This window comes from Rhagoletis zephyria, unplaced genomic scaffold, assembly GCF_001687245.7.
Source record: "Rhagoletis zephyria isolate East Lansing unplaced genomic scaffold, Rhagoletis_zephyria_1.1 Rzeph_scaffold_03665, whole genome shotgun sequence".
Classification (NCBI taxonomy): domain Eukaryota; kingdom Metazoa; phylum Arthropoda; class Insecta; order Diptera; family Tephritidae; genus Rhagoletis; species Rhagoletis zephyria.
The window spans coordinates 1-59,979 of NW_016160748.1; the positions used below are offsets into that span (position 1 = coordinate 1).

Genomic DNA, 59,979 nt, shown 5'->3' on the forward strand with positions numbered 1-59,979 from the left:
TATTATTACTATGTTTTATTTTTTCGCTCAACGGAAATAATTATTATTTCTTCGCTCAAAGATAAAAACTATTATTGAGTTTAGTTTTTCCTCTTAAAAATAATGATTATTTATAAAATTTAAGAGTGCATAACATAACATTCCAATATAAATTAATATTTTTAATCTTAATGGGTTAAACCCGAAAGATGAAAATCATTGTAAATTACAGAAGGACATATGAACATAAATAATTTTAAAAAGTTCCGAATAATCCCCAGAAGTCAAAAAAATTTAACAGGAAAGCTCCAAAAAAATCGAAAAGGAATGCCGAAGGATTCCGAAATGTAGCAAAAACACTCGAAAAAAACAATCTCAAACACTCCAAAAAAATTGAAAAAATTAAACAAAGCCAAGCAAAATTCCATAAAGGCTAGACAAATTTCTGACAAGTATATTGCGAGGAGTCCACTTCAATGTTTTTTTTTCACTACTGACTACGCTTACTATCAAATTCTTTAGCAAAAATATTACTTTTCAAGTCTGATCGAGAGAAGACATTTCTTAAGCTTATTCTAAGTAATAATTCCAATTAAATACATATCATCAAACTATACACTTATGCGAGTACATAGTTATTTACTACTGTATTAAAAAATAAAAACTAATTTGAATTTCATTTATTTCTCCTTTCACAGGCGCCGTAGGTGGTGATGGCGGCGATGATGGCGATGATAAGGAAAAGGCAGAGGAGGAGGAGAGGGAGCGTCTGGAGGCCATACGTGAGGCCGAAGAGCGACGAAAGGAGAAGCACCGTAAGATGGAAGAGGAGCGTGAAAAGATGAGGCAAGATATTCGTGATAAGGTAAGTGAGAATGGAAAATTATCCACTACAGAATTAATAGATTAACTAAAATAGAATAAAAAGGTTACAATCAGCATAGTCTTAAATACTTAAGAAATTTCTCGATAATGAAAAATTGACGAAAATAAAAGGTTAAATTGTTTCTTCCTGTGGGACCCATCGATCTGGGTGTAGTCCTTGATTACATTCAGGCATTGCTAAACTGCGAAAAGTAGCGCTGGTAGCACCTTGTTTTCAATGGGAAAGAATATTTTAACATAGTAGATGGGGTAGATGCTAGAATTTATTGCCTGGAGCTGAACATCAGGCGGCCCATAGGGTTTCTCGAGCAGTGCATTAATTTTAAGGCGGAATTCTTTGTTCTGACGAAAGTCGCGGAGCAAGCTTCTTAAACAAAAATATTTAGAAACAGGTCCAAAGTAAACAGATGAGATACTTAGGAGCGCAATTATATTAACTATTACCTCTTAAGTATGTGCGTATGCACTAAAGAAAGCGATTCTATGAAAATCAGAGTTGGATGCAACGAGAGAGTTAGTAAGCCAGAGTAAAACAAGTAAGAACAGCGCTGTCTTCGGCTATGCCGAAGGCTTCATACCTTTCATGAGCATCTGAAAACTTTAATTTAACAGATTACTGCATTTGAAAAAATGTATATATTCACATATATTTAAAAAATCATATCTAAACAATCAGGGGTATGGAAGATATACCTTATATAGCACCAATCTAAGTGATTCCACTGCTGTGTGATCGGTATGTAAACCGGTAACACATTTTAATGGGTTTAGCTTCCTACATAAATGAGATATATTGCAAAAACTGGTATCTGAACAATCAGTGGTATAAGAGATAAAGTTTATACAGCATAGATTTTGACAATTTTCTCAGTAGACTTTGTATTACCATTTAAAAAATAGCTTACGAAATTTATCGGTTTTAGCTGTCCAAATAAAGAAGTTTACCAGTAAAACCCCATATCTGAACAGTCAGTTGTATGGAGGCAATAAATAGGTTATAGTGACCCGATCTTTGTTAATCTTACTGTAAACTTTCTGTTTATAATGAGTGAAAATAGTTTGAAATTTCATGCTTTTAGCTGCATAGATGGAGGAGTTAAAACAAAAAATCGCTTATCTGAACAATCAGTTGTATTGGAACTATATGTAAAAGTAACCCGATCTATGTTATTTTCACTGTAAGTATTCTGTTGATAATGGGTGGAAGTATTGCATAATTTCATGAGCCTAGCTGCATAAATGGAGGAGNAATTTCATGAGCCTAGCTGTATAAATGGAGGAGTTATAACGAAAATTCTCATAACTGAACAATCAGTTGTATGGGAGATATATGTTATAATGACCCGATCTTTGTTATTTTCACTGTAGGTATTCTGTTAAAACTGAGTGAAAAAGGTGCGAATTTTCATGTTCCTAGCTGCATAAATGGATAAGTTATGGCAAAAAACCTTATATCTGAACAATCACTTGTATGGAGGCTATAGGTTATAGCGACCCGATCTTCGCCATTTTCATTCATTTTCATTTCATTTCATGAAATTATTGGTNTGCAAAATTTCATGTACCTAGCTACTCAAATGGAGGAGTTATAACGAAAAATCGTATATCTGAACAATCAATTGTATGGGAGCTATAGGTTATAGTGACCCGATCTTTTTAATTTTCACTCTAAGTTTTCTGTTGATAATGGGTGGAAGTATTGCAAAATTTCATGTTCCTAGCTGTATAAATGGAGAAGTTATAACGAAAAATCTCATATCTGAACAATCAGTTGTATGGGAGCTATATCTTATAGTGGTCTGATTCTTCCGATTCCGACAAATGATTAATACATTATAAAAACACACGCACCTACCGAATTTCATCCGGATATCTCGAAAACTGAGAGACTAGATTGCATACAAACAGACGGACAGACGGACAGACGGACATGGCTAAATCGACTCAGCTCGACGTTCTGATCATTTAAGTATACATTTTAGTGGGTCTATCTCTTCTTATTCTGGTACTTACAAACATCGGACCAAAGTTATAATACCATTTCATGCTCATGAAAGGTATAAAAATGCAAAATATGTATGTATGTATGTTCAGATATAGGGAAAACTTTATAATTACCACCACCACATTTACTTTACTGACTCTGTACTATTTTTGTGGCTGCTAAAAAACGCTTGAACTGCGCGCGTCAAACTTCAACAAAACCACCAACAATACGTTCAATTTGCGGCACGGAAAGTTTAAGCAGCAATAGTTGTTGTGAAAACAGCGGGAGAAAAAAACGCAAAACTCCATGAAGCTATTAAGTGGTTTAGTGTTAAATAGAGTCAAAGTGTACTACTACATATGTATGTATGTATATAAGTAGTAACAGTCATATGTAAAAATGTATGCATGTATACATAAAAATCCCAGTCAAAAATAGGATCATCCAAAGATTAATCTCAGGTCGCCCATTTGCGAGCAATGGACAAATCTCGCAGCTTCGGGCATTTTATATCTGCTCCTTTTTAATATTGCATGCCCTTAGGGGCGAGCAAAGGAAGTTTTCTTTTGAGCTTACTTTGACCTCCGGAACAAAGACAAATAGAGTAAGTACTCTTCTTTACCTCCTTAGCTCGTTTATTACCTAAAAACGTATCGATAAGCGAGCAATCAATTTATTAAAATTTTTGGAAAAACTAAAAATTCCTTGATTGATAATTTATTTTGGTATTAATTCATACATTTTTTTACTGGGATATTGCGATATTAGTAAGTGAGCCACTGGTGTGTACGGACAGACTGCGCCTGCAGCTATGCAACACCACTCATCGCTACCACCGCTGCTTGCTTTTACTGCTAGTCGCCGCCATCATTACCATTTACTGCCATGTACGTGTATGCTGTTTTGTTTTTGTTCTTGCACTATTATTAGGCGGCGCCATCACAGCTGTTCGACGTGTTGTTTAACAACTTCCGACGACGCGCCAACGCAACCGCGCTACCACCGTTATACCCATCATCAGCGACAGTGGTTTACCACATTTTTACATACTTCAACCAGCACACACACTCCGCATATGTATACAGTGACTCAAACAAGTGACCACGTGCAGATTTTTTTTTTAATATTCATAGATTTTGGTCAGATAATTTTATTTTGTAATTTTTCTATAAAAATCCAAGCTTTAACCAAACCATATAAAGCAAAGTTTTAGTCATTATAAAAACTGTAGGAAAATTTAACAAATTTTCATCAAGATTTCAACTTTTCAATCTGGGTTCGCCGAACATTTATGGGTATGCAGTTTGATAGTCCATAGAATTTTAGTCTAATAAAGTGCAAGTTTCGACCGGTTAAAAATTCGTATTGATTTTTTAGAACTTTGTTTGGAGACTGCTTTTGGGGTTTTTTTTATATAATAAGTGCAATTTCCGCAAACTAGCGTTGAATTTTTGAAATTTTGTTGCCAACGGTCTCCGCATTTTATTTCAAAAGAAATTCATGCTTATATGGCAAAAAAAAATTACAAATTCGTCATAAAAAAAATTCCCAAAAATCAAAGGGATTTTTTAGCCGTTTCAAACCAACACTTTATTAGACTAAAATTGTATGGGCTATAAAACTGCATACCCAAAAATGTTCTAAGGATTCAGATTAAAAAGTTGAAATTTTGACGAGAATTTGTTGCATTTTCCTAAATTTTGCATAAAGTTTGAAACTGTGATGTAAATGTTTTTGGTTGAAGCTTGGACGGCACTTTTATAGATATATAAAAAAAATAAAAATTTAGCTGGAAAAGCATTACGAAATTTAAAAAAATCAACACGTGGTCATTTGTTTGACTCACTGTAAGTACGTATACATGCATTGTGAATTTTTGCACAGTCTAGGAGTTTGTGCTTATTATTTAGAACACTAACGATTTGTGCTTTAGATTTTTTTTGAAGCTTAAAGTTTGGATTGTTGTTTAGCGGACGGTGCAGCGCATAACATAACTGCAAATTGTTTGAAAACTTTGAGTATAGTAGCTTGTTCACCTGCATGACATATGTACAAAAATATTAAAGAAGGCTTGCTTGTCTGCATTAAATGTACTTTTGGTGCGTAAAAAAAAGATTGCCAAATATTCAGTTCGAATAAAATAACGGGTTGGATAAGAATCGAGATCCCCAAACTTTTAAGTCTTGTAGACCAGTAGCTAGGTTTTCCAGTTGTGTGTGGATTGACCTGAACTCGATTTCTTAGACAAATTTTGTGTATGCAGGTTTAGAGCCCACTCAAGTTTAGATAACGTTCAAGTTTGAAGTAGCCAGTACATACCGTTGAATTTTAAAAATTTCTTTTTAAATGAGCAACACCTGCAACAAAAAATGCCAAATATCAACCGTAAGTCCCAGATGATTTAAACTTGCACTGAAATTGAACGGGCTACCCAAAAATCTTTCTAAGAAATCTAATTAAAAAATTCGAAATTTTTACATAAAGGTGAGTTAAACAAAAAAGTGTTATAAAATATATTAAAATTCCAGTGGCTGATTTTAGCAGTCCAATTTTATTTTATTCAGTAGCTAATACTTTTCTAAGTAAACTCCAATAGGTTTAAAGGCAGCACTCGAAATGTTTAACAAAATATAAACAAAAAGGCACTCTCTTTGGAAAATTTCTGTTGCAGTATTGATATTCAGAAAATTTTTTATGTATTCTAACTACTTTCAGAAGTAGATTCCATTTGATTTTATTGGATTTCCTTTACTCAAAGTACTTTTACATTTCCCTTTGAATCTACAATAATGTTGTGCTTGAGCGTCCGTTACTGTGAACGGTTTTCGCTTCTTAGAGTATCCCTCTAGGCAACTCAATGAAGAAACAGCCCTGTATAGAAACTTTTTACTCGAATTTTAACGGCACTTTTGGATTTCCGCCGCACCGTGCGCCTGAAAGAAAAACTAAAAACGCAGTTTGACTATATTTGGCCCACACTTTTGTGAGTATATTAATTGATCCGTGTGTTTTAAAATCTTTCTGTTTTTATCGCACGGTGCTGTTAATATTAATACAAAAAAGTCTGTCGGAAANTGTTAAGCTGTTCTAGAAGTCTAAGGAAGAGTACTTACCAAAGTGGAAGGTAAATCGCTCACATATCAGTGGTATTGTAGGGTACCCCACGGATCAGGAAAATGACAAACTGGAAAATAATTATTAAAAATCATTAAAAATGAAGTACTAGTACGGCCATTTTTTATAAATTAGACATGAACTAGGAGTAAATTTAGTTGCAGGTCGAACTTTTACTTGTCCAGATTAGATCACGACACACCCCATGTACTATACATATGTCCTGCAGATGAAGATGTCTCGCATGGCACTAATCAGCTCTTCACATGACTCCCGAATCCCTTTAGCTATAACCCCGACATGACTACATCGAAACGGCACGTTCTCTAGACCTACCGTTACTTTAGTTGTATGACATCGATCACTACAACAGAAACAACAATAGTAAATTTAAATATAGAAGCTGTAAGAATTATATATCAGACACCGAAAATAGCCGTTATATATCAAGATCTTTATGTCAGGATTTTCTGGATAATTTTTCAGTTTTGGTCTATTCCTTTGAACGTTAACCGTTCGGATTAAAACCTGAAAAACTGTCAAACCGCAGCTTTAATCTCTCAAATGAGAGTAAAAGGATAACTGGACTAGGTTGGGAGTTTCACACTTCCGTTCGAATACAAACTGTTTAGGAGTTTCAAAAATTTCAGCTCCACTTTCCCCACTAGACTGTTAGCAAAATCATATTTCTGTCTTGTCAACTAAAGAAATGTATCAATTGATTACCATTCTTGCAGCTTCTGTAGACTAAAAACGTTGGTATTCAACATCGTAGGTGTGCCGATGCAATATCGCCCTATGATGAAACNAAAATTTCAGCTCCACTTTCCCCACTAGACTGTTAGCAAAATCATATTTCTGTCTTGTCAACTAAAGAAATGTATCAATTGATTACCATTCTTGCAGCTTCTGTAGACTAAAAACGTTGGTATTCGACATCGTAGGTGTGCCGATGCAATATCGCCCTATGATGAAACTGCCCAGTGGGAAAATGTAATGTATAGTAATCGAAAATATAATCAGTAAATCAACCCTTTTCACATTCGAAAATGCATTTTTTTCCTAGGGCGATGTCCTAAGAAAAGTGTGGCTTCAATTTTGCATGAACTAATATCGAGAAATTTNTTCACATTCGAAAATGCATTTTTTTCCTAGGGCGATGTCCTAAGAAAAGTTTGGCTTCAATTTTGCATGAACTAATATCGAGAAATTTATGTGTTTTAATATGAAATTTCTGGAACTTTTTGAATACATTAGAATGCTGATTACATAGTTAGCAGTAATATTATCGAGAACGCATAAGAAATACATTACATTATTTATCACGTATGTAATGCACTACTACTTTTCCGACTGGGTGATGAGACGTCGGTGTTTGTTTGATTCATAAGTCATTTCTAATTTACCTATTTTTCTAAAATTACCTGTAAACGGTGGTTGGTTGTATCGTATTTTCTGCCTCATTATTATTGGTATTTTCTCAGAGATATGCTAGCCGTTCTCATCAGCTGCCGTTTTTCCTTCGACATTTCCAAATCGCGATCCCAGAGAGAAACGATTTTTAGAACGCCCAATTCTCGGTTTCATTGATTTGTATCTTATCGCTTTCAAAGTCGCTTGGGTACCGACGAAGCTAAATGCTTTTCCAACTACAACCACACTATTAAGTATAGAAGACTAATTGTCGTCCTGATGCTTGTAGCATAAATTTCAGTTTGGAAAATGTTGCGCAAATGAAAAAAAAACTGACAGAGTAAAGACCAACATCGGCTCCTTAGTCCAAACCTAAGTGATCACAATAGATGGATATTGGACAATCTGCCATTGATGGATCCATTCTTCTCAATTTGGAAACCATTGTAGTCTCAAACTGGAACAGCGCTAGCTTCTAATTCCATTAAGGTGACCCCTTTTGCTTTCATCTCGAACTCAAGGTTAGAAATTTAAGTTTAATATATCTATGTAAATTAAAGTGAAAAACTGGTTTTTAAAGTACAAACATTAAACTCAAAGGGGCAACACGCTACCAAAGTAAGCACAAAAAAAAACGATACCAGCAAATACAAACAAAATCATTGGCATTGATTGAGTAAAAGTGCAAAGTGTTGTAAGAAAGTGTCAAGCTGTCCCCCACAATGCCGACCTTTGTCACACCTACCAGTGGTGTGGTATTCAGGCAAAAATGTACATACATACATACTTATTCACTATGCAGCTAGATTCAAATCTGTCCAAAGGATTTTGTCGTACTCAAGGCATGTGATTGTAGTTGGCGCAGACGCCGCTCCGCCGCCGATGTTATAAATGCTGAGTTGTGCGGCATGCAAAGTGAGTTATGTATGTTGATGTTGACTGGCGATAAGGTTATCAAGTGGCACCATCGCTATTTATTGCGCATTAAAAGCAAATACAATCAACGAACAACCTTGGTTGACATTAAAAGGCGGGTTTAATTGTGTACGCTTGTGTACCTATAGGTATGTTGGGGGNAAGCAAATACAATCAACGAACAACCTTGGTTGACATTAAAAGGCGGGTTTAATTGTGTACGCTTGTGTACCTATAGGTATTTATGTAAATATAAAAATCCATGTTGGGAAAAGTGGAGCATTAAAAACAATTTTGAGTTCGTTTTACTGTTCAATAACAATGGGCCGTATAAATTTCAGAAATTTCAAAAAAAAATCTTAGTTTTTATTCATACGTCCCAATATGTACACCTTTTTTAAATTTTTCCTAAGAACTGAAAATTTCACTTTTTCTCGTTTAAAGAACGCCTAGTGGTGATAAATGTAGATTGTTTTGCACTGAAGACGAATATGCCATTGAAAATTTTCAAAAGAAAATTCAGTTTTTCGCCATTTGCATTAGTTTTGTCGGGTATGGGTTTTTGTTTTTTAATTTTTCCCAAAAGCACTTATGCTACCTGGTACTTTTCAGTTTCAGAATCCATTTTTCAAAAATTAAAAAAAGCAAGATCAACAATTTTAAACTTAAAACTGTTCTCTCAAGTAGGTTTTAAAATTTATTTGCCCTTTAACACACAAATTTTGTTTTGAAGAAATGAGTTTGAAGGGCTAATAAATTAAATAAAAAAAATAAAAGCTCGTTTTGTCGCAGAAATGTTTCCAGAGTATCAAAAATACAATTTTGAAAAAATGTCGCTGAAGTCTTTTTTCATACAATTATTTTTTTAATATTTTAAGCCTTGACGCATATATGTAATACTCCTATATTGGCAGTAAGAGCTAGTACCGTCCGAAAACACTACAGTACAGATATATCAATAAACACGTACGAAGGAAAAGGAACACACACGTTTATAAATAAACATGTACACAACACAAACGGCAAAAACGGCACTCAAGTACACAATACATTGACAAAAACGATACTAGACTGTCTCGCTTTGATTTCGGAATGCTTACACAATGAGAAGTTAGCTTACTGCCAATATAGAAGTATTACATATCGATGGCTGAGTGGAAGATCGACCTATCTCGGCAGCCAGTTCGAAAACGCTCTATCTCAAAAAACTTTTCAAGAACGCCCTATTTCAGAATTTAATTGCAAAACACCCTATCTCAAAATTCGGTTCAAAAACGCCCTATCTCACTTCAAAAAGTATTGAAAATATGCTGATATAGGGCGTTTTTGAATCGGCAGCTGAGATAGGGCGTTTTTGAAACGAATTCTGAAATAGGCCGTTCTTGAAAAGTTTTTTGAGATAGAATGTTTTCGAACTGGCTGCCGAGATAGGTCGATCTTCCACTCAGCAGTACATATATGCCTTGACTTCAATTTTTAATTCACAGTTTTATTAAAAATGTTTGAATGCAGTTAATTTTAAGATCTAATCATATTAAAGGAAAAAAAGTGCCATTTAGTTATAAAACTCATTTCCACAGTGGCAATTTTTGAAAAATGTTGCTAAATTATAATTCTAATTTCAATTTAAAGCCCCAAAAGTCTGAATTTCTTGTTAATTGGACCATATTTTTTATATGAATTGTGGTTAATTTTGGAGTACTCCTTGGTCCTTAGGGAGTACTCTTTACATACATGCTTGTAATAGTCGCGATTTAAGCAGGGACTGAGCGCGACGCTCTAATACCACGACAAAATGAGACAGTGTTGGTGTGCCCAGTATTGTTCTACATACTCAACTTTACCTTCTTCCTTGTTTGATTTACCCCTGCAAAAAATTGTGCGACTAATCTCTAAAGAGAGTATTCTGAGATTACTCTCAATCGGGTACAATTGGGCATTAATAAGTCCCAACTAGTCTCATACGGGTACTAATGGAGGTCAATTAGTCTCGACTCATCCCTTGTGGGTATAGTTGGAGATCAATTAGTCTCCAACACATCTCTAACGGGTACTATTAACGATTTAATGATATGTACGCTCTTAGTCAATGAAATTTCATGTGCGGCTTTGGCACACAGAGAGAGTATTCGCCTAATAAAACTGAGCACCCCGGTTCGAATCTCAGCTGGCGAAAATTTTTATTTTTATTTTTTAAAAGTGACTAGTCGCTTTTTATACCCTTTCGGGTATAAATGTGAACAATTAGTCTCTTCATAGGACATGCCCGAACAAAAGCGATCAGTTCATTCCATATAAAGAGATCAAAAGTGGTATTAGTCGCATGCTCCTTTGCGATTGCTCCCGGAGTCATCCCGGATTAGTCCCATTTTTTGCAGGGTCATAATTACATTTTATTCCCAAAATGCTGCTACGTTTCCATAATTCAGTATCAATATTGCAGCATACACTTAGGAGGCATTTCCGGCCATACCATGTACATGTGTAGCATTGGTGGTGGTCCACCTTTGAAAGGATTTTTTCGCTTTATGAATTTTAAAAATTGTGTGCACATCAGCATTACAATATTTTTCTAATGATATATAATTGTTTATACCTTAGAAGTATAGTTTAGCCGTAAAAAGGATGTAAAGGAAAAATGACTGCCTATTAATATATAAGATATATATATAAATATTTCTAAATTCACTTAACTAGCAAAATTTTAGTGGTAAAATTCATGTGGCTTTACTCTGTTTTAATTAAAAACCTTTAATAAATACTACATAAATAATGCTACAAATTATTTAAAATACGTACTACAAAAACTCAAAGAAATTCCCTTAAGATTAAAATTTTTGCTTATAAAGCTTTTTCATGCAAGTAAGTATGAACATTGGATTAAGCATATTCCAAAACATCTTAACTAAATTCTCTATAAGTACGCTTGACATGGATTCTAAGCTAAGCACAGTTGAAAGTAAAAATATGCATAATACCGTAAAAGTACTTATAGTACCTTAAAGCTAAGACCTCAGACATACCACAACCATGGCAACTTAAAAGATAATAGCAACGGAAATGGCATTCAGCCACAGAGGAATAACAGGCATACTGACTTTGAAATCAATCATAACAAAGTGACACGCAAACATACATACATATATGTAGATACCTGTAAAGAAAAGTACTCACAAATATTGCTGCAGATGAAAGTGCTTGACATTTTGAAGATAAAATAAAGAAAATAAAGCACATATCTCCTTATGCATGTGCATACATGTATTTTTTCCTGGGCACAGAAAAAGCGCGATATCAAGCCGGAATGGAAGAACTGCCAAGCAGTGGAATCAAAAGTCAAAGTCAAATTTAATTCACAAAATGCACAATCACATTACCGCAACGATGACAAAGAGAAAACAACGAAGAGTCTTACCTGAATATAGAAAGTTATATAAGTTTATACATACATATGTAGATATTATATAAATACTAGTAATTGATATGTATTTACTTCAACGAATTTCTGATTGTATACCTAAGCGCAGCTCTTAAACGTTTGGAAAATACCACTTGGATGTCACTCGTCGTTTACCCGATTTGTAATGTAATTCAATTTGTGTCGCAGGAAAAGTTGCAGCAGGAAGGGGGGACACATTTTGGTTGTAATAAGATAGGGTAACAAAAAAATATGGTAACAGTTTTAAGAAAAATAAAAATGAAGATAAATACTATGTATGTAATCTTTGAAGTCAGAAATTGAAAATTTGAGAAGCTATTTTCTTTTCGGAGTAATGAGGATGTCAAATAAACTTAATCTATGTACATACTTATATTTGCTGAACTTTTATTTCCTTGTAGATATTGTGCNGAAATTGAAAATATGAGAAGCTATTTTCTTTTCGGAGTAATGAGGATGTCAAATAAACTTAATCTATGTACATACTTATATTTGCTGAACTTTTATTTCCCTTTAGACATTGTGTAACATTTAAGTCACAATGTACTAAAAAAAATAAAATCCCAACAAAAAAAATAAAATTTTATACACGATTTGAAAATTATTTGAAGAGTCGGGAGAGAATAAAAATAAACAATCCGTAAGAATGGATAAGGTAATGAAATTATATTAAAATATCNTTATATTTGCTGAACTTTTATTTCCTTGTAGATATTGTGCAACATTTAAGTCACAATGTACTAAAAAAAATAAAATCCCAACAAAAAAAAATTAAATTTTATAAACGATTTGAAAATTATTTCAAGAGTCGGGAGAGAATAAAAATAAACAATCCGTAAGAATGGATAAGGTAATGAAATTATATTAAAATATTTGTAAATATCTCAGCAAGGAAAATCAAGCAGTAGTTTTTTAAACTATTGAGTAATGGAAATCTCCGTCAACAAATCGAGGGCTTATATTCAATACTCTTTATCAGCAATTTTCACAAAAAGTAGTTTTTGGTGTTAAAACCCATCTTGAACTTACTGTCATCTTCTTCTCTTCAACAAAGCGCGTCAGGCACATACCTGTCATCACTGATATTTATTTTTGACTTTGCAATTCGATAGTGAGTTCTACAGGTGACACACTTTTATTTCATTTGACCTCCATAATTCAGTATTTCATTAAATTAAAGTTTAGCAACTTGAAACGGCCTTCGAAATAAAACTATTTTCAACGTATTTCGTTTGACATCCATATTGTGATATTTAGCTCAATTAACTGATTAAATTTAATTAAACTTTTAAACAGGTGGCAACNATATTGTGATATTTAGCTCAATTAACTGATTAAATTTAATTAAACTTTTATACAGTTGGCAACTTTTTTTTAATATATATTCGATATAAGCCTTCTTAAACTTCTTTGACTTGGCAACATTGTGATGTTGCATTTAATTTAATTATCTAATTTAAATTGACTTTCAAACAGGTAGCAGCTTTATCCTACATGTTTCGCAACAAAGCTTTCTTCTACCTTAAATTGGTTTTAATTTTTTGAGCAGGTGGAAACCCTGGTTAAAAATATTTCGAAATAGAAACAGCTTTCTCAAAGCCTTTCTCGCTGATTTCCATATTAAAATATTTGCCGCTAATTCTGCTTTCATTTTTAAGAATACACCGCGGCGTTACTTCAAATCATGTTTAGCACGAAGTTAAAAAAAAAGTTTTTTTTCATGATAGTGGTACAAAATAGAAGGTTGGCGTTGCCTGCTGCAAAAGTTATTTCTGTACATATTAGGTGTGCCCTCGTTACGAACTCGTCATCGGCGTATGCCAGATTAATGTAGTGGTGAAAATTTGGCTAGTAACAAAGCATATGAGATGGCTCTTTAAAATATTTCTGTAGAGCAAATGAATTTGTGATTCTCAAAAGCTAATTTTTTTTTTTCTGAGTTATAGTAATTTCGCATCGCCTTAAGGCCCTTTCTGAAGGCCTATTGAACTAATATTCAACTTCTTCTATGCTCATTTTAGTACAACATCAAGAAAAAAGAGGAAGTTGTCGAAGCCATGCCCCAAGAAGAACCCAATCCGCTGATGCGAAAGAAAAAGACGCCCGAAGAGCTGGCTGCCGAAGCGGAACAGGAAGAGCTGGACGATTTTACAAGTAAGTTGCAGAATTTTCAAGTAAATATTTATTTTAATTTTTGAACAAAACTAAACCATAAAAAAAAAACATACTCAACCCTTTAAAAAAAAACGCATTCAAGAGGAATGTTACACTACAGCACCGTGCAAAAGAATGCTCACGGAAACGCACTCAAACCAAAAAATAAAAAATAAAACAATAAATAACAAAATATTGAAAACAATACTTCGATTCTTCTTAACACCTCTCTACTATGTACTACTAATACTACTACTACTACTATACTACTGCTAATACCAATACTAATTCAATACATTGATGCTACTACTAATACTAATACTATCTACTAATGCTATTTGTATTCTCTTCAATGTTAGCTAGTTTTGATGTGTGTGCTGCAAGATAGTATTTATTTTAGATAATTTTTGGTTTTTGGTTTTTCCAAAAAGAATTCTTTATTTTATAAAACTTTGCAAATTAAAAATTGCGTACTACTCTAAACTATCGCTTGAACTATTTGATTACTTGACCTAGTAAAAATAAGTAAAGAAAAGGAAAAAGGATAGCACTAAATAAAATTATTAAAAAAGATCACACGCGTTAAAACAACACTAACAACAAGCTAGGGCAATGCTTAAAATCGACGCCAAGTTGTTACCCTAAAAAATGTGGATTAGTAAAAAAAAGCGACCGGCGGACTGGCGTTGTTAATGGAAGTGTCGCTACACACCCCTACACCATCTCCGCACTGACTACAATCAAAACTTTAATGAAATGGCCAAAAGCGTTCATAAATATCGTAAACCACACAACCTCACACTTAAGTATACTTGTACATACATACATACATACCTATATGTATGTCAATCACACATAAATCGCTCAAATTAATCCCCGAATAGTCGTTGTAAAGTAGTTTAGCTGGAACATCTGTGCTTATGTGCTCATCTTGAGACAAATGAACTAGCTCGAATGGTAATTTAGTGTCAACGAGTGTCGGAACTTAGTATTGCCAAGATAGATGTCCAGCCAACTGTATCGCAAGGGCAGAGAAGACAACTTCAAACACAAAACAGCCAAATGGACAGCATCAAAATAAATAAATAACAACAAATGAGCACAGTCTACCTCAACAAGCAAATACTACAGCATGCAAAAATTTACCGTTAGGACAACTAACCTCTGCTACTTACGTGCCCACATACTATACACGAATTCTTCTGCTGCTAAACCAACTACATACATACATACCTAGTTCTGTATCACCCTGACAAACAAAAGTGTTAATTTAACGTCGCGCTCGTTTCTATTTTTCCGCTACTCAACTACTTATTTGCTTATGTACCTTTCATTAACAGATTTTCCCCGTTTATTTTTTTTTTCTGTGCATCACTTCAACCTTCCATTATTTTTTATTTACATTGAACAATTGCGATTTGTATGTTACTCCTTTTTTCATTTTTCTTTTTTGGCTCTTTGCTGTGCAAATAAACTAAAAGAGCAAAATCACTCAACTAAAATACTAATTCCAGTCTGCAGTAAACTAAATGGCACTAAATGGCACTAAAATGGCAATTGCAAAGGATACTCGAGTAAATCAAACAAACTAACACACCTGCAAAACTAAAGCATACAAATACTGCTTAACCGGTTTGTTGCCAATAAACAGACAGTTGGCAGCGATTACAGTAAAGCCGCTAATTGCGTACATCCACTGCTGTTGCCGACGTCAACGTATTTTCAGTTTGATTAAAATTTCAATTTTTAATGCACGTATCGCAGATATCGTTTTCATTGATTGAAATTGCATCTAATTTTATATCGTATGGCATAGAAACGGAACAAATTGATTTAGTTTTAAATTGGATTGCCAGTTTTTTATTTTGTTTTTGTGCTTTGTAAACCATTTGCTACATATGTATGTATGTATTTTTTATTTATTATGCTTTTTTTTTTTTTAGTTGATGAGAATTCGCCAATAAACTTGATTGCTAAACTCAGCCTGATAATTTTGAAATCTAAAATGGCCACAAGTGCTTAGAAAAGGAAAACTGGAAGCTCTTTTCTGCATTTCGAAAGACTAATTTAAAGATATGCTAAGGAGGAGGTCTTAGCGTTGTTCTGTTTATCTTTTAGCAATAACTTTTCTGAAAGTTAATGTTAGGAAAAATTAAAAAAGAAAAAAATTTAAATAAAAAGGGGAAAATAAATAAACTCATATAGAAATTAAATTATATTAAAAAACAAAAATATTTTTCTTTCTAAAGACATGAAAAAAATATATAAATATAAAACCAAATAAATGCCTGAAAATTAAGTGTAATTAACAAAAATTATTTTCTTTTTAAAACAAAATCTTAAAATTTGTTAAAAATAGAAAATTTATTTAAATGAAAAAAGAAACAGTAATAAAATTAAAAACAAACTTATATATTTAAAAATTAAATTAAATTACAACAAAAAATATTTTTCATTTTAAAAAATGCATACTAAAGACTGACAGAAAATTAAATTAAAAAAATAAAATATTAAATACAACAAATAAAAAAAGTGCCTAAGAATCATATAAAAAAGAAATATTTTTTATTCTTTTTAAAACAATAAAATCTTAAAACTTAATTATAAAAAGAAAAAGAAAATTATACGGAAAGAGAAACAAATAAAATAAGTTTCTAAATATTAACTGTAACTTAAAAAATTTCATTTAATTTAAAACGATAAAATCTAAAACTTTACAGAAAATTAATTTTAAAAAGAAAAAGAAAAAACTTGTAAGCAATGAAATTAAAAGTACATATGTATATATTTGTATTTTTCTATTTAAAGCAGTAAAGTCAAAAAATTAAAAACAAATTAAACCAAAAAAGAAAAAAATGAAATGAGAGAACGAAAACGGGTATAGTAAGCGAGTAAGTAAGAGAAAGCTAGCATCTTGATGTGCCTCGTTGCAAGGCTGCCATCTTACGAAAGTATTTTTCGAGAAAGTATCGACTAATAATAACTGGGTTTACCTCGCCCCATATGCATGCTTGCAAAAATATACCTCGTCGCTACAAATCACTTTGCGATCAATATTGGTGTGCAGTTGTAGGTTAACTTTGAGCTTCTGCGCTAGTTTGATCTTGTGCGGTACGAAAATTTCGATCTTAAGCTCTCAGACAGACCATGTTCAAAGAAGTAACGTCCTCGATAGTTTTGCACATTTCCACTGGCAGCGATGGTTTTCTTCTTCGAGCTAATTAGAGGTAAAGAGAGAACAGTTTCGAGATAAGACAGATTTACTCGTTCCGATAAAATTTGCGCAACTACACATACGAGGTTTTGCATTATCTTCGCACGCGGTTTTGCACTTCAAACGACGATATATATTGGTTGCCCAGTTATTCGAAGAGTAGCCGCTTGAATTCCTTCTTCGGAGACAAATACCAACCAGCGCAGACTAAGAGCTCTGGGTGCTTCGTGAGGCTGTCGATCCAATTTGAACAAGATGCCCCGACGACATTAACCAGCTCACCTAAAATCCCTCTACTTACGGTCGAACTCCGTCCGATCTTGATGAAGACAGCTTGTCGATCTACTGATTTAAACAGGGTTTAGTTTTGTCAGTTTCGCTGAAAATTCTAGTCTTTACACTCTGTTCTTATGACTTTTTTATGACCAAAATACAACATGGAATGGGGATATTCACTAAGGTGTAAGTTTTTACGTTCAACCCTTGCAACGTGCAGGGCTTTTCAGCGTCTTAGTAAATCTCTCTAACTTGCAAACGCCCAGCGTTTCCCATTAAGCAAAATCTGAAAAAGTGTTCAACTCGAAAAGATTAGGTGCACTTATTTGTTGTACAAAACATCATTACAGGTAAACAAGTGTTCACTATCCCATTCAATTATCCTGAATGGAACTCCAATTCATTCGAAATCCTTTTACTTTGTAGCTGATTTATTATGTAAAATGCTGCAGTAGCGCAATAATGAAAAATTAATGAATCCTAGGTTCCAGTAAGTGTTTAAAACAGAGAGAAGCGGAAATGACTACTTCCTTTTTGCTTTCGGGAATACAAATGCACAATTACTAGAGTAGAAAATGCAAAACAACAGCTTCCAGCTGAGCTTCTACTCAGTCGTCTTAAGAACAGTTAAGAGACAAAAGCCAGAAAACAAATTAGAATGCCCAACAATGAAGGGGCTGGGCTGAGCTGAATACAGAGAATGTGGCGTTGTACTTAATTTGTGTTGTATTTCTTTTACACCATTTCTAGAATTCAATTATACATGCATTTATCTCTTTGCATCTTCTTGAATTGCATGCAGACACACACACACACACACACGGACAAACGCGCGCAGTTGGCTCTTGGGCGTCAACGTAATCAAAAGCTGTTTGCTTGCATTTAAATTGAAAATTTACACTTGTTAACTGTGCAGAAAGGAAATGCAGCTAAAAAAAAAAAACAAAACAACTAAGTAATCTTACACGAAACAATCTTTGTCAGTTTAAAGGCAAACAAGCGAAACAAAATAGAGTTTCAGTGCAAACAACATATGCAAAATGATGCCGACAAGAGGTTTATCAACTTATCTGCTTAATTTGCACTGCACATTCTGTTCAACTTGCCTTGACTTGCCTTAAAGCTCTAAACCTCTAAACTGCAGCTTCTCTGACAGCCACTTGGTGTGGATTTTAAATGTAATCTCGTATGCTGCACAAATTAAAAGTTTTTTGTGGTTGAGTGAAATTCAACAATCCGCAATTAAAAACTGCATTCGGAATCTTAAGCGCTCAGCTGCTCGGCACACCGCAACAATTTGCATTTTAAGCTGTGTCCCTAGATTTGTTGACCGAGCCTAACGAGACTGCTAAATGTGAAGCTTCACTTTTCTTTTGCATATAAAATTCAATTAAAATTCAAAAGCTTCAAATAAACTCTTTTTCACTTCTTTTCAATGGCACTCTTGCAGATTTTGGCCAAAATTGATTCGAATTTATTTGGCAAGACTAATTTTAAGCAAATACTCCAATTAAGTAATTTAATTGGCAAATATTTGAGGCATAGAAAAGAGGTGGTGGCGTAAAAATCATAGAGGATATAATTGAAAGTTTTGATAATAGTTACAAAAACAAAGTATACAATTCGAAAGGAAGATGTGAGCAAAAGAAAATTGAATATCTCAATACATATGTATGTACATATATGATTTTTTTTAACTTAGCTACTAGCTGTTGAAGTCTTTAATACTCAGGACTATAGTTTAACAGCCATCAAAGCTCTGCCATAGGCGGTATAATGTCTGTAGTATTGCCGGATACATTAGCAACCCATAAATCACTGCATTGAAGCAATTGCCGAGTAATGCGCTTGCTGAACACTTTGAATGTGCTGCTAGCAAACAATGTGATGCTAACAATCCTACAAAAACTCTCGAGTCTGTTTTGTCCTGTTGATGGTAGGAAATCAGTATGCTCAGCTCTTCAAGTCTACAACATTGAGTTATTTTCCAAACCTATGCCGCTGGCGGTACATGGCGAGTATACCCATAGCCAGGGAGGCGTCTTTGAGAATGTTACTTTCTATGTGAATGGTTATCTGTTCGTTTTGTGAGTTGGTTTCATGTAATATCATTGCTGCTTTCTTTATTACAAATACTTCGGATTGAGAGATGCTGAAATGATCTGGTACCCTGAAGAACCTCTAGATTTTCTGTTCAGTGGGGAATACTGCAGCTTCTATTCTATCGTCCGTTTCTTGTATGGTAAATATTCATGACTCCATCTAGCCTTTTTCCCACTTCAAACAATCTTTTTCAAACAAATTCTTTCCATATCAATGAACTAAAATCCGAACGGGGGGAAATAAATTCTTTTTAAAGCTTCTGGAAACCTTTCTTATTTGATATTTTATGGTGACCTGCTTTCAGTGGTTGATTTTTTTTCCTTTTTTATATAATATATTCAGAGTTTAGATACTTTTTCGTGCAGCTTTTCTTATTAGAGGAACTTTTCTCNCATACGCCACGCACTTCAGTTTCAGTTTAAATCTTCCGTAATAAATGTTATATCAAAAATGGCTTTTCCATTTTGAATTTTTAAAATCTGATAATTTTTCGTTCATAATCGGCTACCTTAAAAACCCCTAATTGTATATTCTTAAGCAAATCCAATCGGTTTTGATTTTTTATCAATTTAACAATTTAAGTACCACTTGGTGATTAAAAGCAAATATTCGTTTTCAGCCCAAATGTTTTAAATCTGTTTAAACTGGGTTTGGGTATTTACAATGTCTGCTATTTAATTAAGAACCCATAATTATAGATAGTTAAATGCCATTTAACTTTTTAATTTGAAATTGGCCATAAATGTTGATGTTGATTGATAATTCATATGTCATAGCATTCGTGTAACCTGGGCAGACAGGCGTGTAATAACGTGCATGCCTTCTAGCGTTGAGTTTTGAAATACAAAAAGTCTTTAGTCTGCTTGATTCCTTACCTACCAGCCTTAATTACTCGCATGCCATGGCGTATGAATTACACAGCAACATTTAAGGCGCAGTAGTTTTCTGTTTATTAATTTACTTTTACGCTTCCGAAGGATAAACATCTTCGCTTGATAAAAGTTCTGTTTAGTGGGGTAAAAAATTTCGACCGAAATCGAGTCATAAATAAATAAAAGGTCCCATACATGATAGCAGCATTCTGGCGCCATCAAGTGCTGTATATGTTCTTGTGGTGTGATTGTAACAGCTGCTGGTGCCATATCAAAAATTTTGATTTGATGTTTTTCTGGTGGGCTGGATGGTGAAATTAGCTAATGTTTGTTAAGTAAAAAGTATTTTGGCTAAAACTTCTTGTACTGTATGAGTCAAAGCCGTGTTTGTGGAAGATAAAAGACACAATATTGTATAAACCAATGTTTAACAAAATGGTAGAAAAATTAAGAAATTTCAACTCTACTCATTTGCTTTGTTTTCGGACCGCATTTACGAAGAAACAAAAACTGTAACAGCATGCTGGTATTTCCCCTTTAAGTTAGAAAGAAACTTATATTTCGGTTTTTTTTTAGATCGGATTAAAAATTTTATAACGCCAAAATCCTCTCTAAGCATGATTCCAACCGACGAGGATCTGGATACGGGTTGTTTTATAGGGACCAAGTCAGTCTTGTGTCGCCCAATAACTGTATACAGTTATCTGGTTCGGGGGAGAGCCGTAGTGACACCTATATACACACAGTTTAGGTGGATTATTTTCAACAGAATCTTTGAATAACATCTGTCATATATCATTCATTGATATTGTTTTTATTAAGGTGAGTGTTTCATAGACTTATATGAGTTTGAGGCAATTACTTTAGGAATCCATAGGTTTGCATTCGAAAATCTGCTGGGCAACATATGAAACAATATTAGTCCATCAGAATTAGATTTCTTGTTACATTTTTTTTGCGATTTTACATAAATAAAAAATTTGAACTGGCGGCATTTTCTTGGGCTCCTAAACTAACTAACTAAATAACTAAGTAACTTCTGCTATCTTCTCGCTTTTGCTTTTAAGCTTAAACTGCGAATTGTGGTTATAAAAGAACATGCATTATCGCTGATTGGAATCGTTATACTTGCCACTTGGTAACATATTTTATTTTATACTTGCCCACCACATGCACCGCAATTTCCTTCTTCCCTTGCTGCCTGGGCGAACCAAAAATCTTCAAAAAAGAAGGTATCTTTCAATAACAAAAAATCCATGCTTAAAGGCATATATTACCAAGCGTTCTTCAAGTTTCGGACTGCTGCTCATCTAATAGCCATTTACTACATACCTACATTTGTTCTAAACATACATTAACCTTACGTAAAATATGTGGGTAACTAATAAATATTCTGCCCTCCTCTCCTAACCCCAATATCTGAAATATCTTAATGTCTCGCCACACCCGGTCGTATGCGTATTTTATTGCCAGCGTGTATACCTAATGTACGCCTAATTAAATTATTTATTGGGTCATTAGTGGCGGCGTACTTTGCTTATTTTAAAATTCGTGGCTCACGCAGATTGTAAAAATATTTTCTATGGAAAAAATAGGTTAAGTGATTCTAAATAATTTTGTGATTTCATGCAAACTGCCACCGCATTTACGGACCTTAACCGCCCACTTCCTTTACCAAAGAGCTACACGAAAGGACCGGCCATGAATTACAAGACTGGCATGTAACATGTGGCGCTTACTCATTACCATTTTTTACATTTTTTCGTAAGGTAATAAATTTGTAAGCCAGCAAATTACCATTAACAAATCAATAAAGCAAAGGATGGCAGCAAAATTAATAAAGAAAATTATTCATTAAGCGGATGAGTGTAAAGGGAAAATTATAAAAAGCAGCTGCTGCTTCGAAAAATAAAGCAAATAGTAGATATTTATTTAAAGTTGCAAGAAGCAAAAAAAACGTAAACTGCAACTGTACAATTAGTGTGTATCTCACATTCGCTGTTATAAAAAGCTATAAAAGGGGCAACGATGGTTTTTTTCTCTGCCATGTAGATACTCCAATCGTATGCTCTTAATGTGTGTCCTTTTTTACCACACTCTCTGCAGCTGTAATTAAACTTTGGCTACGCAGCCACTCAACTCCGCTTTGAACAATGAAAGCCAATTTGTTGCTCAAACAATTCCATTGCACATTTCAGCTACTTTGCGCTGTTAACAGGTGTTTTTATATCTGGTTAGTAGAGCAGCATTTACATTTAAGTTCGAATTTTTTACTGTCCATAGCAAGCTAGAAAGTTGTTACTTCAACTGGAAATAGCGCAAATGTTGCATGCCACCCGCATCCACTGCAACTTGCAAAAAAAATAAAATAAAATGCGATAGATGTGACAACTACTTTTGTGTCTATTTTATTTTATGCTGCTACTAACAACTTTGTCGTTGTGATAAAATTGCTGACATAAATGCTGTGTTAAATGATCGTTAAATGTGTGTATTTTCGCTTTTTTACTGGTCACTTACTTACTTTACGGGCAATGAAGTTTTCAAGTTTCTGCGCTTAATTTGTAAAGTATTTAGTGAGATTTCACTGATTTGCCAAAGGGTCTTTTACACTGGACGCATACGCAGCAGATTGAAAGTGTGTGCAAAACAAGATTGAAAAATATTTTAAAATATAAAAATTTTAAAATATTAAAAATTACTCTATGGCAATCCCAAGCAGGGAAAAATTCATGGAAGGCTTTTGCAACTCCACTTGGTAAAAGTGGCCTGTTTCCACTTGAAAGCTATTGAAAAATTCAAGGGCTATGCCCTTGAAATTGAAAGGTGGATACAAACAACGGCATGTCTGATCGTTAAGCAAAATTTTCGAGTGTCGGTCCAAAAAATAACTCGAACCTTTTTTTTTCTAAGAAGTCTCTTCGTCATCATTTTGCAAACATGTGCATGCGCTGGAAGTGAGAGAAGGAGAGAATAAGTCTACACACACAGAGTATTCGGCTTTTGAATAACAGATGGAGCACTATTTGTAAAAGTCATAGGTGAAGGGGGATATGTAGATGCAGAACGTGATAAACATAAAAGTAAAAACGAAGATAAATATAAAGAAAAATATGAGGATGAGCAAACCGATAAAAGTAAAAATGAAGATAGAGGAAGAAAAATTAAACTAAAGGTAATTATAGAGAAAAGGATATAGACAGAGACTCAATATGGGGGACTATTTCGGGATTTTAGAGATTTTCGGAATTCTCAGGTCTTATCGATATAATAATCGATACTTTATCGGTTTTGTTATCGATATTTTTATCGGTTTTGTTATCGATATTTTTTTCGATTTTGTAATCGATATGTTTACCGGTTTTGTTATCGATATTTTTATCGATTTTGGTACCGACTTCATTATCATTCTTTCGATATTATTATCGATTTTGTTATCGATATTTTTATCGATTTTGTTATCAATGTTGTTTTCGATTCTTTATCGATTTTGCTATCAATATTTTTATCGTTTTTCTTATCGATATTTTTTCCTTAGTGTGTGCTTTCGTTTTTGACTTGGATGAGCTCTTAACCGTACCACGTATTCTACGTTTAAATTTAGCGGCTGTGTCTCCGATACAACCTGCATACCAAGACTGTTCCATTTTATAAAATTTTAAAATCTGGTTTACACGTAGAAAATGCTACATTTTCTTAAAAGTTAATGAATATTAAACAAACAAAACGAAAATTTTACATACTGAGGATCAGAAGGGTCTGCAATTGTAATAATTGGAATGTATCCAGTCGGCTGATTTAATCAAAATTTAGCATAGGTTCAGAGAAATAACTCGTATACTGAAATTGACAAAAAAAGGAATATAGAGAACTAATTGAATTGAGATGACCGTGTGAGTAAAAGCAACAAAAGATCAGCACAATTCGAGGTCGATCGGTGTAACATATTAAGGTACCATCGGAAAATTTCATAGCATTACGTCAAACTATATTGCACATGGGCGAGGCTGCGGGCAAAACTGGTTGTAAGAGTTGAGTTGGCAAATTCTCAAAGTAAATTTTTTAGGTTTTCTTTTATTTTCATCGTGCAACATGTTTAATTTTACGGCACCGATTAATTTACTATTTACAATAAAAGCTGGTCAATTGTATTACAATTAGCTTTGTGAAAAAAAAAAAATGTTTATTTAGTCACTATGTGTTCATCTTATTTATACATTATCTTTCATTCTAAGCATTTTTAAACCCCATTGCAGATATCTTATTTTCCATTTTTTTTTTTATTGAGTAACTACATATTTACATTTTTCAAGTATGATCTGAATTTATTTTCCATTTAAAAACATAACTTTCTCCAATGATAAAGAAACTAATATAATTAAAGACTGTACGCCATATTTTTTTATTAAAAGTAAACATCATGAATAAAAGTAAAAAATTTATATCAAACACACTTTATAAAATACTAACAAAAACATTTATATATATATGTATGTATACAATCACATTTGATAAAACTAACTAACTTTCCACAACATCTATGTATTTCACTAAAAAAAATACCAAGCTTTTTCCCTCTTGCAACATGTGTGTGTACTATCCACTATCGCTACTACTATTACTCCATTGTACTACTGCTATTTTACTACTATGTATTTAGTATTGTTGCTACTCCTTTTGCTAACAATATTCACTCCACTCTCCTCACTCACCATCAAGCGCTCAAAACATTTTCGCAAGCCACAGGCCACCACAGGTGGGCCAATCGGCTGCCATGCCGCCCACATCGTCGATCACAATAAGGCATGCGAATTTAGCGCGGAAATGCGTTGATTGCTTGGGCCCAGCAAAGAATAATCAAACTGCAACTTTTCTCGATGTGCTCTAATGACACACTCTTCTTTTTCATATGTAAAATGTTTTTGAAAATTTACGTAATTTCTTAAATGAAGTACACCACACTAACAATAAAAATTTAAAAATTGTGTAAAAAAAGTAAATTAATTAAATGAATGAAAGTAGTTTTTTCTTATAATAAAACACAGTCAAAACAATTATTTTTACCACAACTCAAAACTAAACGAATTTTTGTCTGTATGTATTGTAGTCTATCCTACAATAACACGCTTATTTATTGCTGTTTCCATTACTCAATTTCTTCTTACAGAACTGAAAAATCAAATAGAAACGCAAGTAAATGAGCTAAAAACTCAAATAGAGGGAAAATGTGTCATGCAGTGATATGTCATCATATGATTATGAAAACAATATTATACCTACATATATAAACAACAAATAACACAAATAAATGAAGTAATACACGCAAAAAGCATATAACAAAGAAAGGAAAGAAACAAAAACCTATATATAATAGAAAGTCAATACTCAATGAATATATAGAAGTAAAAGCAACAAAACAATACTTACTTATATACTCAAATCAACAACTGCTGGGGAAGACAGGAGAATGAAAAACAAAAAAACAGAAACAAACATGAAGAGACCCCGAAGACATACAACCAAAATGCTGATACCAAAATGAAGTTATATATTAGCGTATAAATATACACATACATACATATAACATAGAACAAATGAAGAAATGAAAAAATTCCATACTTATATACAACCAGCAAAACGAGACAAGGAGGCGAAGTATATATACGAAGTAATTGAAATTAAAACAAAATATATATTATAAATTAATTAAAAAGTCATTAAATAAATTTGGACATTATAAAACTATTATTTCAATAAACAAATATATATACAAAAATATAATAATAAAAAAGTAAACAATTCCAAATAATACAAATAAGCTTACAACAAAAACACATAGAAAACAATAAATAAAAAGGAAAACAATCCGACGTATCAGAAGAATGTATGTATATACCTGCATATAAACAACAAAATTAAAAGCAAACGTAACACATAAATGAGCTAATAGAAAAAATTAAGTAAGTAAACACTTACACGAACAACAAATAAAAAACAAATATTCAGCAAAACTACAAATAACAGACAAGCAACAAAAAGATCCAAACAGCTACAAACATAAGCAAGGCTATTCCGCAAGATTTACGCCAAAAAAATAAAAAAATTGCTAGAACTAACTTAACTGAAAATATATAAACATAAAGAAGAAAAAACACAAAAGTAGCAAACCCTCAACAATAGACATACGCCATGCTCATTATTTATTGCAAACTGCGTTGCAAAAGCTGGCACAAAGCTTTCAACAGCAACAACAACAACATTTTCAACGAATGCGATTTTCCAAGCCACGCATGCACGTAGCAGTGCACTCACACAACAAAGAAGAAAGACAGTGAGAAAGTCATGCAACTGTAAGCACTCTCCTAACATAGGTACGTTCGCACTGCCTAGAAATAACAGTAAATACACAGGCAAATGAGCTTTATGCATGAGAGCGACGCGCGCAACAAGGAGCGCACGTTCTTGAGTAAATCACATGAAACGCAAGCAACGCTTCTAGATCAGCGATGGGCAGGGAGAGCTTTTACTCTGCACGCGACTATACAAAATGTATAGAAAGCTTAAAAGAACTTTGCCCGCGGGCAAGGCGGTGTCCATCACCGTTCTAGATACATACAGAACAACAACACATACCCAAAACTAAATACTTGTGCTTTGAGCACTGTGACACAAGAATGTTAGAGAGTAAAGAACATTAACAACAGAACATATAAATAAAAAAAATTGCGTAAAAGTTAGAAAGGAACGAACCAAAGTAGATAAATAATAAGAAAATGAGAAAAAGAGAAACAGAGAAAAAGAATGCACGAGAGAGACAGAAAAAGAGAAAGAAACCTAAAACGAAAATGCCTTCAAAATTAAAGTAAAAATTAAAAAAAAAATATATATATATATAAAGAAGATATTATTATTTAATATTATGAGTACGCGAATTTTGGCATACATAACAACAACAACAAAAAAATATATAAGTTAGAACCAAAAAAAAAAAAACCTACCTAAAACCACAACAACAACAAATTAATTGCAAATTAGAAAGTTGTATAAGACAAAAAGTAAAACAATTAAGCAAACAAAAAAACATTTAAGTATTAACAACTTAACAACCATTTTTCAAAACGAACTCTACTCAATTTCATTCTGCGCTAATTGATACTCAAGTTCACTTGAAATTTTTGAAAGCAAAAAATACAAACCGTTATAGACTCAATACTCTTGACGAAGTTTACAAATATACTCTTTAACATAGACCGTATGATGAAAACTAAAAACTAACCTTACATAAATTTCACTAACCAAAAGAATTAGTTCGTTCTCCTAATTCAAGTAATTAATAAAACCTTTATGTATGTACTCGTAAATGCAACCTCAACCACAGCATTGCTGCACTAATTGCAAAACCATACTTAAAAAATCATACCAAAAAAAAAGCAGGAAATTGCATTTCAAATTGAACGAATCAGACAAACTGCAGCAAATCGAATCATTTACTGTTAATTGGAATTTGTTATTGATATTGGCAAATTGATATTTACATAAAAGCAAGCTATGAAACACTTTTTTCAAGAAACAGCGGCTAATCTGTACAATTTCTTTCTTTTACTCAACTCCCTCCCAAAAAAAAAAAAAATAAAATAAAACTTCCAAAACACACAATGAGCCCTATCCTCTGAGATAACACAGAAACGAAGAAACTGCAAATGTAAGTAAAACTCAAATTGTTTCCATATACATTTTTACTCATTTTAAGCAAGTTACATACTTACGTAATAGATAATAGTTTTGTTTTTGATTTAGTAAATTATTTATTTTGCTTATTTCCAAAACTGAAACAATTTCACATGTATGTATATATGTATATAATTAAGTAATATATATATATATCAATTATTCAATATTTCATATTAAGTATAATCATACAGCCAATATATTTAAGATTTAGAATAATATGTAAATATGGTATCTCGCAGATCATGAAATACCAAGCCATATTCATTTATAAATATTAATAAAACTCAATTTCTAAAAAAAAAAATCTTAATACATAGACAGGGCTGCATGTATTCATTCAAAATGGCTTATGAATTCTTCATAATGATTTTGGCTTCACATTTTTTGGAATTTGAGTGAGTACATGTTCTGATAGACATATGTGTTGGGATTACTATATTCAAACAAAGTGAAAATAAATTCAATTGAAGTAAATGATAATTTTTTGTATGAATATTCAAAAATATTTTTTCTATGCACATATGTTCAAACATACATATGTATGCATGTATGCATTGCTGCATTTTCTATTACAAATTACAAATTACAATACGAACAAAGTTGTTTGTAGAAAAAAACGTTTACCGAAATTAATTTGAATGATTTGAATGTTTTCAATTCATTCATTCACATTCTTCCATGTGAACATAGAAAATTTAAAACAAAATATATATGCATAGCTTACATAATTCCAAACGATGAGTGTTTTGTATGTGAAGTAAAATATTCAAGACTTCTGTACCCTGTTTGGCTAGAAGTTTGAAAGAATTCATGCAGCTCTCTAATGCATAGTAAAGGCTCGTAGACTTGCAAAAATGAGTATAGATCACAAGCCGACACTTTTGAGAAGCCTTTTCATTTAACCTAGACCTTTCCACACCGTTTCTCTCTTCCGTCGTTGGAAATGACTTCCTGGAGGAGTTTATGCTCAGCTCACCTCGAAGGATGGCGTTACACTTCAGATCCCTGACATTGTCAAATATTTTTTCACAGGAAGCTATCGTGGAGGACAAATATTTAACAGCGAGTAGAATGGGCGTAATCAAGCCAATTGTTTTAGGTTGTATGAAGCTGTAGAAGTCCGATATTTTCAATTCCGTTATCTCCACCAAGCTAGTGGAAAAACTTATTCTCAAGTATTTAAGTGAACTTGTGTAAAAAGCTGGGCATTGGTGTAAGATGCGCGAAACCGATTTCCATTATTCTTCATTACCGACGCACAGTTGTTCAAAACTGAAGCTTACTGTTCATAATTCACTGCTACATCTATTTTTCAACGCATTTGATCATTTTTTTTAATGAAAGCTCACAAAAATAGCAAGAAACCAGTTAAACTCGAATTTTAATTTTTTTTTATTTGTTTATAATAACTTTTTTGTAGTACGAAGGGCAGCAAAGGTAGCATTTTTTGAAGAAAATCGATTCTCCTGGTCCAGTTAAAAATAGTACGCAATAAAAAGTAGTTGAAAACAATTTTACGGTAACCCCAAAATGAAAAAGATGTCACAAAATTAATTAGAAATTTTACAAAAAAAATTCACCAAAATAAAAATGAGTTTTTAGAACAATTTTGGATAGGTAGTTTTATAGATCATTAAACAGTGGCTAAAAGTTCGCGTTGATTTTTAATAATTTTTTTCACTAACATTTCGAGCACCAGCCGTTCTTTTTTCGGTCGGACGGATTTCGTAAAAAAAATTATGTCATGCCTCCGAGGTTTTTTTTTCTTCGGAGATATATGATCTGTAAAAGTTTGCATTTTTTCGTCTTTCTGACTAATCATGTACTTCTTCAAATCGTTATATCTCGGGTTCTGCTCATCGTAGAGACTTTATCTTAACGTCCTTTTAAAGCTAACATATCTACATCAAGCAAAGAGTATTCCAGAAATGGGCGTGGCTATATTAAAACCAAAGTTCAAAAACTTAGACTTTATTGTGGATTTCGCCACAATATCTATTTGGATTGAAAAAGTTGTGGAACAAATATTGTTAACTAAGCGATATTCTGCCGAAATCCGCAATAAAATCTGCGTTTTGCTAACTCGAGGTCGCCCCTCGTCAGGTAATGGCAAACCTCCGAGTGTATTTCTGCCATGAAAAACAGCTTCTCGTAAAAATACAATCGCCGTTCGTGGTCGGCGTAAAACTGTAGATCCCTTCCCTTTGTGGGTGGGACCACATCAAGGCGCACGCCACAAATCGGAAGAGAAGCTCGGCCAAACACTAATATATGTGTAAGTGTAATGTTATTAGGGTTACATTTTTTTTTTTGTTAGAAGAGTTTGGGCTATAGATCTGCATACCCAAAAATGTTCTAAAGATTCAAATTAAAAAGTTGAAGTTTTGATGAAAATTTGTTGAGTTTTCCTAAATTTTGTATAAAGCTTGAAACTGTGATTTATATGGTTTCAATTGAAGCTTGGACGAAATTTTTATAGAGAAAACATAACATTACATTGATTTAAAAATTAAGACTCCGTTGAATTATGAACTGTTAATGGTAGTTTTGAACCACTGTACGGCGCCGATAGTGTTCTTACTACAGATCTGTTGAAGTGCAAGTGCTCCTCCTTACGCTTCATACTAAGCCTCGAGACCATAGAGGTCTGGAGATTTTACAGTCGTCTCAATTTCACCATAGGTGATTTATTATGGCTATGTATTCATATGTTCGTTCATTTTTGTCTGGCGCTATTCCTCCCTGGCTGGGTTTCGTATAAGAATTCTATGCGGAAGTAAAAAAAGATGTGATCAGTTCCGACATCTAAGTCACCTCTAATACCGTTGAACCATCTTTTTTCAAGCTCATTTAAGTTCGCTTCGTGCCGGTACTGAGCGTGCTTCCACATTTTGAAGCCACTTTTGCAGCTACAACAGGAATTCAGGGACCTTTATTTTTCTTGAAAAGGAGACAAGTTCAATGTTAGAAGGATTAACTGCTAGCCAATCATCTGTTCAGACTCAAAGTGCAAAAGAGTACCTGTGCTAACTTGCGCTAAATGCATACTACTACACTGATCTGCTTTAAGTCGACTTAGTAGGCGCTGAGTGAAAACATCCGACATAGAATATTTCAAGTCCCATCCGGCCGTTGGTATACCGTCCTTACAGTCCTTACAGGTTAGTAATGCTATATTACTTGAATGGTCTCTGTCTGCTGGGCCGTGGCTATTCGGTGCGACGGGAATCATCCCAATACTTAGTTCTCAGTTTTCCTGTTTTAAACTAATTTTATATTTGTCCAACTACGAAAATTAAATTTAACTCAACCCAATTTTTATGATCTCAGACGATCTTAGTATATTTCTTTATTAACCTTCGAAAGTTCCAGCCAAAAACTTTTATTGCCAGGAAGCTTTTCACAAAGAGTGTCATTTATCCGGGCCAAACTTCCGTGTCCTAAGTGTAATCAGAACAATAAACGCGAGCTTTTAAAACTAATATCGCTTCTGATAGCGTAACTGTTGCTAGGAAACCTGTGGTTGCAAACGTTTATGCAGCACCATAATACTTTCAATTATAGTCAGCTAATAAATAGTATCCTTTTTTTTAAATACCCGTATTTCTTATCCGGCTAGTACTAGTCTATAAAACTCATTTAGAAAATCCTATACTTCATATAACCATATCAAGAAAAAATTTCCAACAGACTAGTATTATTCACTTGATACAGATTATAAATATATTATAATAGACATTTAGTGCATAAACAGATAGTTTTACGAACTACTAACCTATCGATCGTCGCATGCAACGATTGATAGAAAAAAAAATTACCACGCATATATAAAGAGACAGTTTAAGCAAACACACCATTTTAGATTATGATTCTGTTGCTGCCAACATTTGAGGCTCTCTCCGCCTAGACAATGGGTGGAAGAGCGCAAATGTTTCAAGCAGCAAAACAGATTTAAGCATATTTGTGATAGCTAATAGAAAACACACATCCAAACAAACCAAAAAATTGCACCACTGAAAATCCCACCCAATACTAACCGAGATTTGGAAATAATTTCTCCCATCCAATAGCCAGAAAGGCTAAGAATCACAAAATAGAAAGAATTCACTTGTAAAATAAAAAAATAAAAAAAAATTAGGACTTCTGTAACATGTTCTTCTTATTTGGTAATGCATATATTAACGCATGTAGTTATAGGTATAATTAATATATGTATGTATGTAGAACTCAAGAAAACAGAATATTATAATAATAATGTTAAAATCGTACACACATATTGCACGTTTAATAATATACAGAATTATTTTGAAATTTCAATTTTGTGGCAAAACGCAATCAAAATTTGATAAATTCATACAGTTGGTATACTAAAAGATAGATGGAAAGACACATATCTTCGTCATATTTGGGAAGTTTCGTCATCTGTTAGGCTGCGCATATTCAGCTTATTAATTGTATGATGAAATCTCCAAATACGTAAATTTTGAATTACATATCTATATTATTAAACGTGCAATATGTAAGTATGTATTTTATTCGATAGATAGCAAGTAAAATGCGCAAAAGCTAAGCAAGTGCAGCTGTGATAGGTTTAAGTCAACTTCTATCCTACTATAAATCGAATTAAAATATTAAACAGCATCTCACCCGCATCAAAAAGTCAGCGTCGTTCGAGTACTGAGTTAAAAAAGTTTATTAAAAACTTTAAGCAATTAATTCAAAACTTACTTGGTGTAAGCCTCGCTCTTATGTGCTAAAACAAAAAGGGAATGTTGGAATTCCTCCGTATGTGTAGTACACTTCTATTCGATGAAGTTTTGTTGAATATTAAAAAAAAAAAGGCTCGTTCACTTTACTCAGCTGCAGTAATTTTTTTAGCGAGGCTTCTTTGGCAATGAAGAAGTCAACAAACACATTTAATAAGTATACATAAATAAGTGGAAACATTTTTCATCATCGTACATCTCTTCAATGATGTTATGATGTGCTTTAAAAATTTCACCATATGTACGTATGTGTGTACATCTCGCCTTCAAAGTAAGACCTCTATTGAGGTACTCTGTGGCGCCGAATGAGCTATATGGCTTGAATTCTTTTTAACAGTTTTCTTTGGGGATATTTGAAAGAAAGAGTGTACGTTAACAAACCAAGAACCATTCTCCAACTCGAAACCAACATTCGAAATGAAATCATGGCCATTACACCCGAAAGTCCGCGAGAAGTTATGGAAAATATGCTAAAAAGAGCACGTACATATGTGCGAAGCAGAAAATGGACATCACTTAGAGGATATCATTTTTGCCTGTATTAAAAAAATAAATAAAATTATAATAATCGCATAAATAAAAAAGTTATAAACCATTTAAACCATATAGCTCATTCGGCGCCACCCTGTATATACTCTACAGTTGAAAACCGATGAAATTGCTTATTTGGCAAGTAATTATTTATGTGAAAAAAGGCCTTTAGATGAATTTCTTGTATAATTTAGGTTTCACATACATATTGAAACTTTTTTTTTTGTGTTTTGTGCTCGTTAGTTTGGCGGCTCTACAGGATCGTTTGCGAAACAAAGAACACAATTGGAAAGGTATTTTTCTGTAGATGAAGATGTACATTTGTTGAATATTTATGATAAACGCGGCTTTAAAATATTTCCGTATTTCGCTATTTAAGCGTGAAAAGATGCCAAGTTAATTTTTTGAAATTGAAAGTCCACGTAGTATCGCATTATCTGTCCTTCTGCATGAAAAACTAAATTTTTAAAAAAATGGACTTGGCACATTTTCACCTTTAGCCAGCAATATGTGTAGAGTTGTTGTTGCAAGCTGCTCGGTTTGAAAATGAAAACAATGAGAAGTACATATGTACATAAGAATTTGGGTAACTGAAAGGGTAAGAAAATTCACAGAGTTTTTCGATGAAACTTTAAATTAATTCAGTCATCCAAAATTCAGTTATCGAAACTCATTGAGCTAACTCTGTTTATGAAGTTATAGGAATGTATCGAACTATACAAATTGAGCATTGCTGTCAAAATTTATAGAGACACAGAAACTTAACTGTCGAAATTTACCGACAGTTATCAAGATATTTGTCAGTTTATCGAAATTTTTTAAGTTAACGAAATGTATCAAGTTACCGATATTTTTTGTATCATCAATATTTATCGAGTTCAATGAATTCAATGAATTATCGCAATGTAATAAGTTCTTTCAACTTATCGAGTTATCGGTATCTATTGATTTGAAACATTTTGTGTCAATAAACCGAAGTTTTCGGAATTTTCAAAGTAAATCGAGTTATCGATATTTCTACCAGTTACCAGTCTGTAACGAGTTACCGAAATTTGTCGACCGATATTGAAAAATATGGAGCCAGCAAAATTAGTCGAGTTATCGCCATTCCTTTTTTTTTAGTGTTTTTGCACTATTGCAGTTTATCGACAAACTGGAATGTATCGAGTCAATTTCTAGTCCAGCCAAAGTCTATCAAAGATATAAAAGTGTAGCCATGTTTTAGTTCCAAATCAGGAGATTTTCCGGTATACATATATAGTAATTCCGTAACTTATAAGTTAAACGACATCCTAAATGAGAAAACATCTTCAAGGCTCTGAAAAAGCGATCGCAATTAGGTGCTTTTAATTTCAGGAATTTGTTCGAATATTTCATATCATCGTTATGAAGCAAATATTAAACACTACGCATTGTGTATGAAAATTTCTTAGCGTTTCGATGATTAAAAAAAAAGTCCGGTTACATATCCGTTGTGATGAATTTGTGATGAATATAATATTTTTGTCAGTTTTGCGTTATTTTAGTCAAAGCCCACTATATAGGTGCTGCAAAAATTGCACAAAATTTTCAAGCCGCTCCTTAAAGTCGATTAACTATGCAAGAAGGTTAAGAGTGCCTCCAACTAGGGTTTATAACAATCTCACATCATTAAAACATAACTTATCCTGTTTCATAAACAACGAATATTTTATATAAAAGATTTTATGAAATTAGAAATTTTAGTACATCTATTTTATATGCAATTTATATCGTTACACTCATAAACATACACATATACATACATATATCTTTGCACCTAAAGGCATATAGATAAGTGTATTACTGCACATATCAGACGATCGCCCTCAATAAAAAGTATTTACTTTATTAACACTTAATAAGCATACTTATGTACTTAACCATCACTCACTTGCATAAATATTCATATATTGACATACATACTCGTACATATCGATTTGCAGCATGTTTTCTTAATTATTATAAACGTACTACTTACATACATATGTATATATGCTTACATGTATAAAAATAAATCTACATATTAAATTTGTTTTCATAAATTTTGCTTATATTTTTTATGCATACATATTCATGTATTTTTTTTTTTTTTAAAAATATTTTACATATTCATGTAAATATTTTAAACATGCCAAAACTAACATAAAAAAATTTGTATAACTCAATGTCACTTACTATCTCTTTTTCTCTATTTTCTTTATCTCTATTTCTCTCTCTTTCTCTTTTTCTTGCTGTGTCTCTTTTTTTATTCATTCTTCTGTGCTGTTTTTGAAACAAAAAATTCTGTATGTGTATTTTTGTAATTAAATGTTTCATACTAACTTTAAATGTGTATTTGTGTGCGCGCCATTAATTATGGCAGTTATGGTTTTTTGTTAAATCATTTATGTTTGTACATAAAAAAAGTGCAAGTAAACGGCAGAAAAACACAAATTAAAGTTATGACATAAAAGAGAAAAATCGCATTTGCATTCAAGTTTGTAAAGAGTAAGCAAGAATATTGTCGACACACACTAGCCCTAACAGCAACAACACCGAAACAACAAAGAAACAAGCAAACAAAAAACATCCAACCAGGCTTACAACTACAACAACAACTAGCCAACATCTGGTCTTACTTAACATGAATCCATATTGAAATACGAAGTGCTGTAACGATTCCACATTCAACCAAGAGGCTACACAACAATTCAGCGATTTGCACTCCAAAAGCGAATACATTTGTAACTTTGTGCGTTTTTCTTTACCGAATTATTACTTATGTACTTATGTGTACTAACTTAGCCGTATACTTGTGTAACTATCCATACTTTATGTACTCTATGTTTGACTTTATGTAGGATGTCCTACGTACATATTTTTATCAATATTTACATTCAAGCGATATGTTTTTTTGTAACATCACAAAGTAAACTTCTATAATGTCGAGTTTGCACGTGGCATTCAATGACAAAATTCACAAAAAAAAAGGCAATGGCACCTAAAGCGAATGTTATATGGAAACTGATGATTACAGTACTTGTTAGAAGTCAACGCGGAAGAAGGACTGAAATTTTGTCAATTCAATGCCTAGTGAAAATTCGGCTTAACCAAATATGGAAATTTTCTTAGGTTAGCATCGAAAAAATTCTGTCTTTAATTTTTACTTTTACTTATTTGTCTGTTAGTGATCATTTTTCGCAAAGGTCAAGATTAAACAAACATCCTTCTTTTCCAAATTAATAAATAAAGTTAATCGGTAAAACACTATATCTATGAAACTTAAACTCTATTCGGAATACACTCAATTTCGTTTGAATTACGCTACTTAGGTAAATTGCGTGGTGGTGGCTGTGTATTTAAACGATAACCACGAAGAGCTTTTACGCCGAATGCGTGCACATAAAATTGTATTTCAACGATAAGCAGAGAGAGCTTTTACGCTGAAGGCGTACATATAAAATTTAAATCAAATTTTAAAAAGCTTTTCCCACTGCATATATGTATGTATGTATTTCGATCGCGACTGCTGTATTTTAGCTGTAAAAGTGTTCGTATGAAGAAAATTTGTGGGAAGCTTAAAGCTCTGTATAAAATATACGTAAAGCTTTAAATAGCTTCTACTGTGGCATAGGTTTTCTTCGTGACTGACTTCGATAATTTAGGAAGAAAGATCGCAGTTGCTAAATCGTCTACATACATGTGTGAGCGACGACCAGAGAGTGCTTTCACTCAATGCGCGGTATTTGCTCACCAAGTTTAATAACTGATTTCGGCTCCAGCTCTCCTGCATTCTTATAATTTTTGCAGCCAAAGCGCCACTGTTTAAAAAAAAGGGGGTTCGTGTTGTTGCTAATATGGTAAGCTGGATTGCTGCTCGTAAGTGGTTTGTGTGCTCAATGAAATTTCGTGAAGAGAGCAGAATTCAATACGGTCATGATTCAAAGACAATTTGAGTGCAAGCAGGAAATTTTTGGCTTTAAAAATAGGAACATTTTAAAATAAAATTATTGATGCATACATAACTTTTCTGTACTACAATAAATTTGTTGTGCAATTATTTACTCTTAAGAATTTCCTTGTGTAATATAAATTTGTTAAAAAAAATTATAATTGTTAAATTATTTATTGTTAATTCTTAGGAACTTTAAATTGTTAATTAGTTTTTATTACAAAAATATTGATGCATTATTATATTTGTTAGAACAAAACAAAAACAAATTTATTTAAAAATAGAAAATAAATAATCATAAATATTATTTTAATAATAACTGTTACAGTCCCCCACTGAACAAAGATTTTTTCAAAGAAACTATTCACTTATTTAGTTTCTAACTTTTCCTTTAGTTGTTACTGAAAAATTTGCACCTACTTTCTGGTAAAAGATTTGCGAAAGTAGAAGGCCGGCATACCCAAAACTTAAAACATAAACAAACGCAGTTTTTTTTTCTTAAAAACCTTCAAATTCGTGCAATCTACATAGCAAAAAATGCAATTTAATTTTATGTTCACTAAACGTAGGTATTTTTTTTTTTTTGCAATTTATACAAAACTACTTTCAGTTTTCTTCTGTATTTTTTTATTCTATTGCAGACTCTTGTAACCTTCCTCACAAAGCTCCACAAAACTATTGTGGTTTCTTCAAACCTTTCGTGTTTTTTTTTCTTTTTATATTTTACAGTTTATTCAGTTTTTCTTACCAACCTTTTCCGCATCCCCATTTGCTGAAATTTCTAATAAAATTCTCTGCATGTATGTTTTTTACAGAATACAAATGAAAAAAAACTAATAAGTGTATGTATTTATTGTATGTATAATAAAATTTCTTAGAGCGATGTTTAGAATTGTTGTTTACGGCTATGTCGTGTATAATTGTATTTATGAATAAACTACATACATATACTTATAATAATACATAAAACTGAAAACAAAAATAAATGAAACATAACGCAGGCAACATTGCAACCCAGAACCTGTAAATGAATACGCATATAATTAAAAAAAATAATAATAATTAGCGTACAAGAACATACATACGTGCATGTATTATAGGATTGTGAATTAAGTAAAAAAAAAAACACAGTTTCATGCTTAGATATTGTTTTTATCAAACAATAAATAAACTTTGCCAAGCCATATTTTTCTGCAATTTACAAACAATTTTACGCATTGAAGGTACAGACAATTTTTAGCTAAGTAGAAAGTATTTTCACTCAGATACCCGAATTACTAAAACTTTCAACTAACTTTCAGCGAGTTAAATTATTACCTAAATAAATATTTCGATACGGTTTCCTACAAAACAAACACTCAAAAAAACTGGCAGAAATCAAGTCTATTAGCGTTCGAAAATCCCCTTAAAAGTTAAATCTTAGATAAAAGTTAATTTTGAGGCTACTACTCAAAACAGTAACCACGCAGACCTTTAGCCATTATGGCGCAGTTGAAAGACCAAATTTGTAAAGCTTACTCTCGAGCTACTTATTTAAAATCTACTTTAGCCTACTTGAACTTAAAGATTTTTTCTTATTTTTCCCTAGACTAAAACCTTTGAACTCTTAACGTTCATAATAGATAATTTCACTTGAAACTAGGAAAATGAAAATTATTATTAGTAAAAAATAATATAGCAAAATAAAAAGTATTTAAATATTTGAAAACAAATAAAAAAGTAAACAAGTTCTAAAATTATTTAGTATAAATAAATTAAATATAGCTGAAAACAAAAACAAAATACAAATTTAGTAACAAATAGTAAACACATTCACTACTTGCCCATAACAATTGGAGTTATTACAAAAACTCAGAAAATGGCGAGACTTAAGTTTAATAAATTGCAAATTTAAAACAAACAACAACAACCATTCTGGGTGTAAGCCTTTTAGTTACCAAAACAAAAAAATAATAATAATAAATAAAAGTCGTAGGTAAATAAATTCAGTGCTGATCAACTTATATTATAGTGAAGCGCAAAGAACGTATGTATATTAAACAAAACCCAAACATATACATATGTATTAAGTTATATGTATGTACATATATTGGCTTGTGGAACGATTATAATGAAAACTAGACAAAATGCAAAGTGTATAAAAAAATTGGTTAAAATTGCCCCGAAAACACACAAACAGAATAGAACAGAGAAGCACACATGAGTTTATACATATATACATATATAGTAAATGTGCCATATTTTAATGTATGTATGTAAATTAGAATGGAACGTAAATTGCATGAAAAACTCAGCAAGGCATACAAACAAAAACCGAATAGCACGAGGATAAAAGTAAAAACATAAACTAAATATGCAGCATGTAGCAAGCAAACAAGCAATGACATATACATATATACAAACATACATGCAAACAAGCGTATATACAAACAAGCAAACAAACAAAATACAGAGGGAAAACTAAATGTATAAAAAGAAAAACCATTTATATGAGTATATACATTATGTAGTTACATTATTATGTTGAGCTTAAACAAAACAAGGCAAAAATTAAACAAAACAAAAACGAAACGTTAGAACCCTAAAAGCTCCCGTGCAAACAAAATGCAAATAAGAAAAGCAAAAACACAAGAAAAAACTGAATTCATAGCGGTACATGAAAACAAACAAAAAATACTAAAAACAAAAATACAAAAACAACAAACAAAAAGCAAAGAAAAAAAAACAAGAAATGATGTTACATTAATTAAATTGTTACTTTGAAAATTTAACACACATAAAACTTTCAAAAAAAGAAAAACAGCAAAAAAAAACTTGAATAAAAATTATATAAACTAAAACAAAAACTAAATGTTGTTCTTTTATTTCTCGTACTTATACTCGCACTTGGCTATTTAATTAAACTCTATCTCGCTCTCGCTCTCGCTATCTCTCTCTCTGTCACTAACCCTCTGCATTGGCATACTTAAGTACTACGCACAAACATACATATGTACATATGCGACCTTCTGCTCTCTTCTTCCCCTACTGTCACACAAACAAAATAAAGCGCACAATGCTATACTTGTTTTTGCTTTATTCACCCCTACTTTAACACTTTCACCTAGGCTGCGGTCATTACTCATACGCCCTGGTGTCCAGTGAAAGGTTCAACAGCACAACAAACAACTCTGGACTTTAAAATAATATTGGAACAAAAAATGTTTGTCATTAGTTGCATGAGTTATCTTTTGTCGCTTTTTCGCTTGCACTTTACACTCTAAAAATTGCTTACCGCTTCTCTAACGTCTAGAGTTTTCTCTAAAATTCTTTAATATCAATGATCGGCATACACTAATTCAGCTTAGCTTTGTTTAACCTTTGACATACACTTTTCGTTGGAGTAAACAAAAGAAAGCTTGAAATATTTTCAAAAATATTTTAATATAAATACTAACCCTTCTATTTAGTTATATTGCATTCATTCTTGTACATTTACGCAGAGAGCAGTAAGAACTGCTTAAGTTGTTTTGTATTGTTAGTGTCCAACATCAGCTACAAAGAAAGCTAAATTTGGTTGCAACTTCTGCGTTGTGTGAATCTTTGTTATAAGTAAAACACATATTGAATTGGAAATGAGTGAAAATAAAGATCGAATTTGCTACCTTCTGATATCCCACCGCAAAAAAAAACCAGAATTAGAATAAATTCCTGCAATGCTAATTGAAGCAGTTCAACGTCCAGAACAGTCACCCCAAAAATGATTTTCTAGCTTCGTCATTAATAAAGTATACTTACAATGCCGACATGGGTGGAGAGCAGTGGTGAAATGGTAGATACAATTTAACTTTTTTAGGCCCTTGTTTTAATTCTAACGTACATTCAGTACAATTACACCATTTTGGGTGCATTACTCAGCGAAATTAGCTTTTCTTAATTTGTTTTCTACTACGCAAAAATCGGTTAATTATAGCAAGCAAGTGCAGGCAGATCCATGTAAGCTTAGCTAGCTGACCAAGTTCCACAAACCTTATGTAGATTTCTTCTCTCCAATGCACCCAAAGAAAAATTTAAATCAAATGGAACACAAATTCTTACTGACTATAAAGCGTAATAGCTTAAATCCTACCTAAAGCAATTTAGCAGAATAAAATTAAGTGTTTTAACGGAGAGAGACGGATAATATTCAGGAGTCTCAATTAACTCAATAAGGGTTCTGAATTAAGTCAAGAATTTTACATAGTTGGTTTTCGGAAATTCCGACTAAAATAAAGGGACATTTCCCAAATTATGGGGCACAACACATAAAGCTAAAATGAAAACTGCACATTTTAACCTAGATCTCAATGAAGCAACAAAAAGAAGGAAGGAAGGGATCCCAAAATAACCAACCATTACGACGAATGAAAGCTTAAGCTTCGGAAATTATGTAATTAATATGGGTTGAGAACGTTAGTTGTGAGTCAAAGTAAATCCCTAAACATTTAACCTCTGCGACAAGATTTAAGATCATAAGGTGTTGACACTTCGTAGGACATTTACTAGCAAACAGAAAGGAGTTAACGCGTACTAGCCATGATTCTAAATTCTCTAGAACCGAACCAGTTCGGCCCCAGTAGGTTACTCTACAGCATTCTTGGCACTTAAACCAAATACTTCGAATTGCCTTGCATAGGTATTGGTTTGGTTAGCTACCTTGCCCATTTTCAATTAATTTACGTAGCCGTTTCGCTCGTTTTTATCCAAGTATTTTAGCAATGGCTGTCATGCGTCAAGTCTGGAAACACTTTTTGTTCTTTAAGTCGGGGTTTTCATAGAAATATGTAATATTCTTATAGCGAACGCTATGTGGCCAAATACAAGTAAGATATGTACATTAGACAGCATCACTCCCCATTCAAAAACAAAATCGGAACTGCTTTTCCACTGGAATTATGAAATCTATTATTGCTAAGAACTCCACCAAAATATCACAGCAGAATATTTACATTTACGAGAGCTGGACCGATTTGAATTGAGTTGATTGAGTTGAAAACAGTTGTTTTAACTATTTAAAAAGAAAAGCATCAGACGATAAAACAGTTTAAGCTTGCATAGAAATATTAAGAAGAAATTTTTAACAAAGTCATCCTAATGAGATTTTTGATGCTGTTTTTGAACTTTTTTCAAAGACTGGTTAAAGAAAAACTTGAATAACTCAGCCAAAACTTTTCTAATTTAGACTTATGAAATATCACTGGTGAAGTATTGCCTCACGCTTTTTATTTCTTTGCAAATAAGCTCATTCAAAGTATCAAAGAGGAAGGTAAGATAAACGAGTGTTATTCCATTTTGAATTAAAATGTTTTGGCATTTGATAGAGAAAACGCGACGTGAATGAGTTTTTTTGTAAAGGACTTAAAAAATGAGAAAAGACCTCCACTGATACCTCATAAGTCTATATTAATAAAGTCTTAAAGCAGTATTCAAGGTTTTCTTAAACAAATCTTCGAAAAACAAGTCATTTTTAGCAAAAAAAACCGATTTCCACTCTCATATAAATATATATATATATATATCTCATGATCCACTGATCGGAGACACTACCTTTCGGATGCAAGAGGAATTATCGAAATCGGTTGACGTGGTCCAAAGTAACATACATAAAAAAATAAAAAATAAAATAAAAATAAAAATATTCCGACGAACTGATAACCTTCTCCTTTTTTGGAAGTCAGTTAAAAATTAAAAACAGCATCAAAAACCTCATAACTATTGTTCCGTTGAAACAAATTTTTAAATATTTTTATGTAGATTTTTTAAGCTTAAAGTGTTTTGTCGTCTGAGGGGATTTTCTTTCAAAAAATTGTTTAAGAAACTATTTTTATTCATAAAAAACTAAATTTTTAGAGGCATGTTCAAACTGGTCCAGCTCACATAAATCTTAATATTTTTCCAAAAATCTCGGTGCAAGTCTTAAAATATAATAAGTTTTGTAATCCCGCCGGAAAAAATGCAACTTTTTTGGTGATGCAGTATAATGTACATACATACATATGTATGTATTTGGCGGGTATTTATGAATAATCGAAAATCAAACTCTTGACACGTTCTTTACATAGGGTAAATGAAAATCTGTTGGTGGTATCTTTACTCATGTAACTAATTTTTTTTTTGGTGTATATGGTAGATCACATGCTGCAACACTGCTTTGACACTATCACCTTGATTAGTATCCCTGTTTGGTAACACAAACAATAGCTAATTTTTTTGTAAGTTAGAAATATATTTCTATATACATATTTCATATGTACCGTACCTTCTTTGCATTCACTAGTTATGCTCTCTCTCTCTCTCTATCTATCTATCTGTATCCTACTCAACGGCGTATTCTTCCCACATTGTTCCATGCCTATCAATCTACTTCCCACACACACACTCTCTCTCTCTCTGCTTCTCAACATGCCACTGGCTGTTTCCTGTTATTTATTGGTTTCCACGCCCATCAATGTCTAACTGCATACATACATACATACATACAACTTTCTGCTTGTAACATTCAAATAAGTACTGACAATTATGAAAACTACATCATGCCTGCAATATTGACATACTCGTACATGCATACAAATGTACTAAATTGCAACAAATACATACCATAAACATGAAGTACTTACTTATTTTGCTTATAATAAATAAATAAAAATTCTACTTACTTAAAAATAATTTTGTTAAAGTCTATAAGGTAAGTTTGTGTGTGTGCCTCTCTTATAATTGCAGCTTGTATGAAAAAGATTTGGCATTTCATACGTAAAAAATTTAAAAGCATTTTTTAATTGGTAAGTAAGCGTGCATACATAACCATATGGCAGCAAGCGATCTTTGCGAGCGAAGAAGATGATGGTGGCAGGATCAAATGTAAAACTACTTGAATACATATTTACAAATGTGTTTATGTATCTATGTGCATTTAGCCAAAAATGCGTGGATGCTCGCCAATTGGAACTGTATTGAAGTGTATACTTAAGTATGCGCATAGTAATTGCAAAACTAAGCATCTATTTTACTATATATTTTTCATATTATGTAATTACTACTACTTACTTATTGTAATCAATGGTTGCACACAAATAATATTCATACATATGTATGTACATACATAAAATGGGAATTTTACTAATTAGTTTAATATTTATTAGTCAAACCGTTCATCACTCTCCTACATTGCACTTACTTACTCACATTTATGTATAAGTCGGCACAGGAATGTTACCAATGTCTGTCTGTATGTATGTATGTGACTATACAGTTATCTAACTGAATATGGGAAATAAGTTATCTTTTTGATTTCCATGTAGTTACACAGAATATTTAGCAGAAAACACACGCTGCATGGGATATCCAATTCAAACCATCTACATAACTCATAAGTATACATACATATAATTTTATAAAATATTGGTTAAGATATATACGTACATGAAAATGTTCATTACATTGAGGAAATAAGTAAAAAAAAATCTTTTTTTTTTAAGTTTTCGTAGGCAATACAAGCGATTCGTGAATATTTTCAAGGATGCCAGAGCTGTCTTTTGTGAGGAACTACACTTAGATATTAAATTAGGCTACCCTACTTCTGTAGCGTACTCCAATTAGAGGGATCTGCTTTAAAAAATATACAAGCGGCGACGATCAGAGTCATTGGATCGGTGATGCGTAATGTCAAAATTGGTCTAGGATTCTCTGATCTCTCTCTCGCTTTTACCTCGTATTACTTCACAGCTGAGTGATGTTGGGTTCCGGAGCTCACCGATATTGTAGAAGACTGCTGTGCTCGAAGAATTTGTCCAGACAGCGGCCCCTAGAAACCATCACCATGGAAAGAGAAGTCATTGGGTTACCGCTGGCGACCTGCGGACCTGCGATACGCAAAATTGCAAGGCCCTTTAAGCAGGTAGTTGCTCATAGGCATCCTAGGAACCTGCTCCCGCTTACTAAGCGACAAATCTCGGTTTCGTTGGGGGTTTCTACTGGACACTGCCCAATGGGAGATCATGCGTCTTAATATTAGGGCGTAACCGATGTGCCGCAGCTGTCTGGAAGATGATGAGCTGGAATCATCTCAGCGCTACCTTTTCAGTGGCCTGCTTTTGCAAAGCGCAGATTTAAATCTATCAGTCCATACTACGCGCATCCAGCGCTTTTCTAAACTTATTTTGTTGCCTTATGTGTACCGAAAAATTCCCTCTACGCACAAACACTAAGAAGAGGGCGATGAAATGCAACATTTTTCGTAGAAACACAAACGCCATAAGTGATGGGATGCATGCCAGCTTAACTGACCTAACCTAAGCCATTTGCTGCCTATCATTATTCCATGCTCGCTCTCCTCTATAAATGCTGCGTTACATGTAGAACGCAAAAGCACTCCAAGATATTTAACCCTCTGTGAAAGATTCAATTCTGTACCATTCAATTCAAGCTTCGTATGATTTCTTCTTTTTTATTAATTTAAACAATTAATAAATTTTCTCCTTATTTACAATAAGCGAACACTTTATGGCTCAAGAAACGAACTTTTATAGTGCATTGCCACCAAGCCTTAACTTCAGTTTGCTCACACACAAACGAAATAGAAAAGAAATGAAAATTTTCAATCACCCCATATTAAAACTCTTGGAACTCTTGAGCTCTTAACTGCAGTTACGTCTTTGGTGGAAATAGGCTATTAGGTATTATACTTAGTCTAGATCGGTCAAAATCTTTTCAGAGATTGTGCTGAATTTTTTGTTGTTCACGCCTAGAAAGCTCTTAGCTAAATTCTCAAATCCAATGTTACTCTAGTGATATTTTGTATGCAAGGCGGTGACCATCACCGTTCTAGAAGCATATGATTTGGAACTCTTTTCCATAAAGTCTTGCAGCAACAACTTTACAAAACAGAAGTAATCATACGAAATTTTGATGTGCGTACATATTTATATTTTTATTCAACGCCCAAAATATAATCATACGTACTTATTTCTCAATCATATTAGCATGGTAGGTAATTCAGGGGCAGTATTTAATCAACATGTGTAAATACATAATTTTGTATTCAAAGTTGCATACTTATTTACATAAAATATATGTATTTCCAAGAAGCGTTTAAAGTATGCACCTTTTTTAAGAGGATTATATTACGGTTCATACAAAAATCTACATTTAACATAAAAATATTTAACAAGTTTCTTTATAAACGATAACCAAACAATATAGTTACATACCTAAATACCATTCTATACTTATTTAGTTAAACAAATCGTTCATTATATCTTAAGAATTATAAACACTTCACATCTTTCTAATACTAACATTTTGAAATAATAAATCAAGTTAGTAAACTCTTGGAACGTCTAACTTTTCCGCTAATATTCTCAGGCCAACTAATTTCATTTGGAATTCACTCATCATGCCAGTGAAAGCGCGATACAGCGAATCTTGATAGAACTAAAAACTCAGTATAGAAAAATGTCGTTGTTGCAAAATTTTCCAGACAAAAACGCTCCATAGCTATATAAATGACAACTTTCGAAATATACATATGGTTAAAGTTTCGTTAGCAAAAGCCTCTACGTAGCGAATTCTTAATATTTTGAGGTTAGCCGTTATAAAGAAAAACTATACTATACTTATGAGGAATTTTTTTAAAATTTTTGCTTTTTTGGTTGCATGGAGGGTTTGATATTCTCTAAATATAACTGCGCTTTCAACTTCGTTATATCAGGGTTTCACCGTATTTCGAATTAAAATGACACGCTCGCATCTTATAAAAATGTCTATCTGACTCCTTACAATATGCTGCACAGTGATATTTGATACCCATTTTGTGGCCATAATTTAAAAAATGAGTATATTCACTATCAGGTAAGGTTTGGGTCTAGTGAATAAATACTACGGCTGAATTAAAAGGGTTATTGAAATATACTCAAGTTTATATTAGTTGGTGGTTTTTTTAAATAAAACTGCTATTGAATTATAAGCTATTTAATAATGTTTACGTGCATCTTACACGAAATTGGTTGGAGAAATAAATTGATTTAAAAAAATTATCTTCCGAAAAACTTTCAATATTTTATAGTAAAAAATCGCGTCTTAAATATAAGTTCAGACACCTTCGAATTGAATATTTAGTATTATAGTTTAAAATATAATTATCTTGAAATAAACAAAAATTTTTATTGGTGAGACATGGAGAAAATTACTTATGACTAGACTGCGGATTTTTGTGCAAAATACGGAGCCTAAAAATATGTTCCACATAACTAAAAGCAGTGTGTACAAATTTTTATAAGTTTTGTTTATAGTCAAGTGGTACATATTTTAAGGCTCCGTTTTCTCCATAAAAATCCGCAGTCTACTTATTACTTAAGATTCACTTAAATATTTATTCAATACTAATCAGTTGAACATATTAAACAATTATAAAATTCATTTTAATTTTTTGAAACTCCATAAAGGAAAGGGACCAAAATTTATATGTATACCTTCGACTATATTAGCATCGACGTAGGGGTTGAGGCTTAGGTAATCTGATGTAAAAATTTGCTTACTACATTTAAGGACCACCCTAATGTACATACATGTCTATCGTTTTCTGCTGCTTTTTAAACTTTTATTCTATAAAATTTTCTTTTCAACTCAAAACTTAGCTTACTATGTTGAATTTTAATTTTACAATTTTCCCTTAATTTTTGATAGTATTTATTTGTCAATTGCTCCATACATGCCAATATTTACGCATTAGTTATAATTTGTCTTTTTCATTTCATTTTTATTTTCAGCCAAATTGAAAAAACGTCTCAGTGATGCTTTCAAAAATAGTCCATTGAAAAATCTGTTTTAATTGCAAAAAACTAAATACAAAAAACAAAACCAAACAATCCAGGCAGCAACAATAACTTACTCACAGTAAACAGCGTGTGGTATCAAAAAACAAAAAACAAAGTTTAGATTATTTAAAAACAGACTCGCATAACCAAATAAGTAATGAAATATTCGAATGCATCCAAATAAAAGGAAATATTTACCAAATAAAAATTTCGGAATGCGGTTTCAAATTTTTCAGAAATGTAAACATTCAAGCTAGAGAATGGTAAAATGTTTATTTAGGTAATGGAAATTTAAATAAACAAACAAACACGTATACATAAGTAATTGCAATAGACATTATTGGTTCAAGTTATTTTCTTGCAACACCTATTCGTGAAAACAAACAAACGCAAAATAAATATTAAAACAAGCAGCTTAAAAGTTAGTTGGAATTTAAACATTTGAAAAATGTAAGTTCTGTTTCAAATGTAAGGCTTAGTGCCCTAAGTTATTAAATAAATAATAAGCAATCAAATCGAGGCATTATTACATTTAGTATATTAGAATTGAAGTAACCACAAATTAATTACAAATTATATAAAAGAAAACTCCATACTCGTTTTTTATGTAGCAGTTGGCTTTGCATAACTGCTTAATGTTAAAGTATCCTAGCTGATTTACTAAGAGTCATCTGTTTTTTTTTTTTAGTTCTATTTTTATAGGGATATATTGATTTCACCTTTTTAGTGTTTAAAATTTAAGCCCATTTTCTAACTCAATTGCAGCTTTCTATCATGTGAGCTTTCAATAGTTCAAACGCGCTTTAAAGCTTTCAAACATTAATCTAAAAACTGAAGTCGCAAATTGACAGCAAATGGTTGTTTCCATTTTGAGTTCTACGCAACAAAAGTGCAATTACCTAATTCCCATTTCATCGTGCATTTTTGGGGAAGAAAATTATTTAGTATCTACTCACACACGTAACTCATACAAATTAAAATACAATAGTGTGGATGTATGTAAACATTTTATGCATCAAAGCTTTTAACAGGCTCAAAAGGCTTTCAATGATGTAAGCCTTCATCATTTTGTAAACTAAAAACCCCCTCTGGCAAGCAGCTCAGCTTTATAAAGTTTGAACTTTACACCTGAATGTTTCAATTTCCTATAAGCTGATTTCATTATGGAATACTCAAAGGTTTTTGGTGTCAAAAACTAATTAGTGATTCCTTTCGCATGCAATTCATACGATTTTGGAAGGCAATAGTCAGTAAGTTGTTTAAGCTTTTACACATGGACGACATATAAATTTTAAAGCTGGAAACTCAAATAAGGAAGCAATTCGCTTTCATAAATTTGAGCTTTACACATGAAGTTTCAGTTGCCTGAAAGCTCTTTTCCTTTTGCAATATTCAATATAATTCAGTCAATGTATTTAGTTCAGTAAAACCCTTTTAAGTGACTTCATACACATGCAATTCATACAGTAGTAAGTACGTTTTTAAGCCCGAAAGCATTCTTGAGCTTTCACACATGGAAGCTTTAAATATTTTTAAAACTGGTAACCCGATTTCAATGTACTTTCTCAGTCAGAAGTTGGTTAGTGGCTTCATGCACATGTCATTTCACTCACGAAAGCTTTTAGTAGCCCGAAAGCATTCTTAAGCTTTCACGTATGGAAGCTTTTAAACCCCTTAAAATAAATATGCCAATTTCAACGTTACACATGAATGCTCCAATTACCTGTGAAGTAGTTTAAGTTCGAAATATTTTAGGTATTTTTGAGTCCAAAACTATTTACTGATTTCTTGCTCATGCAATTCAAACCACTTTCAAATACTGCTATTCTGTCGACATCTTAATGTACTCAATACTTAACAAGTAAACGCTTTTAAAATGTACTGATTTTTTTCAAGTTTGTGAATTTTCGAAATTCTAAAAAAGCTTTCAGTGCGATTTTTTTACATAAACTTTCCCAACTCTTCAACATGCACAAGAGTTTCGAGAAATTTTGCAAACTTATAAAAGCTCTCGGAAAACGCTAAGTGTTCAAATGTCGATTTGAAAAAGGCTTTCACTCCAATTTCACTTAAGTTTTCCCACGCACTCATCATTTTGAAATAATTTGAAAAGGTATTTTTCGAAGTTGTTTTATTCTCGCCAGCATTCAGAACTTTTCGTATTAATACATTGCTTTGTTCCCTTTTCAATCAAAAGTTTAAGCTCCTTTACGTTCCCAATGTTGTTGCTTATACATACATAAATAGCAAATCAATTTGATTAACATAGGTTTTCTGCTAATTTAAATGTACATACGTAAATACAAAAGAGCCGTAATACATAAAACACAAAATAATATTATGAATTTTTCAATAAAAATATAAAACATTGAACAATACTATTTAACACTATTACTGCTATAAGTATATAATTAAGAAAAAAATATAATGCATATACATACATATTTAAAGACAAAAATAAAATTGTGAAATCTCGCAACTTGCATATTATTAGCGTGACGAATATTGAATGATTTATGTAATGGCTGGCTGCAAGGAATGGAAAATGGCATTGCAAATGGCACTTCAATAAACAACGACATTAGCCATAAGTTCTAAGCATAGTATTTAATAGTAAATATATACACTTACATACCTACATAATATATACATACATCTATAAAGATAAGGTTCTTGTATGTATATTATATGATGATGATTATTCTTTACAATAAGCAGCCAATAAAATAACTAGTTTGAGCCTCCCGATATACTTACATACATATATACATACATGTATGTACGAGTAAATATCCATAGCGAAGAAAAGTTTAAATTATAAAAATTTATTAGAAGTGAAAATAAATTTAAAAATTAATTCAAATTTGAATGAACAAATTTAAAAACGTGTTTGCTGCTATTACAGTAGCATTTAATGAGAAAAATGAATTTAGTTAGTAAACTACTCAGATCAATATATATACATGCATATTAAGCAAAGCATATACACAAGTAGATATGTAGCGAGTATATTGTTTGCGAAAACTACGTACTTACATAAGCCAACACTGACTTGAGCGCTAAAAAAAAATATTCATGCTGTAGCGCCCCNATATTAAGCAAAGCATATACACAAGTAGATATGTAGCGAGTATATTGTTTTCGAAAACTACATACTTACATAAGCCAACACTGACTTGAGCGCAAAAAAAAATATTCATGCTGTAGCGCCCTTTTCTGCTTGACTCTGCAGCTCTGTAGTAAAATTTAGTAAGCTTTTAGATACTACATATATATCAATAACTCGTACAACTACCTAATCACATATACGTACATAACTATAAAATATTGCTTATATACATACCTACTAACTACATAATGATGAATGTATAATTAAAATAAAATTGGCGAAAACATACTTTTCAACCAACCATAGCAAGAAGTAGTGATTTTGGAATCATTGCAATGAACTTTAAAATCGCGATAAATATTCTTGGTATTGACGTTTTCCAGTGGCGGACCCACGGTGGGTGTTTTCATATGGCGCATATGTATGTATAATATGGCGTCTGTGTATTAAAACACCCCCCGTGGATCCACCACTGACTAACACGTAGCTTAACCCCCAAAAATTCTCCGCTGGATCCGCCACTGACGGTTTCCATTGATTTTTATAAGCTTGCGCTACCTTAGTCAGGGTTCAATATACATTCACATAACCAACGCTAAACACTATTTTGCAATACAAATTTAAGCTTTCTTCGTAGCTTTTTAATTGCACTACAATTGAAACTTTCGCTGCCCGAGTCAGGATTTTCGATTTACTGTAAATCACAGAAGTATTCGTAATTTACCCCTTTTATAATAATGTAATGTGAAGTCTATGGGACCGCGACCGAGAAGATCTTTGGCATCCCTATGATGGCTCTTAAACCTGACGATCCAAGATGTCCAAGCTATCTTAATAAAAGCAGAAAGTTTCTCGGGAGGCGTACTCCTGACCTAAAGGGCATCGACAATGGAAGAACTGTTGTATTACAGCCTATTAACGGATAATCACACATAATGTGCTCCCACGTCTCCTCGTCTTTAAGGCAAAGGCGGCAGTCCGTCTCAGTGGAAGGACCAATCCTGTGCAGGTGACGGCGCAGTGTGTCCTGTCTAAAGCCCCCTAACTCACCCCAGTATTTACTGCATTCTGAGTTTACCCACGCTTCTATTACGAGCCTCGTATAAGACCTACTTAGTCCACAAAACGGCTCCTGCCCCATAACTACAGGCGATGAGCCTGCCCTAGTCAATTTGTCGACGGCCGCATTAACTACGATGCCGCAGTGTTCTGGTGTCTTTTTTTCAGACGAAAATTCTGAGCGTTAATAAATAGTTGTCCAGATTTTCAACATACTTATTGAAACTTTCATTAAAAAAAACTATACTTTTAAAAATGTAGCAAATATATACATATATAAACTATTTGCAAACATTTTCGTTTGACCGCTTTTGACTTTCGAAGGCTCCTCGATATAAGTGAGGATTTTCGTTATACATATTTGCTTTTCCAACAGTCGCGGTAACTTTCCAAAGTAAAATCTCTAAATTCCCATATTGTCATATGCAGCTTTGAGCACATCAGTGATTATCACAGAGAGCTTTAACTCGCGCTTTTCTGGTTAGCAGACATTTTTAATCCCTTTAATTCATTTAATTCGGTGATACTCTGTGTGCGTCCATACAAAATCTACAGAGAGCTTTGAAGAGTTCCACCCGGGACGCTGTTTTGAGCATCTCTGATTTAGTCACAGGAAAAGGCTTTTTCTCTGTGCCCATGACTGCTTATTTGAGCAAGTGTCAATTCATTCTTATATATCCGGTCTTGAGCTCATCTTACATTGGTTCGTTCTTAACAATGAAATTTTTGGGAAACACCAGGTTGCTGCAAAAATAAGTTGAGGTCTTTTCAGAAATAAGTATGACTTGTAAAATTCAACTAAAGCACAGTCTTACAAAAACCAGTTGTTTGCTTCAAAATTTGCAAATCAAGCCTAAGAATTAGTGAGGTTATCTACGAGTTATATACTCCCAAAATATGCACTTCAACTGCTAGTTTTTAGCAGGTTATTTAACAGGTGTTGCAATATGATACCCTAAAATTAGGCATCAAGATATGTTTGTCTATACAACATACTTGAGCTAATTTCTTCACATATCTCAAATGCATTACATACAAGTAGTAACGTGAGTATACATTTTGGCGCCAACTAACTGTGATATAATCCAGTAAACGTATGGGTTGTCAATCTAAATACCTTTCAATTGTAGTTGTTTCAATTCTCCACCTTTAAATAAAATATCAAGAAATAAAACCACGAGGTATACAAAAAAGAAAAGCAAAAAATCCAAACGCATACACAAGATATGAACTACAAAAATTCTAACCTTTTTCAGCTAAAAAAAAATAAAAATTTACTCAAAACTACATACTTGCATTCTCGAAGAACAGAACATGTACATGGCTTGGTACATGGCTAAAAATGATCTGAAATAAAAAATAAAAATTTAAAGTTATACCTAAACTTAAATGAAAAAATATATATCTAGTAATCCAACAACAACAACCACAGCTAAAAGTTTTATGCAAAATAAAGATCGACTGAATTATTGTTAAAAAATTATGTGAATTATATATTATTGATATAATCAAGCATTAAATTTAAATAAAAAGCAAATTAGGTAAACGAAAACACAAAATACATTTAAATTAAAAAGACAAAAAAATAAATAAAAAAAAGGATAAGAGAAATAAGAGAAAGAAAAAACACAATTACGTAAATACATATGAAATTGTATTATTTGTTTTGATTGACCTAAAAAAAAATATATGAAAGCAAAAAAATATACTTACAACCCAAAAAACCAACACACAGACACCAGGCAGTTAGCGATGAACCGTGTTGAGAAGTTTCTATAAAATCATACATATATAATAACATTTTTATAATTTTCCAATATTTCAGAACATATACAAAAGTTACAAAAAATATGCATACAGAAAATTTAAAAAAAAAAATCTTTTCAAATTTGATATATGTATGTATGTACATTAGGGTGATCCAAAACCACACAGGAAAATCNGTTATAATTTTCCAATATTTCAGAACATATACAAAAGTTACAAAAAATATGCATACAGAAAATTTTAAAAAAATCTTTTCAAATTTAATATATGTATGTATGTACATTAGGGTGATCCAAAACCACACAGGAAAATCAACTTTTTGAAGTTTTCGCGCTGCCACCCTCCAGAAGTGTAGAATATCGAAATTAAGGAGACCCGAATTTTTCTATTTTGAAATCGTTTATTATTCAACCGCGCCGCCGAGGTTCTGAAATTTTCGATATATGCATTTTATATAGGGAAAATGCAATTATTTTTTAATCGAATAAGCATATCTCCCTTCAAAAATCTTCAATAAATGAAATTATGATGCAGTTTCAATTTAAAATTGTACCAATTATTTTTAACACAACGTGTATACAAAAGATAATATCATCGGTTATCTTCGATATTCTTCAGTTCTGGGGTATGGCTGAAAAACAAAATGTATACCACCCTAATGTACATATTTTCAAAAAGCAATTAATTCACTCCAACACAAAGGCTGCGACATCCACACTTCTAATACTACAAACGCGCACACATACAAACACAAAGTGAAAAATGCTGATATACACAAATTACATAATATTTACAAGTATACATAATAAAAAATCTAAGAAATGTAAAAATTTTAACTAAAAAAATTAAACTTGCAATCAGGCGAGTAAAAAGACATAAATCATTATTTTTGATGTTTTCAAGGAGTTGCGTTCGTTTCATGTTTAGAAATATATAGTAATAAAATTTTATTGCATAAAAGAGGTTCAAATTTGTATTTAAAAAAAAAAGCAAATTAAAAGAAACTATAAACACAGAAACAATTTAAGTGAACAGGCAAATATATAAAGTGCAAAAGCAAACAAAAAAAAACAAAAATATAAACAATTTTGAATTATTATTGCTGTAGTTAAATACACATTTTTGTGCATGTATTTGCATATTTGCGTATTTGTATTTATGGTTGAAGTATAAAAAAATGCAGATTTGAAGGCAAATAAATAATTCTATTTCGTGAAAGTAAAAAGAATTAAANTGTTGAAGTATAAAAAATGCACATTTGAAGGCAAATAAATAATTCTATTTCGTGAAAGTAAAAAGAATTAAATAATAAAAAATGATGAAATAAAATTCCAGAGCAAAAACGATTGAAAAATGTTTTGAATGAATTATAACAATAATAAATTCGCATAAAAACCATTTATACGTCAATGTGTTTCAATTCCAAAGACAATCAACTACAGTAAGTATCAATGGCATAGATTTCAGGAACTCTAACCCTGACAGGTATTTTAAAACTGTGTCACTGTGGGAAAAGAGCAGCCAACTCTAAAACAACTTTAGCTTAAACGTTTGAAAATGCAACCATCCAGTGAGAACGAGGCCAGGTTAGGTTAAGATTCTACTAAACGATGAGAGTTCGCCAGCGGGAAATGAAATGAAGTGAAATACCAATAAGGTGAAGTTTTTCCACATTTGTCAAGGTGGTCATAAAATTTTAAATGTCTTCTTTAGGGCTACGACTTTTTTATCCGAAAACCTGTATGTGCCCATTGCGATGGCCCTTGGGCTTACGCCCTGGAAAATGTTAAATAACGTCCACGTCCATTCAACAAAATGTATATTTTTAGGTAAAACATTGTTGACCCAACCAAAACTTTTGAAAACCATATGAGGGNTAATTGTCTTCTTTAGGGCTACGACTTTTTTATCCGAAAGCCTGTATGTGCCCATTGCGATGGCCCTTGGTCTTACGCCCTGGAAAATGTTAAATAACGTCCACGTCCATTCAACAAAATGTATATTTTTAGGTAAAACATTGTTGACCCAACCAAAACTTTTGAAAACCATATGAGGGTTTTGCCATATCAGACCCAAAACATAAACATGAATTCCAATCGCTTACTCCAGACTATTTATTTCGAATATTTATTTATTTGTTTTATTTATTTATTATTTATTCGTCTACAGAGGTTCTTACATACTACTAGATTAGTTAAACATTCTAAGTAACTTCAACTTGAAGATAAATATTTTTAAATTTAAATTTGTAACTTGGGAATAAGTGATGCATAGTCGGATGCATCTTTATATAGGTTCATTATATGCATAATTCGATTTACTAGTGTGGCCCAGTTGTCGAAATTCGACATCTTCTTTCATACACTTTTGAATTTTACCTGTCACCAACACTAACTCCCTTATGCTAATTACTATTTTGAAGTCCACCAGCATAATTTATAGCGAATTTACAGGAAAACTTAAAATCGAATTATGCACGTTAATACCGGATTTATTAATGCTAATTCTACCAAGTCTCCTTTAAATTTCTTCACCAGCTTTTGAATTTAATTCGAAAAAGTAACGTCGATTTTCATTTATAAAAAATATTTGTATGTATAGATGAGATGTTCATCACTGACTAATATGTCAAACATATACCAATTCAGACCGTAAATAAGTTTTTCGATTATATTTGTCTGAGAGCGTCATGGAGGTTAAAAAGTAAATTGCCCACATCTACATAAACTCTTTCTCTTTTTTCATCAGAATCTTTAACGGTGGTTTCACACGGGTTTTTATCAAGACTGGGCCAGAGCCCAATATTTTTTCATCACACGATTGGGCTACCAAGTTACACCAAATTTTATGTTACTAATATGTGTTCTAAAAGTGAAACAAATCTGATCACCACCTGCTTATCCTAAGACAAACACACTGATTTTCTAAAAGCTTTTGCACAAAACAACAATCATTCGATGCGATCTTAAAATCTGTAGGAAAATGGTTCCCAATTGAATGATTCTTGCGATTTTATATGTGTATAAATATCTTCTTCTTCTTCTTTTTTGGCGCTGTAACCGCCTAAGCGATTTTGGCCGAGTTCAGCAAAGCACGCCAGTCGTTTCTCCTCTGTGCCAACTGACGCCAATTGGAAACGCCAAGTGAAGCCAAGTCCTTCTCCACCTGATCTTTCCATCGCAGTGGGGGNTAATTCGAAAAAGTAACGTCGATTTTCATTTATAAAAAATATTTGTATGTATAGATGAGATGTTCATCACTGACTAATATGTCAAACATATACCAATTCAGACCGTAAATAAGTTTTTCGATTATATTTGTCTGAGAGCGTCATGGAGGTTAAAAAGTAAATTGCCCACATCTACATAAACTCTTTCTCTTTTTTCATCAGAATCTTTAACGGTGGTTTCACACGGGTTTTTATCAAGACTGGGCCAAAGGCCAATATTTTTTCATCACACAATTGGGCTACCAAGTTACACCAAATTTTATGTTACTAATATGTGTTCTAAAAGTGAAACAAATCTGATCATAAATATAATAGTTTAGGAAAGCTCTCAATCCATGCGCCACCTACTTATCCTAAGACAAACACACTGATTTTCTAAAAGCTTTTGCACAAAACAACAATCATTCGATGCGATCTTAAAATCTGTAGGAAAATGGTCCCCAATTGAATGATTCTTGCAATTTCATATGTGTATAAATATAGGTATATAAATTCCATTACCTTACAATAAGTGGTTGCAGAGATAACCGATATGAGAATTTCAGTTTGTGTGGGCTGTGCTACGCCTCCCTTTCCAAAGTCGATCACTATTCACCGTAAGTAGGGTATTGACAACATATGTTGCTGTGTCAATTTTCGGGACGTTAGCATAAGCGGTTCCAGAGATAAGCGATATAAGAATTTCAGTTTGTATGGGCGGTGCCACGCCCCTTTCCCATTATCTATCACTTTACGCCATAAGCACGAGAAGATGTACAATGACCGTAAAAATTCTAACCTGCCTCAATTCACGTTTAGGATAATGGAGGTTTAGCAAATCGTAAATATCACTACAATCTACTAAACCATTAAGGACATTGTATATAGACATTATTAAGAATTAACTTCTTCTATCAGATTAGCTCTGTAACAGCTAACAGTTTACGCCTACCCAAATAATCGGACAACCATTTGGCCAATGAAGTTTCGATAATGCAAACTTAGTGAAAGTTCTTTGCACCTTTCTATTTTATTTGAATGAGTTTGGTAGTAAGCGTTCCAAATTATACAACAATAATCTAGGAGAATACGTTCAAACGAAACATACAGCGATTTTTATGTCATTGGATCAAATAAATCTTCAGAGTTCCTACGAATAAACCCAATCATTGTAAATGCTTTAGACACAATATGGTCCACATGCTCCACAAAAGTTTACTTCCCTCCCGATTGTAATTGAAAGTGTAGGGACTAGTCCTCCTCGACTACGCCACAATACAACATTTTTGAACGTTTAAATATAAATTATTCACTGTGCACCACGAGTGAAAGTTTTCAAGGTCAATCAGTCACGTTACGGATTCTCAAGAACAACTTCACATCATCCGCCAACATTGAACATTTCGCTTTAAGAAATTGATTTGGTAAATCATTAATAAAAATGAGAAACAACAGTAGAACGTAGTGTGTCTTCTGAAGCATGCCAGACTACGCGTTTACTATTACGGATAATTGTACCCATTTTTACAAAAACCTTCCTCCTAGTTAAAAAACTACTGGAAAATTTTGAGAGCGTTGCTTTAATTCCGAAGCGTTTTAAAAAATCTGTATAGATAACATCAAGTTGGGCTTAATCTTCAAATGCATAAACAATTTTATTATTTATACATGATTAAAAATTTTTCTTCTAAGCACAAAATAAAACAGCTTTGAAAGAGTACTTTGTTTTGTTGTTGTTTGGGTCTGTAATTGCATATATTATTGCGACTGCCTGATTTATGAATAGGAACAATTGAATATAATTTCCAAGGATCCAAAAAAGTTTAGCTATTGGGATCGATAATAAACTTGAATGTAGTTAAAAAAATATTTATTTTACTATTTTTCAGATTAGCGAATGCGAGTTCGACATAATCTGTCGATACAGTAAAACTCTCAATGATGTCTAATGGCAGCGAATGGAGAATTTTGTTAGCTTTAAATTGACGTGTCTAATTTTAAGAGTGCTGAATTGGATCGTAAGATATACGTGATTAGATGCAACCATTTTTTGGTTTTAAGCTGAATATTGAATAGGTGTACGCGACGTATGAGTAACATTCTTTCGTGCTCAATTTTCATACACATTTATTTATATTGTTAAAATTCGGGAACTAAATATCTTTACTTGTCGAAACTAATCCTCTTTCTCAGTGTAGCACTACACCATCACTTTATATGTAAAATTTTCCGATGAATCTAAATATGAAGTTAAAATATTATAAACTAGTTATAATAGGTTTTGAGTTATAGCCAAATTTTAATTTTTAGAGATGTGAAAAAGTCCACTCACTTAATTGCATATTTTTTTTATATAGCTGGCGTATCTTAAATTTCTTTTCACAGTAGTGAAGCTTCTTAAATTTACTGTATTCCACGTATACGATATTTTCTAACCAAATTAGTTGTTTAGGATTAACTCATCGACAATTTTGCATAATTAAAAAAAAAAATAAATTTAAAGTAATTACTTTCGGTAAAAATGCCAATATCAAAGAATTTGTTAACTTTTGGTTTCTTGCACGCCAAAGCACGATCTTTAATAAATACGATAAAGCACTGCTCATTTAAATTGAGTAATACTTGTGGAGGTTATGAGCACTTACATAAGTAGAGATACATACAAAAAGTTTCCAT

The 59,979-nt window shown here is 32.5% G+C and overlaps 1 protein-coding gene and 2 long non-coding RNA genes across 3 annotated transcripts; all 3 read left to right on the forward strand.

Moving 5' to 3' along the window:
* Nucleotides 1-677: 677 nt before the first annotated feature.
* cpx (synaptic transmission protein complexin) lies at nucleotides 678-48,314 on the forward strand (the record flags this gene model as incomplete). Its single annotated transcript, XM_017624541.1, has 3 exons — nucleotides 678-844; nucleotides 13,754-13,886; nucleotides 48,113-48,314. Coding segments are annotated over 3 exons (362 nt in total), but the record flags the coding sequence as incomplete, so codon positions are not given.
* Nucleotides 26,287-40,171, forward strand: LOC108369434 (uncharacterized). The gene is made up of 2 exons (XR_001848508.1): nucleotides 26,287-28,053; nucleotides 35,763-40,171. It is a non-coding gene; the product is annotated as an uncharacterized LOC108369434 (long non-coding RNA).
* On the forward strand, nucleotides 31,833-33,293 carry LOC108369435 (uncharacterized). Its single transcript, XR_001848509.1, has 2 exons — nucleotides 31,833-32,403; nucleotides 32,442-33,293. It is a non-coding gene; the product is annotated as an uncharacterized LOC108369435 (long non-coding RNA).
* Nucleotides 48,315-59,979: the final 11,665 nt, after the last annotated feature.